The 72,089-nt window shown below is 39.1% G+C and overlaps 1 protein-coding gene, 1 long non-coding RNA gene and 1 pseudogene across 6 annotated transcripts; 2 read left to right on the top strand and 1 right to left on the bottom strand.

Annotated features, from left to right (window-relative positions):
- The first annotated feature begins 21,536 nt into the window (after positions 1 to 21,536).
- LOC121401248 lies at positions 21,537 to 23,328 on the top strand. Its single transcript, XR_005966169.1, has 2 exons — positions 21,537 to 21,615; positions 23,257 to 23,328. It is a non-coding gene; the product is annotated as an uncharacterized LOC121401248 (long non-coding RNA).
- Positions 23,329 to 24,019: 691 nt separating this feature from the next.
- LOC121400673 lies at positions 24,020 to 25,973 on the top strand (annotated as a pseudogene).
- Positions 25,974 to 51,420: 25,447 nt separating this feature from the next.
- On the bottom strand, positions 51,421 to 62,589 carry larp6-like.1.L (acheron L homeolog). 5 transcript variants are annotated; one of them, XM_018255072.2, is made up of 6 exons: positions 62,484 to 62,508; positions 61,016 to 61,133; positions 59,491 to 59,618; positions 55,712 to 55,887; positions 54,664 to 54,874; positions 51,421 to 53,740 (listed from the first exon to the last, which is right to left on the bottom strand). In XM_018255072.2, exons 4-6 carry the CDS (start codon positions 55,870 to 55,872, stop codon positions 52,670 to 52,672), a joined length of 1,443 nt encoding a protein of 480 aa, XP_018110561.1. In that variant the 5' UTR covers positions 55,873 to 55,887; positions 59,491 to 59,618; positions 61,016 to 61,133; positions 62,484 to 62,508; the 3' UTR covers positions 51,421 to 52,669. The 5 variants fall into 5 exon arrangements, with proteins under 5 accessions (XP_018110561.1, XP_018110544.1, XP_018110570.1 ...); XM_018255055.2 differs by lacking the exon at positions 59,491 to 59,618 and having other exon boundaries at positions 62,484 to 62,582; XM_018255081.2 differs by lacking the exon at positions 61,016 to 61,133 and having other exon boundaries at positions 62,484 to 62,559.
- Between the last annotated feature and the right edge of the window lie 9,500 nt (positions 62,590 to 72,089).

Genomic DNA, 72,089 nt, shown 5'->3' with positions numbered 1-72,089 from the left:
CTGCTCTACCTCTGCTCTCCTTGACCCGTCTGAACCACCCTCCACTCCGCCTTCCACCTTGACCACCTGTTCCCATTCCCAGTCATCTGCCACCAGCCAAGTTTCTGTGAAGGCCATGTTTGAGCGTAAGAAGCCAATGTCTGACTGTCACCCCCTTGCCCGGCGTCTGACAGCTGGCTTGTCTGCACTCTTAGCCCGCCAGCTTTTACCATACCAGCTGGTGGACTCTGAGGCCTTCCGCAAATTTGTAGCAATTGGGACACCGCAGTGGAAGGTACCCAGCCGCAATTTTTTTTCTAAAAAGGGAATACCACACCTGTACCAACATGTGCAGAGCCAAGTTACCGCATCTCTGTCACTTAGTGTTGGGCCAAAGGTCCATATGACTACTGACGCATGGTCCTCCAAGCATGGTCAGGGCAGGTATGTCACCTACACTGCCCACTGGGTGAACTTGGTAATGGCTGGGAAGCAGGGAATGGGTAGCTCAACAACAACAGTGGAGTTGGTGTCACCGCCACGGATTGCACGCGGTTCTGCCACCACCTCTACTCCTCCATCGCTCTCTACCTCGTCTTCTTCTTCTTCTTACTCTGCTGCTGGGTCCTCCTTCTCCTCCTCCACACCTGTGCACCCCCAGCTCCCCCTAGGCTATTCGACGTGCCAGGTACGCCGTTGTCACGCTGTCTTGGGGATGACGTGCCTGGAAAGCAAAAACCATACCGGATCTGTACTCCTGTCATCTCTGCAGTCACAGGCCGATCGGTGGCTGACCCCACACCAACTGCAGATCGGAAAAGTGGTGTGTGACAATGGAAGCAATCTGTTGGCAGCGTTGAGACTAGGCAATTTAACACATGTGCCCTGCATGGCACATGTGTTAAATTTAATAGTCCAACGTTTTGTCTCCAAGTACCCAGGATTCCAGGACGTTCTCACCCAGTCCAGAAAGGTGTCGGCCCATTTCAGACGTTCCTACACAGCCATGGCACGCCTTGCTGACATTCAGCAGCGCTACAACATGCCAGTCAGGCGTTTGATTTCTGACAGCCAGACTCGCTGGAATTCAACGCTCCTTATGTTGGAACGTCTGCTGCAACAACAAAGGGCCGTCAACGAGTACCTTTTTGAACTGGGTGGTAGGACTGGATCTGCACAGCTGGGGATTTTTTTCCCCCGTTACTGGGTGCTTATGCGCGATGCCTGCAGGCTCATGCGACCTTTTGAAGAGGTGACAAATATGGTCAGTCGCACCGAAGGCACCATCAGCGACCTAATACCCTTCGCTTTATTCCTGGAGCGTGCCGTGCGACGAGTGACAGATGAGGCTGTAGACCAGCGTGACGAGGAGCTGGAAGCGCACGATTTCTGGTCGGAATCACCAGAACGAACCCAGGCACCTGCTGCAACGCAGGGAGAGGTGCCAGAAGTGGAGTCAGAGGAGGAAGGTGGCTTTGTGGAGGAGGAGGAGGAGGACCAACAGGAGCAGGCTTCCCAGGGGGCTAGTGGTGACCTTTTGGGGACCCCTGGTCTTGTACGTGGCTGGGGGGAGGAGACCGTGGATGATGCAGTCCTTGATAATGAGGAAGCGGAGATGGATAGCTCTGCATCCAACCTTGTGAGAATGGGGTCTTTCATGCTGTCATGCCTGTTGAAGGACCCCCGTATCAAGAGGCTTAAGGAGAAGGACCTGTACTGGGTCGCAACGCTACTAGACCCTCGGTACAAGCATAAAGTGTCAGAAATGTTACCAACATACCACAAGTCCGAAAAGATGCGGCATTTACAAACCAGCCTGCAAAACATGTTGTACAATGCTTTTAAGGGTGATGTCACTTCAGGAACTCATCAACATTCCAGGGGCAGAGGTGCCAGTAATCCTGCCACGAGCACACCTGCAAGGACAAAGCCCTTTGGCCAGTCTGTAACGTCAGACATGCAAATGTTTTTCTGTCCATGGCAGCGCCACAACCCTTCTGGATCCACCCTCAAAGAACGCCTCGACCGGCAGGTAGCGGACTACCTGGCATTAACTGCAGATATCGACACTCTGAGGAGCGATGAACCCCTGGACTACTGGGTGCGCAGGCTTGATCTGTGGCCAGAGCTGTCACAATTTGCCATGAACCTCTTGTCTTGCCCAGCCTCAAGTGTGCTCTCAGAAAGGACCTTCAGTGCAGCAGGAGGGATTGTAACTGAGAAGAGAACTCGCCTAGGTCACAAAAGTGTCGATTACCTGACCTTTATTAAAATGAATGAGGGGTGGATCTCGGAGGGTTACTGCACGCCGGAAGACTTGTTCTGACTTCTATGCAGCTGTCCTTCTCTTCAAGCCTCATGACTCCACACACAGCTGTCCTTTAGCGTCCTCCTCCTCCCTCCGCCACCGTTACAAACTAGGGTGCAAACCCTACTGGTTTAATTTTTTCTGGCCTCTGTGCTTCAGTGGCTGCAACCAAAAAAACTGGGCAAACAATGTCTACAAGGTCAACGTATGGCAAAAAATGACTATTTTCAGCATTTATATGGCATATTTTTTCTGGCAACTGTGCTTCAGTGGCTGCGTCCAAAAAAATGCATATTTTCTGCATTTATATGGCATAATTTTTCTGGCCTCTGTGCTTCAGTGGCTGCAACCAAAAAAATGCATATTTTCAGCATTTATATGGCATAATTTTTCTGGCCTCTGTGCTTCAGTGGCTGCAACCAAAAAAATTTATATTTTCAGCATTTATATGGCATAATTTTTCTGGCCTCTGTGCTTCAGTGGCTGCAACCAAAAAAATGCATATTTTCAGCATTTATATGGCATAATTTTTCTGGCCTCTGTGCTTCAGTGGCTGCAACCAAAAAAATGCATATTTTCAGCATTTATATGGCATAATTTTTCTGGCAACTGTGCTTCAGTGGCTGCGACCAAAAAAATGACTATTTTCAGCATTTATATGGCATATTTTTTCTGGCCTCTGTGCTTCAGTGGCTGCGGCCAAAAAAACTGGGCAAACAATGCCTACAAGGTCAACGACGTTGACCTTGTAGGCATTGTTTGCCCAGTTTTTTTGGCCGCAGCCACTGAAGCACAGAGGCCAGAAAAAATATGCCATATAAATGCTGAAAATAGTCATTTTTTGCCATATACGTTGAGTCAAAAAAACTGGGCAAACAATGCAACGACGTTGACCTTGTAGGCATTGTTTGCCCAGTTTTTTTGGCCGCAGCCACTGAAGCACAGAGGCCAGAAAAAATATGCCATATAAATGCTGAAAATAGTCATTTTTTGCCATACGTTGACTCAACGTATATGGCAAAAAATGACTATTTTCAGCATTTATATGGCATATTTTTTCTGGCAACTGTGCTTCAGTGGCTGCAACCAAAAAAACTGGGCAAACAATGTCTACAAGGTCAACGTATGGCGAAAAATGACTATTTTCAGCATTTATATGGCATATTTTTTCTGGCAACTGTGCTTCAGTGGCTGCAACCAAAAAAACTGGGCAAACAATGTCTACAAGGTCAACGTATGGCGAAAAATGACTATTTTCAGCATTTATATGGCATATTTTTTCTGGCAACTGTGCTTCAGTGGCTGCGTCCAAAAAAACTGGGCAAACAATGCCTACAAGGTCAACGTATGGCAGTTGTTTAAAGAGAACAGTAGATTACTAGCCAGCAAAGCTACCTAAGCTAAAATGTCCCTCAAATCCCTGCAGACTTCTGTCCCTCCAATACAGAGCAGTATCAAGCAGATTACTAGCCAGCAAACTTACTATCATCTGTCCCTGAAATCACTAACAGCTCTCCCCCTACACTATCTCTTCCAAGCACACACAGGCAGATTTTTCAGATACATTTTTGCCCTTGATCCCCCTCTGGCATGCCACTGTCCAGGTCGTTGCACCCTTTAAACAACTTTAAAATCATTTTTCTGGCCAGAAATTTTTTTTTTAGATGTTAAAGTTCGCCTTCCCATTGAAGTCTATGGGGTTCGCGAACCGTTCGCGAACCGCTCGCGTTTTTGCGCAAGTTCGCGAATATGTTCGCGAACTTTTTTTCCGACGTTCGCTACATCCCTACTTCCTAATACTATATGAGGATTGGAAAAGTGGAAAGTAAAAAAAATATTGGTCAGTCTGACCCCAATCCTTCAATGAGAGATGCATTTCTGTTTTTTTGGAAAGCATTTAATAATAAAAATTGGAAATATTTGTTTTAGTTGGCTAATTTTTTTAGCTGTAATTGTTTTCTCTTATTTATAAAGACATTAAATTACCAGGGATTGGTCACTTGTTTCAAAAGATACGAGTTTCCAGTGTAAAGTGAAAAGGAAAAATGCACCTTCCAGGGGAAAAAAGTACTTACTTGCCATTCACAGGCATACATATTTACAATCTATTCACATTTTACATGTGAAAATTTTAAAAAGTTAAAGCAAAGCAGTGCTTGTGTAACGTCTGCTACATGTCTAACAACCAATAGCAACCAATCTGCAGGTAGCGTTTCATTTTACACTGCTGGATTTGGTAGTACATCTGGTTGCTATGGGTTACTACACTGGTTGAATATGCACCATTGTTTCACTAATATATTCTAGATTTTATTCACAACTACTTAGAGGATCAATGTATCAATAATCAATCATTTTTACAGAGTGGTTGCATTATAATTTCCATCCTAGGAATTTGCTTGTCAGATCTAAAATGATAGTAAAATCATTGTCTGAATTGTTAATTTTGCATCCACTTTGCACTTGGAATTAAAACAAATCAGATGGGAGTTAACAGACATTGCTTCCGGGTGTTATGGGACTGGGTAAGTGCACCCCACTAAAAAGAGCCCAAAGAAGTCAAATGCATTCCATTGAATGGATATATCTTTAATGACATTCTGCTCCAGTAGGATGAATAAAGTGGGGTTGAACCAAATGACAAAATTCCGTATCAAACAGTGCAGGACCTCGCACACCCTGCAGAATCAAAGAGACGCTTGGTGCACAAGGGTAGTGGCTCGGCCACCTCACAGTAAGATACAACAAGAAAAAATCCGATGGCACACAGGACTGCAGGAAATCTTCACATTTTTATTTTAAAGCGGAGTGCAAATGCAACGTTTCGAGGAATAAAACCCCTTTGTCAAGCATACGAATTCAGAAAAAAGTGCACATATATAGACAAATAAAACATTGATTTAATGTGTCATAATTGCTTGTCCAATCCGTTCAAGTGAGAAAACAACATCAGAAACTTTTTTTTTAAATAGACAATTTGCTTAAAAAGATACATAGTGTAATATATTAATACAATAAATATCAGGGCTATGTGATACAGTGCAATAAAATGCAATTCATTTATCCATTAACTGATATAACTACAATGAAATAACAACTCAATTGGTTTAATCCATCATGGGTAATAATATAGATTTAGTCTTACCCTATAGAGGGAAAACAGGAGCAAGGAGTAGCTGACCCTAATAAAAACCCACGCTGAACATTGTAGTGATCATCTGTAAAAGAAAACATTTTTTTTAATAAAAACTTCATATCCAAAAAAAATTTCTACAAAAAGCAAAAAACCTTGAATTTCGAATGTTTTTTTTTGGCTACTTCAACCATCAAATTGGCTACTTCGACCTTCGACTACGACTTTGAATTGAATGATTCAAACTAAAAATCGTTTGACTATTCGACCATTCAATAGTCGAAGTACTGTCTCTTTAAAAAAAACTTCGACCACCTACTTCGCCACCTAAAACCTACCGAGCACCAATGTTAGCCTATGGGGAAGGTCCCCATAAACTTTCTAAGTATTTTTTTGTTAAAGGAAAATCGTTAGATTCGAAGGATTTACTCGTTCGATCGAACGATTTTTCCTTCGATCGTTCGAACGAACAAAATGCGGTAGGATATTCGACCAATAGTAAATGTGCCCCTAGGTATCTTTTTAAGCAAATTGTCTATTTATAAAAAAGTGTTTTTGATGTTGTTTTTTCATTCGAACGGATTGGACAAGCAATTATGACACTTTAATTGTCAGGTACTCACCTCATCGAGCAGCGCATCCTGTGCGCTCCAGCGCACCCTCTGCGTTCCAGCAGCAGCACGGTGCGTCTCAGTGACGTCATCAATTTAGTTTAAAGCTTCATCTGTGTATGTATATATATATATATATATATATATATATATATATATATATATATATATATATACACATACACTAATGTAGTCTTCTGGGTTGTATCCACATATAATAATGCCGCACTACCTACTAACATAATTTTTGTGACTGCACATGTGTATCAAGCTCAGTCATAGCTTAAATTACTACATACAGTAGGTGAGAGGGTGGAATCAGGGAATATGAAGCTGTGTCCACTTAGTTTTTAAAATTTCATAAATAACCCCAGCAAATGCTTAAAGGGGTGGCTCACCTTTAAGTTAACTTTAAGGGGCCGATTCACTAAATTCGAGTGAAGGATTCGAAGTAAAAAAACTTCGAATTTCAAAGTATTTTTTGGGCTACTTCGACCATCGAATGGGCTACTTCGACCTTCGACTACGACTACGAATCGAAGGATTCGAAGGAAAAATCGTTCTACTATTCGACCATTCGATAGTCGAAGTACTGTCTCTTTAAACAAAACTTCGACCCCCTACTTCGGCAGCTAAAAACTACCGAAGTCAATGTTAGCCTATGGGGTAGGTTCCCATAGGCTTGCCTAAGTTTTTTTGATCGAAGGATATTCCTTCGATGGTTGGATTTAAATCCTTCGAATCGTTCGATTAGAAGGATTTATTCGTTTGATCGAAGGAATAATCCTTCGATCGTACGATCGTAGCATTTGCGCTAAATCCTTCGACTTCGATATTTGAAGTCGAAGGATTTCAATTCCTAGTCGAATATCGAGGGTTAATTAACCCTCGATATTCGACCCATAGTGAATCAGCCCCTTAGTATTATTATAGAATGGCTCATTCTAAGCAACATTTTTATAATGCACAAGTGCAGTGTAAAATATGAGCAGCAAATCAGGAGTTTGCATGGTGTAAAATTACATCACTCAATGCAATATTGTACACAGCTTGTTACATAGTTTTTTCAGTGAATTTAATTTGACACAGGAGAATAAATATGCAGAACCAGGCCAACCTGGGCAGGCGCCCTAGGCAACCTGGCTGGCCACGGCGCCGGCTGAGTGCGCGCTCGATTGCGCATATGCGAAACTGCACGCATGCACAGAAGCGCATTTACATGACACATACCAGCGGCAGTCCGGGAGAGACAGGACCAGACATGGGGTAGGCGACAGAGCAGGTACGTGCCTGGCTCCCCCCCAGCTTTGCGCCCTAGGCACATGCCTACTCTGCCTACCCCTAGTTCCGGCCCTGTAAATATGCCCCTTAATGTAATAAAAATATGCAAATTATGATAGCTGATATTGCTGAATACAGATAACTATGACTATAATTTACATATTTATTTGACAGACTCAATGACAAATTCTTTTAGTATCTGCACTAATCCTCCTGTTATGAAGACCAGTGGTACTGAGTAGGTACTAGGGGGGCACCAAATACAGGATTTGGTTTGGGATCTGGCCAAGATTCTGCCTTTTTCGGCAGGATTCGGATTCTGCTGAATCCAAGTGCCTGGCTGAACTGAATCTGAATCCAAAAAATCGTGTGACTTTTTGTCACACCACCAAGGAAGTAAAACATTTTCTAACTTGGAGCTGTGTGCAAGGTTCTCTTCGCCCTTTCCCCCATAATTTACATATGCAGATTAGGGTTTGTTCGGTATTCACCCGAATCCTGAATACTTTGTGAAAGAAACAGTGGATTATATATTATTATATATTAATATATTTAATATGAATGTTATATTTATTTAAAAAAATGCAGAACTTATTAAAATGGGTGGTCTACTATTATCCAAAAGTTGTTCCTTTCCGTGTAGGGAAAAAAGTCTTATGATATTGAAAGTGACACTGCAAACAATAATGTAAAAACCTATTATCCATTGACCTATCTGTAATTTTCACCACGTTTAAGTCTGCCAAAAGAGAGCTGAAACTTACCAATTTTATGGAAAATATTACATAATTGAAGGCTTCATTAACTATACAATTCCAAATTTGCACCCTTCAGAGCCCATGCCCAAAGCACCTGCATCTGGTTCAACGGCTGTGGTCTGCAATTCGCACAAAATTAAATATATAGTGCAAGGTATAGAGTGCAGCACTGCTGGGCAAAAGCCAGCCATGCACTTAACATACCTAACTACTCCCTGGTAATTCATATTACCTGAGGATATCCCCATAAAAAAGGCGTAATGAGACATGCTGAATTGGCAAAACAATAATTCATGCCAGTTAATAAATATACCATTATGCAAATGCTGATTTTATAAATGTATTTAATTGTTTCTTATAAAGCAGTGATGGGAGCTATAATAAGACTGGTTCTATGATATAGTTAAAGAAAAAAAAAAGTTGACTCTGATGACACTGCCATAACCAGGGAGGTAACAAGATACACATAGAGCAACCAATAAGATGCTTCTTTTAAACAGGTGACCAGTAAATGCTACCTGCTGGTTGGTTGCTATGGGTGATAAGAATTGTAGCAAACTTTGCTAGAAATTTGGCCCATATGGCTTACCATACACAGTGGGGCACATTTACTATTGGTCGAATATCGAGGGTTAATTAACCCTTGATATTCGACCCTCGAAGTAAAATCCTTCAACTTCGAATATTGAAGTCGAAGGATTTACCGCAAATTCTTCGATCGAAGGAATAAACGATTCAAAGGATTTTAATCCATCGATTGAAGGATTTTCCTTCGATCAAAAAAAGCTTAGAAAGCTTATGGGGAAGGTCCCCATGGGCTAACATTGGTGCTCGGTAGGTTTTAGGTGGCGAAGTAGGTAATCAAAGTTTTTTTTAAAGAGACGTAGTCGAAGGCCAAAGTAGCCATTTCGATGGTCGAAGTAGCCAAAAAAAACTTCGAAATACGAAGTTTTTTTCATTCTAATCCTTCACTCGAGCTAAGCAAATGTGCCCCAGTCTGTATATTACAACATTTTGTTCTGTTTTTTGCTGGTGGGTGATCAGTGATGTTAAAACTATATGCTCAATCTTTACAACACCGGAGACATCAACTAACTAATTATCCATGGCATTGTTTGTCAGTGTGGCACTTTATGAAATGCATTCAGATATCACTCAGCAGGGTCACCATCGGTAGGGCACAGGGGTTACAGTTGTACCAGGCCCAGGCCTAAATGGGGTTGTACTGCACTTTTTGAATTTGCCAGCCCCTCTTGACAGCACAAAAATACCCGAAATTGAAGTCCTGAAGCAACAAAGCCAGGAATGGGTTTTAAGCTTCCATATTTGTGTGGGTTTTTGATGTGTGAAGGCCTGTGGTGGGTGGGGCTCCAGAAATTTTTGTCCTGATTTCTGATGGGGATGCTTAGGCATGCTAATGAACTTCTACACCACATGGTAATCCCACTGTGCTCACGTGTTTTGTTTGGAGAGAAGTGTTACATACTAATCCTAACAATTTTCAGAAAAATCTTCTCACATACACTAATTAAATCTGTGTGAATATTTCTCTGACCTACCAGCCTTAGAAGTGGTGTATGAAAACTATCTGCTATAAAAAGAAGTTAATTGAAAGTTTTTCCACAACACAATGGGGAATGTTGGGCAGTAGCGTTCCTAGAGAGGGGTGGGCCCTGGTGCGTGACGCGCAGCCAGGATCAGCCCCCCTCCGTACGGCTGAATTTTAGTGGCACGCTGCGCTGCCAGGGGGATTTCAGTGGCGTGCGCCGCTGCCGGGGGGCCCTGAGGGGGTGCGGGCCCTGGCCCGCTCGCACCCCCTGCTCCCCCGGTAGTTCTGCCACTGATGTTGGGATTCATAAAAAATACCTATTGGTTTTTAGCTTTGGCTGAACTCTTTGTATAGTTTAGAATAACTGTTGGCTGTAAGGTTACATCTCCCTTTAATGAGCTTTCAAAACTCAATGAGACTAATGACATCGCCTTGCCAGAAAAAAATCTGATATTTTTACTGCTCATTATCTTATTCAGCATTTCAGGGATTAAGGCTGTCTTCAGTCTAACAGTGGCCTCTGACCTTTTCAGTGCAATAGCTTCAAAAGTTGGTCAGTGGTCTGGTATCTCTCAGAAGAAACTGTGTTGTATCATCACCTAATAGCATCATGGGACTTCATTCCCTGTCCTGATTTACAAATGTCTTCATTTTAAGCTTTGCACAAACATAAGCTTTACTATTAGGGTGGTGGCACACGTAAAGTTTAGGGGGAGATTAGTCGTCCAGCGACAAATCTCATATTCTAATCGCCCCAAAATGCCTTCCTGCTGGCAAGAATGTGAATCGCCGGAGGGATGGCATTTGGATCGATTCGTTTTCCGATGTTGCCTGAAGTTGCCAAAAATAGGGGTAGGCAGGTGGAATTTGTGTGGGGTATTTCTGAGGGGTTAGGTGTGTGGACTGAGCAGTTGGGGGGGAGGGAATTAGTATGGGAAAAAGGTGGGGGTGTTTGCAGTGCACTGGGCCAAGTAGTATTTTCCTTGGGTGACCAGCTATGAAGCAACAACCAGATCCAGGCTTATGTCCATATTGCCCATTGCTAAACAGATGCATTGCTGCTTACTGCGTACTAGCCATAAGTACCATCAATGTGCACTTAATTTTGCATTCATTCTTTGCATTTGTGCTTGCATTTGTAAATGAGCTGTCCTGTCTGAATTTATATTTGTGTACCACCGTTTATTAATCTTGTGTTCCATATTTTAAGGCTTGATTATATCTTGTAGAATGCTGGAAGCTGAGCAACATCTGAGCAACCACTTAATGGGAGGAGATGCCATTTTGCTGGCTTTCCTCATAGATAACAGCTGTAAACCATTCTTATTAATGCTCCAGGGATATTTATATTAATAGACACTAAGGAACTTGCCTTTGAAAAGTGAAAGGATCATGGCAAGATGAATTAGAAGATGAAATGCCTATGCATGATGTGATCTATGTCTTCATGCTTTTATTTCTGTTTAAGAAAAAACATGCAGTAATGACATGCCTTTAACATTTGAGTAGCTCATGATTAAGTACCTACTTTTATTTTATTCATGGTACAGTTGTCGGCTATACATAGGGAAGATCACTTTTATGGGTTTCGCCTTATTCTTGTAGGTCTTACTACTTTATATAGAGGCATCTCTGACTGTCCGACGACAGTATCCTGCTTCCCAGATGTATTTTTGACTGAGAAGACAATGTTGTTCTACTTTGTAAAGAAGGTATAACTGCAAAAGGGAACTAAGCAAAGGAAAATAGAATTCTAGTTTGAAATCTCCTGATTTCAAGCCAAACAAATGTCACCTTTGCAAATAGTTGCCAACACTGGAAACATAATATGCATTTCCATGTAGTTCTTTTCCTTCCATTTCAGGCCGATAGCCTGCTTACAGTCAAAGCAACCCAGGGTGGAGAAACTCCATCAAGGACTTCAAGCTTAACGATTATTAAAGGAATCATTAACCTAAGAGACAAATTAGTTCTTATCCCTAGGATGGCTTAGGTGAGCAATATATGCAAAGTTTGGGGGAGATGGAATATGAATGAGGAGAAGATGGGATGTATGGGACAGCAATATGAGGAAGGAGTGAGAGAAGTGGGGAAAGTTATATGAGTGGGTACAAGAAAGCCAACTGATGGCAGGTTGGGTTGTGTGATGATAAATATAGGTATGGGATATTTTAACTAGAATGGGTTGGACCTGTGGTTTTCCAGACGCAGTGTTTTACCTTAATTTGGATCTCCATGCCTTAAGGGGCATATTTATTATGTGGTATAAAAAATGGCAGTATAATACACCACACATCACCAGTCTTCGCTGTGTAAAAACGGTTTCTCGTTTTCTCTTAGCGTGACTTCCGCCAGAAGCAATGTAAAATAATCGAGGCAAAAATGGAGTTCACATGGCTTTAAAAAAAACACCTTGATAAATTCACCATTTATTTTACACAGCTTTTTATACCATTTTTTGGTGAATTTCATTTTACACAACATAATAAATATGTCCCTAAGTGTACCAAAAAATATATATATTTACATTTTATAAACTCAACTGTATTATTATTATCAATAATTATGGATTTTGCAGCTCAGTTATCATCAAGCACAAGTTAACTGTTATATTATCACAGAGAAAAGAAAAATTATTTAAAAAATGTAATGATTTGCTTAAAATTATTTATAATTCAGACCATTCTTCCTAATCTCCATATAAGAGATCCCATATCTGTATAAGACATGGTACGGCTTATATGAAAGGTTGACTGACCAGGCATCGGGACTAGTGATGAGCGAATTTATTCGCCAGCCATTACTTTTTACATATTTCGCCATGTGCAAATTTTTTTCTCGAAACTGAGGCAAAGATTTGCTGCAAATAAATGGGAATAAAAAAAACGCCCATTGACTTTAATACAGTATGAAAAAAAGTCTGGCATAAGAAAAAAATGCCCATTGACTTAAATGCATTTGGAGCGAGAAAAATGGTTGCGCGCGTAAGCACCCATTTTCACAGTTTTGCAGGTTTTAAGTTTTGCATCACTAATCTAGACATTTATCTTGTAAATTCCCTCCTAATTTCATGTTACAGTATAAATCTAGTGTCATTGCTGATAGGGAACACATATGCATCATTTACACATAACATATGCCTACCTCTGAACATGTGAGTTTTAAAAAAGCATGAATATATAATGTATCATGGAATTTCTAGATAGATTTATCATTTTCAATACTTTCAATACTTTGGTGCAATTCTGGTAAATGATATGATAACACATTTGCCATTTTTTTATAAATGTGACTTGTCATTTGCTGATGCCAATTTCCTGTATGTATATAACAAATATTACATATCTGTGAAAGCTTGCATGATTCCGTCATCAAATGTTTTTAACTTATGGCGATTCCAATTCACTCTAACAAAAAAGGTATTCTGAGGCAATTTCTTTCCTTTTCTTGCATTTCATCCCGAGATTTAGAATTCATATTAAGTCATCACATATCTGAACCTCACATATAACAGACAGAGGACAAGCATGCAATGATTTAGTCTACTATTAGGTTCAATGAACAGGTCACAGCAGATTCATCATTGACCAGACACAGGTTAATTATGCATAACATTCATTGCATTTCCCTATAGTTATGTGTAATGGGATTAAATTAGACAGAAAATGTCAATAATGAGTCAACTATCCAAGGTACAGCAATTGAACAGAAACATGCAAATTACGTACTGCTCCAAAATACTTTGGGTGGATGAATTAAGAACAGCACCTGGATATTTTTCCAGTAAGTTATCAGTTCCTTTCCTCTTGCATGTGGGGGGCTGGCTACTTATACAAACTCTTTAGGACATGTTTTTAAAGCTGTATAAAAAGTATTGCACAATAAATATGACCAGAGGGCCCTACTCCCATGAACTTACATTTATTACGTTTTTTGGCTTCCATCCCACTGGTTCATGTGGAACGCAAAGGGCAGATAATAATGATGATGATGGGTTTTTTCATTTGTTTTTTTTACTCGTACAAGGGAAGCTGTACACCCCACAAGGAGTTAAGTGGGGCAGTGTTTAATGCATCAGTTAGGTAACAAGTGGTGAGTCTTGGTTAACCCAGGACCCATTGGCAGGGGCTGTGTTATGCCAGATGATTTGTACAGGTATAGGATCCCTTATCCGGAAACCCGATATCCAGAAAGCTCCGAATTACGGGATGGCTGTCTCCCATAGACTCCATTTTATCCAAATAATCCAAATTTTTTAAAATGTTTTGCTTTTTCTCTGTAATAATAAAACACTAGCTTGTACTTCATCCCAACTAAGATATAATTAATCCTTATTGGAAGCAAAACCAGCCTATTGGGTTTATTTAATGTTTAAATTAATTTCTAATAGACTTAAGGCATGAAGACCCAAATTACGGAAAGATCCGTTATCCGGAAAACCCCAGGTCCTGAGCTTTCTGGATAACAGGTCCCATATATGTATAAGTTATTAAGGAAGAAGGTGCATGACTGAGGTTACACTCAGTGATCCAGGTAACTCTGCTCTCTGAATCTGCACTGCACATTGTGATGGCATGGCAAGCACCATTTGTGTGTACAAGAGTGACAGAGATTCTTCTCCTTTGTTACTTATTTGAAGTACATAGTAACCTGGGACCATTACTGCTGGAAAGATTTCATCAAGGATCATTGTACTGGGAAGAAAGTAATTTTGTACTACTGCAAAATATGTGGCACCCCTGTGCATGTTTTGCACATTAATTTAATATTTGACCCACAACCCATAACTTTTAATATAGGTTTTACTAAAACGACATTATGTTGACAGCTACGGCCGTCCAAAATGTCATATTTTGGATCCAAACTGAATTAAGTTTTCAGACCTTGTCGGAAAAAAAGTTGACATATGTATTATTTGTGTGTGCTGCAGTATATTCAGTGTCGGACTGGCCCACCGGGATACCAGGAAAACTCCCGGTGGGCCAAGGTGTCAGTGGGCCCTAATGCTGGTAAACCTTTGGCCTATTTCATGGCCATTCCCTATTCTATGAGAACAAAGAGGCTAAATAGATGAAATAATAGATTATAGTATGTAAAGAAAACAAACTAGAAGAATAGAGGTTAATTGAGGAGATAAAGAATATTAGTACTGAGAGTGGGCCCCTGGTCTAAGGTTTTATGGTGGGCCCCTGGTCTAAGGATTTTGGGTGGGCCCCTGGTGTCCCAGTCCGACACTGAGTGTATTCAGCTATTGCTCTACTATTACTCTGACATGAGCAAAGAGGAGAGTGATAAAAAAAACTTTATAAATTTGGAAAATGTAAAATAAATTGGACAATATCCAAATACATCTAAGGTAATACTACAAGCAGGAGTGGAATTCCAGACAATGATAATCTCAGGGGCTGTCTGCCTTCCGTCATTTTAAAATACCAATGTTGTAGCTCATAATTAGCTGCAAGCACTTAAAACTGGGAAGAGATGTCAGTTTAATATATGTTTTTTTTCAGTAAGCCCCAGGGAGTAAGGAGAAACAGAAAACTCTATCAGACTTCAATTACAAATGATGTGTTTTTGTGTTGGCTCTTGAACAGTTTCTAACAACCACTTTAACCAGTTGTGAGTGACCTAATTGAAAAAAGCATTTTAATTCTGTCTGATTATGTCCTTGATAACTGAGTTACGAAAGAAATCGATCCCATCATCTCTGGAATCCAAAGTCATGACTAAGTCAGTCAGAAATAAATAAAGATGGATTTCACCAGGAAGACACTTGTGATTTAGTTCCTAGTCTGTATAAAGATATACCTTAAAGCTTTTTCATTATAGGCTTAATTGACATCTTATATGTAATGACCCTTGAAGGGGCAAATAATGAAGCATTTATAAATTTGAAGGCAGTTACATGCAGATTTGCATAATAAATAAAACAAAGTAGGTACTAGGGAAGCACCGAATCCACTATTTGGAATTCGGATGAATCCCTGAATCCTTAGTAAAAGATTTGGCTGAATACCAAACTGAATCTGAATCCTAATTTGCATATGCAAATTAGGGGTAGGAAAGGCAAAAGTGGGCAAAACATGTTTTACTGCCTTGTTTTGTAATGTAAAGTCACATGATTTCACTTCCTGTCCCTAATTTGTATATGCAAATTAGGATTTGGATTCGGTTTGGCCAGGCACAAGGATTCTGCCGAATCCAATTTCTGCTGAAAAAAAGACGAATCCTGGTCGAATTCCAAACCGAATCCTGGATTTGGTGCATCCCCAGTAGCTACTCCTGCTTTTGGGGCAGACTGTGTGAAAAAGTAAAGCAATGCAAAAATATTATGAGAATTGTTTCCCAGAAATGTATAATTGTATTGATGTATAAAAGAGTGGTTGACCCCTGTCAAAACTGATGGCCCCTTGACAGGATAATCTGCCAAGTGGGCAGGTTATCTATTTCCATTATGTAAAGTGCAAATGTAAGGTTAGAGGTAGCAGACGTCAACACACATTTTATTTTTTAGAATCCCAGCAAAGCCTCAGCTGTAGAGTGTTATTATAACTTGCAGGTCATTGTATATAAGGACCCTGGAATCTCTCAGCTGCCTGACACTCAGTGACCATGAGGTCATTCATAAAATGGATTGGTGTTGAGCTGAAGGATTTATCCCATTCCCATCATTTTGACTAAACAGCTAATTTACTATGTAATTATCCATCTACATCATTATTTTTAAAAGATGGATGACAGGGATACACCTGTAACAGTAATGCTTCTAATTACAAATTTGGCGGAGAATGTGTTTGGTAGGTTTCAGCTTCCTCTTTATGTGACAGAAAGAGGATTTTTTTTTTTAAATTGCTAAAATATGAAGAAGTAAAAATAAGACATAGCGGAGATGGAAATAGGGTTTTCATTAAAAAAAAAAGTTATTTTGAATGAAATTACTCTTATACAGTATAACATAGAAAGTATGTAAACATCCAGCTAAATTCTGAAATGAAAACATGCTGTAATTCTACATCTGAAAAGGGAGAGACTCACAACCCTCTGAAGTGTGAAAAGTAGTTACATGTGATTAAGGGACTTTACCAAGTAAAAATGTAATAGTGTTCATATATCAAATGAAGACACTAGTATTAAATATAATCACCCATTTGAGGTGCTTGCACCTACCTACACATCCTGGAAGGTGCCAGTTAGTCTTAGTGTAACAGCTCTATGGTACAGTCTGCTTCATTTAAAGTACATTTTCATATTTAATTCTCACTTTATGCCTTATAAGCTTTATTAATTTACAAGAGCATTTGCTTGTTTGATAGAAAGCTGTCATGCTGTGTGCTTGCTATTGCAAGGTCAAAACTATCATCCATAGAATACATGGAGGCAACTATTCTTGCAAAAGAGCTATTATAACATCTAGAGTTCTTGCTTGGCATGTTCAAGACTTACCTTTGAACAAAGCATTCCAGGTGCAGGTGTAGTCTTACAAAAGGCAAACAAATCTTACATTGTTACCCATATCTATAACTGGTCAATAAAATATACATATAAATAGCAAGAACTGGGAACTCAACTTGGTATATATGTTCCAATTCTGGTGAATATTACACATTTTTCTATCCTGTTGTCTCTTTTATATGTTGCTTTATGTAGGGCATATTTTAAACTGTTAAGACAATATAATTTAACTAGGTTATATGTTACAAACCTGTCTAATAGTGATAGCCCTTACGATTACATCAGAAATGGTCTATGAAACAAGACCAGTTTCAAGTTTCTTTTTAAATACCCATTAAAGTGTCAGAGAAAATGTCATCCACCTGCTTTTATTTTAACTATTCTTACAAAATCCAGTAACCAGTCATAAATTCAGCTCAGTTTAGCATTCCAGCATTAGCCTGGCAATTACTAAAGTTCAGAGTCATTAATCTTAATTAACATGGTATTGTACAAAAAGATACTTTTGGTTTATTTACAAGATTCCTATAGGATTCTGGGAAGCAATGCCACAGCATGAAACAATGCAGCGCTTGGCTCCTGAGCAAAAGAAAAAGCATCTAACTACTGTAAAAAGAAATCATAAAAAAATCTGAAAAGGTAAATAAACATGGCTTAAACATTCTTGAACCGTGAATAATAATAATTACCAGTATTCTAACCCAAGCATGGGAAACCACATCACTGTATAATGATACATTTCAAAGCATGTTTTTTCCTGGAATAGGTATCACAGACAATTTAATACAGCAGTAATTCTAAGTTTGACCAGGGATTCTGAACATTTTTTCAGGAAGGGTTCATATACTGGATTACTTCTGCTGATACAGGTATGGGACTTGTTATCCAGAATGCTCAGGACCTGGGGTCTTTAAAATCATTTAATCATTAAAAAAAAAACCCAACAGGATTGTTTTGCCTCCAGTAAGTATATATTTGTTTATTTTATTATTACAGAGAAAAAGGAGATAATTTTTAGAAATGAGCGTAATTGTACTGTTTTGCCGAAAAATGTACAAAACTACGAAAATGAATTGAAGTCAACGCATATTAAAGTCAATGGTTGTTTTTTTCTTAAGGTGACTTTTTTGTCCAAATGCATTAATGGGCATTTTTTTTGTCACAGTGAAATTACGCTAAAATATTTGCAGATGGCAAAATGCAGAATTTCGTCGTGAATCCCTGGCTGGCAAAAACATTTCCCATCACTAATAATTTTTAAAAATGTGGATTAATTGGAAAAAATGGAGTCCATGGAAGATGGCCGTCTATATTTCAGAGCTTTCTGGATAACAGATTTCCGGATAATAGATCCCATACCTGTATTGACAGTCATAACTAAAAACAGTTGTAATGTTTTATCTTTAAAACATAGTACTTTTCTATATAAAAGCTTTGGAGTGCCGTAAAAGATGCATGAGGAGCAAGGAGGTCCTGAAAAACATTTCTGTCTGTCCATTTTTTATTTCCTTTCTCCGGATCTGTTCACATCTGCACTGAATATGCATATAGGTGGGGAGATGATTAAGCAAGCCCCCAAAAAATCCAACAAAGATTTTGATAATCTGTCCTTACACCCCCAATATTTCCCCCTTTTATTTGTCCTCTTTTAAACAACCTCAACATTGATTGCCTTTCTTTTTAGTTTCATTGGTCTATTCATTTTACTAGTTTAGTTGCACATCTCTAAAGTCTTTCCAACTCATTAATATTCTTCTTTAGGCTAGGGCCACACTGCACAGATCTCTGCTTTTGAAGAAACTGTCTTGCTGCCAGGCCCAGATTTAGGTAAAGGCCCCCTAGGCCCGGGCCTACGGCGGCAAGATGTTAGGGACGGCAAGCAGGGCCTTAACATGACATCTCTTCATCAGCTTGCGTACACCGGCCGCTGCTGCTTCTCCTGGTTCCGGCGCCAGCGCGCCTGTCAGCACTCAGCCGAGCTCTCTACTCTGGCCGCGGTGCAGATGATCGCTTCCGGGCAGTCAGTGTGCACACGGCACGCAGCGCACGCTGTGCGTGGTGATGTCATCACGTCACGTGACTGCGTATGCGTCACTTGGCGCCAGCGGCCAGCCAGCCTCACTAAGCCTGAGCTGAGCTTACTAGAACATGGTGCTAGTCTTTTCAGAAGTTGGCCCATCAAGTAAGTTAAAAGGAGAATAAAGACAGAAAAATAATTTGGTGTTCTTTTATTTGATAACCCTGCAGTCTAAAGTTTATTACACTAAAATTGGCCAGATATTTATTGAGTAAGGATTTCATTGTGCTGTTAATGTGGTCCTACCCCAATTGGTCCGTTTAGGCCTCCAATGTAAACCTATTTGTTGGCCCAGGCCAAAGCATTGTATCAGCCCAATATAGGCTCCAAGTCTGGTTCAAACTTGACAGAATTAGCCGCACTCACAGTTCTTATATAAATGAAGATATTTATTAAAAAGAGAACACTGACGTTTCGGCTGGAACACCAGCCTTTCTCAAAGAAAGAAAGGCTGGTGTTCCAGCCTTTATATAAGACCTGTGAGTGCGGCTACTTCTATCAAGTATATATATATATATATATATATATATATATATAGAGATGTTCCGCACACCATAAGTGGCAAAAGACCTGGGTGCTAATCCAAAAGATAAATGGATACAGGTGCAGGGTGGGACAGCACTCCAAGGATTTGAAGACAAGGATATAATGTCAAGAAAGTGAGCAGGTTTATTCAATCCGACGTTTCAGTTCCACACAGGAACTTTCTTCAGTTCCTATATATATATAGTCAACTACAAGAGTCCTCTGCACTCAACCCATTATCAATATATTTAAGACAGAGACATTTTGTGCATACTGCTACTAAAAAATGCCTTACCCTTTAAACAACACAGGGATTGTTTGTCCATATATTGCAATATATTTAAGCTGGCCAACTACGTCAAAGTCATCCCATATCTGGCCAGTCCTACGCTTCATTTTCATCTGATTCATTAAGAATTCAATTGCTTAATTATACGTTTTACAAAGGGACTAAGTTTTACCTGCAACTTACTTGCTGCTTTCAAAGTAAAACTCCCAAACTTGGCTGCCCTTTTATTAGACACCAGTGGGATCACCTGACTATAGCTGGGAAGGGTAGTTTTGTGGTCACACCCTCACTGCACCCCCGCCTAATGGTTTTAAAAAATAGTGGTGAGCACAACTTTCCCTTGTTTGTTATATATATATATATATATATATATATATATATATATATATATATATATATATATATATATATATATATATATAATACACAAAAGCCATGACTATCTTGTTAATGATATCCTTATAAACGGTGAGTTCTGATGTCATCAGTTATAAACGGTGAGTTCTGATGTCATTTCTGTCACATGACTCACTAAAACTTGTGTATTATAATAAATAAAGTACCCCCAGTTGCAAAATATGAGGATATTGGAAGTTACCTCGGAGTTCCATGACCTGTATAAAAACACTCGGACTTCGGCCTCGTGTTTTTATATGGTCATGAAACTCCTCTGGAACTTATAATATCCTTATATTAAACAAGAGGGGGTACTTTATTCACTATATATATATATATATATATATATATATATATATATATATATATATATATATATATATATATATGAATTCTATTGATGAAAAACTTCATTATAAATGCAAAAAAACTGACCAATAAGAATTCTGATTCCAGCACCATGTCAGGCATCTTTCTGTTATCTTACATATAGAGATAATTAAGTCAGTTTATTTCTTCATTATATGACACTGGAATCAGACATGGGGATAAAGGACATACTTGTTCAGTGATGGGAAACTGGGCTTAAAGCTTCCAACTCCAATTATAGGAACAAAGAAGAGGGAGCTAGATTGATACAGATCAGGTGGATTCTCATTGGAAGATTTTTTTGCATTTTACTGCAGCCGCTGGCTATTGAGATTTGGGAAAAAGTTTTGTAATAGTTTTATTGTGCAATATTGCTTTAAGAATACAACCCTGATGTTGGTGGACTACAGCTCCCAGCATGCCTCAACCTTCACTATATGTTACATTATTCTGGGATTTGTAGTCCAGCAACAAAGTTTGGTTGATCAGTGCAGTGCAGCAGGGTTTACTACCCCTTTAAGCCTCTGAAAGGGGGGGAAAATCCTTCTTGACTCCAAGATGCAATGGGACCAGTCCCTGGATCAACTGTACTATGAGCTATCTTCCATAAACCGTTCTGTATTCCCTCACTTGCTAAACACCATCCAACCCCTTCTTATACCTATCTAATGTATCAGCCTGTACAACTGATTCAGGGAGACAATTCCGCATCTTCACAGCTCTCACTGTAACAAACCCCTTCCTAATATTTAGTAGGAACCTCTTTTCTTCTATTCAGAATAAAGGACATCACTAACATTAGTTTGAATCAAGTTTGTGTGGTTTGAATCGAGTTTATGTGATTTGAAGCGTGGCAGTGTGGGAGGGTATGTTGCATGGTTTCTCTAGGTCAGTGCTGTCCAAGTTCTGTGGTATCGAGGGCCAAAATTTTACTGGCCTATGTGGAGGAGGGCCGATAATGGAAGTCAGTGTTGGCCACTCCCCCTTTTAAACCACACCCACTGTAAACCACACCCATATTACAACAAGAATTTTTAAGATCATATCCACATTAACGGTGGTAGCACACCAAAAAACCAAATGGTTGGTGCTTACTGCAGGGAAATCCCTCATCACTCATATGTGAAAAATTGAAGTCATGTTAAAACATACCCTTTAATCCATATGCCTCATCCTCCCCTGTGGATAATACAACAACCCCCCCAACACATGATTAAACACCTTAGGGCCCTTAACAACAATTTCCAAATGCTAACAAACCCCAAGAACAAACCCTAACAGTCTTACATTCCACAGGTAGCATAGGGCAAGCAGAGAATGGCACACACAAGCAGCACTGGGCAAGCAGAGAATGGCACATACAGGGAGGCAGTGCCGGGCCAAGGTATTTTTGCACCCTAGGCAAAGGCTTCAATCAGTGCCCACCCCACCCAGTCCTGCATTACCATTTTCCACCTTACCAGTCATATAGCCCCCTGTACCTGTGCCAGCACCTATCATATTGCCTCCATTTGTACCTATGCCAATGGCAGTCAATCCCTCAGATTGCCCCCAGGCCCCAATCTGTACCTGTGCCAGCATAAGACAAAACATCCATCATATTTTTACCCCCAATCTGTACCTATACCAGTGGCAACCAAAATAATCCATCATATTGCCCCAATTTGTATCTGTTCCAGCAGTAGCCAAAAATCAATCATATTGCCCTCAAACATCTGTGTACCTGTGCCAGCAGCCACCATATTGCCCCATGTACCTGAGCCAGCAGCAGCCAATCCCTTATATTGCCCCCAATCTGTATCTGTGCCAGCATCAGCCAAAAAATACACACTATTGCCTCCATATATGTACTTGTACCAGCAGCAGCCAAATATCCATCATATCATCTGTTTACCTGTGCAAGTAGCAGCCAAGATATTGCCCACAAATATGTACCTGTGTGTACCGGGAGTGATTCTGCCTGGAACAGGGGGTTTATAAAGTTGAAAAACTACTAAAGGCCAAGCGAATCAGGATTTAAAAAAGAAAGATAGGAAATTCCCCTTAAAAGTGTTCCCTGCCCCCATGATTGCGCCCTAGGTGGGGGCCTACTCTGCCTGCCCCTAGTTCCAGCCCTGCAGGGAGGGAAGGCAGAACAGAGCAGGAGACAAGTAAAGCTCTCAGTCTAATATGTACTACATACAGTGACACAGTGCTGGTGCCCCATTAGCATTTTGAATAAACTGTGAACAGGTGAACAATGTGGGCAGTTTCAGTTTGGGTCTCAGGTGTGAACACTACAGGCCTTTAGGATATAAACAATAGAGGTGTCACAAGTGTGAACAATGCAGGGGGATCACAGGTATGAACAATACAGGGGATTCGAGTCTGAATTTGAGGTTTAAACAATGCAGGGTGCAGTTTATCTCTACAGTGATACCTTTTAAATTTTACATATGGTAAACAGTCACAGCATCTGGGGGCCCAAAGAAGGGCGTGTAGCGCGCCGCATGCGGCCCGTGGGCCACCAGTTGGACAGCCCTGCTTTAGGTCATTGCCAATAATAGAAATTATAGCTATAACTTTATGGGTGTCTTTTTCACCCTTATCTACTGTTACTATGAAAAACAAAACAACGGGGAATTTTGTGTGATGTAAGAAACTTTTCTGAGGCGGCCGTTGCATTCACCGATTGAGTATTTTCTTTTAGCTTTCCTGTGACATGGCTGACAAAAGAAAAAAACTTAGTGGGTTTGCATATCGCAAGCTTGCCAAAGAAAAAGCTAGAAAGCAAAGTAATGAACTGGAGCATACACGAAAAATGAGAAAAAGAAAGCTAGTAGAGTAGATCTTGATGTTATACCTGAAGAGGTTGAATCTTCTGAGTCATCTTGTTCTTCATCTTATGTAAGAACAACAGATATTACAGAGGAAACCTCACACAAGGAAGATGTTTCTGCAGAACAGGCAGATAATTCAACCTTAATGACAACTGCTGAAGGAACTCAAGAAGAACCATGTGAGGAAATCTCTTCACCAAGTTCAATGATTCTTGAAAATAAGAGTTTTGAGGATAACCTAAACTTTTCTTCTGATCCTGTTGACTGGGATAAACAGAATGAAAAGCTGAAAGATTTCGTAGCTTTTCATGGTGTCAATCAAAACAAGGAGGCCGACTTCTCATCATCCGTCAGGCACTATCCTGACAAAAGCAGGTGTATGTCTGATACAGTGTTTAAAAGTGAACGGCCATACTGAGAATCTATACCTCGACCATGGCTAGTATATTCTATTGAGTAAGAAGATTTTTTGTGCAGCTTGCTATCCATATAGTGGAATCGGCATGTTAGCACATGAAGGATTCAATGATTGGAAAAATGCATCCATTCGACTAAATGAACATGAAGAGTCAAAGTTTCACAAAGACTGTTATTTGCAGATGCAAAACAGGGCAAAAATTAGTGGCAGAGTTGACCAGCTTTTTCTTGAGAAGCAAAATCAAGAAATAGAATACTGGAGGAATGTCTTAAAAAGAGTTGTTACGGCTGTGAAAACATTGTCATCGCGAGGTTTGCCATTCAGAGGTACAGATGAAAAGTTTGGGTCACTTACAAATGGCAATTACTTGATGCTTCTAGAAGCAATAGCTGAACATGACCCCTTTCTGGCTGAGCACATCAAAAAGTATGGAAACACTGGTTCTGGCAGTACATCATACTTGTCCAAAACTGTATGTTATGAATTCATTGATGTTATAGCCTCCAGTGTGCTAGAAGTTATCATAAATGAAGCAAAGCAAGCAAAATATTACTCAATAAGTGTTGATTCAACTCCAGATGTATCACACACAGACCAGCTTGCCTTCGTTATTCGCTATGTTAACAATGATGGCATCCCCAAAGAAAGGTTCATTAAATTCATTCCAAATGTGGGTCATAAAGCTGAAAATTTGTTCAGTGCAGTCATGGACATTCTGAAAGAATACCATATTGATATAATGGATTGCAGAGGACAGTCATATGACAATGCTAGCAACATGTCAGGTACCTATTCTGGTCTTCAGGCTCGAATTAAACAGGTGAATCCTCTAGCTGTATACATCCCATGCTCTGCACACTCGCTAAACCTTGTTGGAACTAGTGCTGCAGAAAGTTGCAGGGAAGCAGTTTCTTTCTTTTACATTCTGCAACAACTATACAACTTATTCTCTGCATCCACTGCAAGGTGGGAAATGTTGATCTCTCATTTACAACGCAAGGCTACAGTAGTTAAGAATTTATCTACTACGCGGTGGTCAGCAAGGAGTGATGCATGCCTCAGTCTGAGAAGATCATGGAAGGAGATCATAGAAGCACTGGATGCAATAGACGATGATGTTTCTCAAACACCAACAACTCAAAATCAGGCTGCAGGACTAAGCAAAAACTTGCAAAAGTTAGAGACTGCCATCATGACAGTATTTTGGAGCTTCATTTTAGAGCGGTTTAATGCTACAAGCAAACGCTTACAGTGTGTGAATATTGACATTGGTACAGTTGTAAAGCTTTATGATGGTCTCACCACACTTGTGCAAGATACCTGGGATGAATTTGAAAGGTTTGAGAGAGATGCTAAGGAATTATCTGGGTTAGAAGATTATGATTCATCTACTGCAAGACCAAGAAAGATAAAATTGCCATTTGATGTCAGCCCCCAAGGACACATACAACTATGCCCAAGAGATAAATTCAGGGTTAATACTTTCCTCCCTATACTGGATAAACTGTCCCATGAGCTTAGAAGGAGAGCAGATGCTTATAAATCACTGAACAGTAATTTTGGCTTATTTGAAAATATGAGCATGCTTAGCAATGAGGATTTGCTTGCCCAAGCAAATCATCTGTGCAGTCAGTACCCAAATGACTTGGATGACAAACTGCCTAATGAATGCCTGCATTTCTGCTCTCGTTTAAAATGTATTGGTGCCCTGGACATCACTGTATCTCAGCTGCTGAAAACCATTGTTGAAGACTCACTGGATGTGATTTACCAAAATGTGTATGTAGCATTACGCATTTTTCTTTGCACACTTGCAACAAACTGCAGTGCTGAAAGATCCTTTTCTTGCTTAAAAGAGTGAAAAACTACCTGAGATCTTCTCTTAGTGAACAAAGGCTAAACAGCTTTGCTTACTTGCAATTGAAGCTGAGATTGTCAGAAAGTTTTCTTATGACAACATCATTGATAAGTTTGCAAAAATGAAAGTTCGTTCTAAAAGGCTTTGTTAATCCTAAAGTTTTCAGATTTTCTCAGACTACACTCCAAGATAATTTATGTTATTTTTTTTACTGTAATACTGTTTAATACATAATTATTTCCATTTTATTGTCTGTGTTATTTTATTTTGCATAAATGATTGGATAAAGATTCGCTTCCAGAAAATGCGGGGGGGGGGGCACAGTAGCTGGGCCTAGGGGGGCAAGAAGGGTAAATCTGGCCCTGCTTGCTGCTCCTCTTCTGCTGCACTGCATAAATGGAAGATTTTGCACTGAGCTCCGCAGCGCCTGCCTGCACCCGAGTGGAGGTAATGATCCCGGGTGCAGGCAGCACAGCGATCGAGCAGTGGGACATTATGGTTTTAATGCATTTGAAATAAAAGTTGAATTTTACCTATTTAAAGTGGCGTCCGGAAGTGCTTGCCTATTTCTCCTATACTCGACAGTGGATACTCGGCCTGTATTTCTCTGCAGGCTGAGATCTGTGTAGTGTGTCCCTAGCCTAAAGCTGAAAAACATTCAATAATAATTTTCTGATACACATGGAGGAGAAACAGGCAGATCTTGGTTTTCTTTTAATAGTACAAGTAGTGGTGACAGGTAGACCAGGTGCTGCTGGTCATTTTAAAATGACCTGTGTGAAGTTAGCGTGCAAACTGGTGCCAAAATTGCATATTAATATTCATAGCAAGGCCTTACTAGGGATCTATAAAGAAGCAACATGTCTCTTTATGCCCCATTTCTAAGCAAGATTTATATTATTTTAGTCTATGCAAAACAGTACTTAATTTTGTTTAGCAGACACTGTCTGACACTGCCTACAGATGCAAGGTCTGTTTATCTAAAATAATCCCCCTACACCTTCTCATTTCTAGGTGCTCACACTTTTACATTATAATAGTCTTGTCTACAATGGAGTAAAATGTATTACCAAATTTATTTACCATCTGGCACAAGCCACATCAAATTTAATATTTGGTATTTCGCGCATGCGCACATTTGGTTTTTCACGCTTGGCCAGGCTGCCTAGGGCGCCTGACCAGGTTGGCTCGGCACTGATTTTCCATGGAACAGAATTGCCTTCTCCATGGATAAAAAAATTATCAGTATTTAGTGATTACGGTATGCAAAATATTTTTTCAAAATTAAAGCCATACTGGTATTTGTGTTTTATGTTTAAACCATTCTAGCTGTTAACATATCAAATCAAATAACAGTATTCACAGTGAACTTGTATCCATTGAATTCCATTAAATTTGTGTCTCGTAACATGTATTCCCATTGTGTAACCTTCATTCATACTGCAACTTTGGAGTGAGTGGTATCTCCCCAATCACACTAACTGAATAACACTTCAATTCAAGTAATTTATGTATGTATTTTGCAGCCACATTCAATTTTGCATTTCAATTTCATATTTGAAATCCACCCATGTTTAAGGCTAATGCTTATGTATGAAAAAAAGCAGCTAGGATTCTCCCTGCAGGTATTTTACTGGCCTGCCCAATAAAATTGATACTTGGTGCAAATGTTATCAATGAGGAAGCTGTGAGAAGAAACGCTGATATTTTTTTGCATCCACTCTCCATTAATTTCTACGGGATTTTGAAAGGCGTATGAACTTTCACTTTCACCCATTGATAAATACTCTTTTAAAAATCCCATAGAAACTAATGGAGAGTGTCAGAATTTCACTCTAGAGGACTGTGGCAATCTCTGACTTCACTCTTTGATAAATATACCCCAGTGTCTCCTACAATGGGGTATAGCATCTTATCCCCTACCTTTTTCTGTTTTGTTTCCTCAAGGCTTTGTCCTGGGCCCCTTATTATTCTCCCTCTATACTTCCTTCCTCAGCAAACTAATCAACTCACATGGTTTTCACTACCACCTCTATGCTGACGTTACTCAGATCTATCTCTCCTCACCTGATCTCAACCCAGGACACTTAACTTGGGTCTCATCCTGCCTGTCCGCTATCTCTACTTGTATGTTGCAATGCTACCTTAAATGAAACCTCTCTAAAATGGAAATGTTTTTCTTTCCTCCAACTAACACCAGTAACATCCCGGAAGTATCCATCATAGCTAACAATTCCATTATCACCTCATCTCCCCAGGCCCGGGGCCTTGGGGTTATCCTAGATTCTGCTCTGTCTTTCACTTCTCATATCCAGTCACTTATTAAATCATGTCACTTCCACCTAAGGAACATATCCAAAATACAATCATTTATCACCCAATATGCTGCCAAACATTGTATTCACTCTCTTGTCATATCACGTCTAGACTACTGTAACTTACCTTTAATTGGCCTTCCCCGCCAGGGGAACAGTCCCTAAAAAAATTGAGTGAATACATCTCTTTTATGACGACAATTCTTTGAGAATTGGATACACATTGAGGCCTATTTACTATTTTTTTTATTTCAATAAACTCTAAAAATTCAAGATTTACCAAGTGTGAAAACCACAATAAACTTAAATAAAAATCTGCTCCAAGTAAAACCTGTCAAGGTCCCATAGAAGTCAATTGGAGCTGCATGGATACTATTGGACCTTTTTATTAGGTGTTCAGATTTTTTTTTGTTAGTAATTGTCCGAAAAACTCAAATCTTTAGATGTTTTAGTTTTTAGAGATATTAGTATTTTTTAGTGCATTATTAAGCCTTTTTTTTTTCATTTGTACTTTTTATATTCAGATCTTTCAATAAATTTCATGGCATTTGTGATTTTAGAGTAGCAAGTAGTTTCAAAAAGCTTTAATAACACTAAAATTCGACCTTTAATAAATGGGCCTCATTGTATTGATAACCCACCAGAATGTATCCATGCTAACATGTAATCAGACTATATAGAAATTGAACAGAAAAAACAATTTTTTTTACTCATTTTGTCTTACTCGTACAGTAAACATTATAACAAGGGTAATGATAACTTCTGGCCACAGATTAAATTATTTCCTTATATTTTGAAATCTATTAAAGGGAAAATTGAGTTAATGTTAGATAAATTATGTTCGTAAATACTGTGTCTTTTTCATGGAACCACTTGCTTCTCTGAGAAACATTTGTGGCTGCTAACATTTGCAATCATTTTAATGATCTTTCTGTCAAGTACATTTACATATGGCATCCCATATGGTTTATTGAAGTGCTGCAATATTAACTGTAATTCTTCATACTATCTCTTTACATACTAAAAGCCTATGCATCTCTTGGTGATGGCACAGTGTATTTTGTGTATTTTTTGGACTGATCCTTGCCCTGACCCTACATAAACCCTAGCAGTCCAGAATGTGATTGAGCTGGGATGCACTGAAGCATATGATGATCCCTGCTTGCCAATAGAAGTAAAGGGATCAGACATATTGCAATAATTTTCAAGCCGGGACTAGGGAATAATCTAAATTATGTGACGCTATGAACCAGTTTTTTCAGTTCCATACCATTAACAAACTTTGCTCTATAAGGCGCCATCAACCAATCCGAAGCTTGATACTGTGGGGATAACCACTTGAAAGGAGTCTGTCTTTTCAGCAGCAATAATTTTTGAATGTAGCATCCCCAGAAACTGAGGATGCTTCATTTTTTTAATTACCTGGAACAGATCACATTCCTGTCCCCTGAAGGCCCCACTGTATGGCAAACAGCTACTCAGTACTCAGCAAAGCTTGTTATATTTGTTGGTGATAAAGCGGTAAATATATGACTAGACTACTAAAAGGGAAAGTTCAACAATGTACACAATTATGTTATAGGAGAGTACAGCAATACCAGCACCCCCACGGACAACTTTGAGCAATGGACAATGTCAGGTAACCTGAAACAAAAGTAAAAAAAAGCAAAAATATTTATGCAGCATACACAACACATTCAAAAGTAATAAGGTCAACAACATTTTTTATGAATATATATATATATATATATATATATATATATATATATATATATATATATAGATGGGGCTGAGTTGTTTGATGCACAGTGATGAAATAAAGATATTCACATCAAAATAAGATCATGTGCTGGTACATTTTTTTTTAATTATATTATCATTAGAGGTTAAAGTGACCTACATACTTTATGATACAAACTGTCACAGAATTCCAGTTTTTCTACAGGACTTAAAGTGTTCCTAACAGATTGCTTAATGTTTAATATTCAGTTTCTGTACTTCAGGGCAATTAAACTGGTCTTCAGTTCCCTATTAGCAGTGTCATTAAACATAAGTTAAAGCACAAACAAGACCTGCCTTGAGGAGATTTTACAATCAGTGCTCCCTTTACATGTTGACCCAGTAAATCACATGGCAACTATATAGACACAACTTACCAACCAACACAGACACTAATTTGCATCAGCATTGGCAAATTGTGCAAATTGCAGTGTGTGCTTTTTGTTTTGGTGCCCCTCTATCTCTAATGCTTAAAAAAAAAAAAAGCATTGCTTTGTGGATAACAAAATATGGCTTTTTGTATGCCTTTTTGGATTTGGCATTTTTAAATAAGCCCTCTGATTCTTTCCTTTCCCAAATCCTTGGGTATAATATATGGATACCATACTGTCATCTAAGGCTATTAAATAATAATGAATTACAGAGTGATTCAATGTCAGAATATTCAGCTGTTACTCAAATTAAAAGTAGTAAATAACATGATATATAATGAGCTTGCGACAAGGATATACATTATTTGTTAAAGGGTCATTTATAAGGTCGCACTTTCACTGAAAGGACTACTGACCCATGACATTATTTATTTCATGGTGGTAGGATTGTTCTGCAAGAAAACAGTAGGATACCTATTTAGTAAATTGAAAACTGCAACGACCTGCCCCCAAAACACAGCAACAAACTATTCTGTGTAAATGCATTTGGGGTGTATTTCCTAGAGTAACTGGTCCTTTAATACCAAACAGTTCTCTCTATTTTGCTAACAAAGACACGAGCAAATGCATGTTCCCTTGGCATTCATTTAGGAAAACCAAAGAAGAAGCACATGGGAATTTTACAAGGTAAAAGGGGATTAGATGGGGAGTTCCCAGGAATTCAGGCCAACAGAGAAGGGAACTGGGGAAGTTCCACCTAATGGTTTTTCACACAGGGATTAATGATTTAGTGTGTCGTAAATTTTTGGATTTAACACTATTGCCCTCTGGGGTTAATTTCAGATAAAGTTGTTTGCTATAATCTGTAGGTCTGTATGGATACTGATGCATTCTCTAGAAGCCACTGAACAAAATGTCAGAAGTTTACCAGGCTATAATGCTCTTCTGGTGAATCTCATAGAACAGGAGGAGAAAAAGTATCTGAGGGTTGCTTGGAATCTCCTTGGCATTAGATATTGTCCTTAAAACCATAAATAAATATCATTGACATTTATTTACTGATAGGGGCAGATTTATCAAAGGTCGAGGTGAATTTTTGAATTCAAAAAATTCAATTTCAAGCTATTTTTTGTGTACTTCGACTAAGGAATAGTCCAAATTCGATACAAAGTTGAAAAAAATTAGAATATCGAAATTTATCATGTACTGTTTCTTTAAAAATTCAACTTCGACCATTCGCTATCTAAAACCTGCTGAATTGCTGTTTTAGCCTATGGGGGACCTCCTAGAACCTATTTGGAGTCAATGGGTGGACTTTGAAATTTTTTTTTCAAAAATCTGGCTGAATATGGACCTATTTGATCGAAAATGGACCTATTTGGCCAAAAAACCTTTGTCTTAATTTTGGCTGGTCTTTTTGAATTCGAATTTCGAAGTTTTTCAAATTCTAAATTCGATCCTTGATAAATATGCTCCATAGTGTTCTGTAACCCAAGTGTGGTAAATCTATGTGTTTGCTTAAATAATTAAGCTCTCATTGGCAGGATTGTATGGCCTACACCCTACATTGTTTAGCAGATAAAGGGGCTGATTCACTAAAGGTCAAAAAAGTGAGTGTTATTTATAGCATGCCTTAAAAAAATTATTACTACTTATATTTTTAGAATTAACAATCGATTCACTAATAGTTCATTTGTCTAACTTAAGAAGTGACATTTTTACGTTCATTTTTGCTAAATTGTGTGCGATATTTTATAGCATGTGTTATTTTGTGCGATATTTTAGGGCACTTGATATTGTGACACATTATTACTGCAATTTAAAGCACCTAAGACATTCGGGATGCCACTGGCCACTTTTTACAGTGTTCTAGTCATTCCTTTCTCTTGGAAACTTAATATTATTCCATGACACAGAACGTAGTGCATTCTAGATCTGCCCAAGGTATCATGAAATTGGGTTAGTGGCTCCAGTTCCTCATAAAGGTCTTTAACTGCTGCCCTACAGCTCCTCACTACATCTTCCTCTGTTAATCTATCTGATGTTGTTTAGTAACGCCTACTCCTGGGAGGTGTTCATCACAGTGATTATCGCACTATTTTATGCTTTTATCACTTAAAAGACATTAGTGAATAATGCGTTAGGATTAATTCTATTCTATAAATATCACAATGCGATTACAATATCGCTGTGCAGAAATGTAGAATTAACGCTTGCCCTGTGTCTATTAACGCATGCGAAAATACTTTGATGAATCGTTCCTTAAATAACGCACAAAACTGTGCGTTAAGGAATATTGACCTTTAGTGAATCAGCCCCAAAGTGTTTCGACTGCAAAGGATTTTTAATTGCTGATAAAGACAATGGCACATAGACAGTTTTGGACATTTTGTCACTCAATTATTTAATAGTCCTGCAGGAGGGGTGACAAATAGGGATCAATGTTTTCTAGATTCAAACATATCTTCTTTGAAGGATTTGGATGAATCCTAAACAGAATCAGAACCCTAATTTGTTTTCAAATTTGGGAAATCCCGGGAAAAAGTTAATCTTGCATCCTCCATTGCTATATGGTCTAAATGTGTGGGATATAAAGGGTTTGGATTTGGTTTGAGCAGCCAGATCCAAACCTCGATGAAAATGGTTCAGAGTTGTTTGAATCCAATTCACAAAACACCCAGAATCTTTTATCTTTTGGATTGTTAGCTTGTTGCTTTTCCGAGGAACAATCACCTGACTTTTGGGTACAATGCAGCAAAAGGTAAAAATAGAATCACAACATGTGACATTGCCCTAAACATATCAAATGTCATTCATGAAAGCCTTTCTGCTCCCAGTATTAATGCTTTATTTTATTTGCAGTTTATGTACAGATATAAATTATAAATATTTTTTTTTCACATTTTCATGTTATTGACCCTTTCCAGGGAAGGAAAAGAGGCAGAGCTACACTAATCCCATTAATACATATGAATGACATCTATGTGATCATTGACTTTATTAAAGGCATATCATAAATTACAAATAAACAATGTATGCATTAAGCTGTATGCATAATACATAAATAAATGTAAATACATAAATGACATCTAAGACTTTTTTGGCATGTTACAAAAGATGGAGCTATATTTATACAACACCTTCACACAGATACTTTCCTTTTGCTTTTCCTCTTGGTTCCTCTTGTATATACAAACAAGAACTGGCTCAGATTTATGGCCTTACATAGTTGCCCACTAGTATAACTAGAGCCTACTGACTTCAAGATTAAAAATGCCTCTGGGCTGCAATCTACATTAAGAAGATATGTATTTATACAGGGAGTCATTTGTGAATAAGATTTGACAAAATCTACTTTCAGATTATCAGTAATAGGCAAATAGCATTCAGTGTCAATGGTTTCTCTTTTGTTTTTTACTACTACACTGCAGGGCAAATGAAGGCTACAGAGATTGAAAATGTTGCACATGAGATATAATGTTTTTGTTGAGCAGTTGCATAGCCTTCCGATAAAAATGAATATTGGTATTCAGTTTATATTTTAGTGAATGTTTTGTGCATCCCTGCTGGAGGAAACTGAGATTGAGCGTTAATAGGTTATAAATGCGTTTATATATTAAAAATACTTCATGGTGTTTAAAAGCTCAACAATGACTGGCCCCATGTTAAGCCATTCAAGTTCAGTTCACTCCATTTTACTGACCACAAAAAGTGTTCTGCAAGAAATTAAATTAAAAATAAAGCAACCATCATTTGATATTGCCCTCACCCAGCCAGCTGGGCTAAAATTTCTCCTGAACACTTAATAATTTAATCAAATATGTATCCCTACACACATGATTGTCAGACATAATCCAGATTCCATTTTTATAACACCTCAAATACTCGCAATGCTTTAATATATGTAAGCCTAGACCCTATTTATGCTACTCCGTTTTTCCAAGCATGTGATATTTTAGAATGGCAAGGGGTGTTCAATCCTCTTTGTTGTACTGGGTTGCTAGGTGGGTTTTCCTTTGACTTCAGAAAAATGGTGAATTAATCACTACCCTGGGAATTAACACTCACACACACATTGCTACTAGCAACCTTCCAAGTGTAAAACTTACTAAACCTTTATTTGTGTGGTCAGACATTGATTCCTTCAAAAGGCAGCAATATTTGAAAAAAGCAGTCAAGTTTATCTTGACAAGAAAACAAAAGTCGGAAATTCTGCAAACACATACAGGGATTTATTCACACTAAAATTACAATTAGCAAATTGGCCGATCTTAATACTAATAAGTGGTTTAGCAAAGCCAAAATTGGCAATGTGTGGTTATGTATTTTAGTCTAGCAATTCAGACTAAATGAGCATCTCTCAATTACTCTTGTTTTACTTGGCAAGAAAAGCCATGCAAAACATTTAATACTTTCTAAATCCATCCAAGTGCCAGCAGGTTGTGTCCCTCCTCTATACCTATTCAGCCAATCAGGGGAATAAGTAGCAAAGTATTTTGTTTTCAGCATGAATGTCAGGGAAGGGCAAATTTAACAAAATAATTCACTGCATATTGTGTTCACTTGTTATATAAGGTTTAGTGTACTGTAATGTCTCCCGTCATAATATACAGTATGCTGTATAGAGTAATAATGTAGCATTCTCTGGCCAAGATTGCATGATAAACCATCTATTTAGAAGCATATTGTGATGATGGGTCTATGAAAGAAACAGAATTAACTAAGAATGGACTGACATATTTTGACTGCAAATATGTCTTTGGCTTTTGTAATTAAATAACAGTTAATTTATCTCTATTTTTTCTCTCTGTATAGAACAGACCTGCATTTCTGAGAATACAGAAAATATCATCTTGTATCTTTTATTAAAGTTTATCATCAAAATTCCATTGTTGCTTTGAAAGTCTTGTTGTTTGGCATATACCATAATAACCCCATTGCATATCTACCAACAAATATAGCATTGACCTTGTTTCTGACCCTCCCAGACAACACATCCTCCCACCCACCTACAGGAGCTAGCTCTAATCAATAATATCAGCTCAGTGCTACAAGAATGTAGACCCACAATGCAACTGTACGCCTGTTCCACCCATAGTCTTTCAACATGCTATACATCCCTACACTATAATTGCCATTTCAGGGTTGCTTACTGGAACCCTATGCTCCTCCCCCCCACCCCCCCCACCCCCGTTTCCTCCCCTAAACACAATAGGGCAAATTTACTAAAGAGCAAATTGTGTTTTTCTGACGAATTTTTTCTAAAAAGGCAGTTTGCAGTGACATTGCATATTTCCGAAAAAACGAGCAACACACTTCGCTAGAGAGTTACCTTGTAGCTGGTGAACTTTCGCTGCACTTTGCCAGGCGAATTTTGCTCAGGCAAACAAACGTAAATCCGCTAATTTATCTAAGTGTGAAAATTTCTATTTGTGACCCTTTTCACCAAAATCTATTTAGCCAGGTTCTCACTGGCAAATTAATACAATGAAGCTACATCCTCAACATTATTATGTCAGTGACATCATATCCTGTATTCCAAAAAAGTCATAAGCAAAAGTTATATACCCACTGAATTTAAATTGACGTAAGCACAAGTTAACTAAGTTTCACTAGAAAGAAAGTAGAAAGTAGAGAAAATTATAAAATTTTCACTTCAAAGAGTCATTGTTGACTAAAGTTCTTTTTGCAGAGACGTAATTGCTCATTTTGGTGAATACTCATATTCATCACAAAGCAATATCCGACGTAGTTGCACAAAAAATGGTAAGTAAATGTGCCCATAAAGTATTAGTGATCTACAAGTATATCTTGAGCTGCTCCACAAACTTTTACATTAGATCACCCAAATTGATACACTTCATTTAACAACCCCATTTTGGTATACATTAGATAAGTGAGTTCCTAAATTCCCTTAAGGTTTCTGTATTTTTTCCTACTGCAGGGGATTGTTTTGCAAATTCTGTTTTTTTTTTCTTAAATAAAAAGCTTGCCAGGTTTTATTAATGACTGCAGAAAACGTGACTGATTAAGGAACTCACACACTACTAGCCACAATCTTGTTTAACTTTGGAACAGTGTGTGTGTGTGTGTGTGTGTGTGTATTTAGATAGATAGTTAGTGGCAAATTCACTACAGTGTGAAGCGCCTAACGATAGAGCAAATTCGCCAGCGTGACATCATTTTGTAACTTTGCGATTTACTAAAGGGCACTGGCGTATATTTGCTAGCGAAGTGGACCTACTCTAGCGCTACTTCACACCCTTACGCCAGGCGAAGTTGCGCTATGGCAAAGGGACGACGTTACTACGCTAATTCACTAACTTGCGCATTTTACTGAACGTTACCTCTTGCGCCAGACTTGCCTTCGCCACCTCAGACCAGGCGAAGTGCAATAGAGTAGATAGGGATTGCTTCAAAAAAAAGTTGAAATTCTTTCTAAGTCCCAAAAAACGCTGGCGTCTTTTCCTTTTTTAAGGGTGATAGGCTGAAAAAGATCGTAAATTTTTTTGGGGGCACCCTCCTTCCCCCCCTACATTTCCTAACATATGGCACCTAAACTATACAGTGGGCACATGTATAGGGCAAAATATCAACTCTTTTTTTATTTAATGAAGCTTTCCCAGCCTGTAGTGTAATGTATTTGCTGCTATATATATACGTCCATTCAACTTTAACTTGGCGTCGAATGCAAATTAGGCATCGCTAGCGTAACTTCACTTTGCTTGACGAAATTAACACTAGCGCAACTTCGCTACCTTTTGACATGCTGAGCGCAAAGTCGGATTTTAGTGAATTAGCGGTGCCCTGGCGAAGTGCGGTGAAGCTTGTGCTACCGCAACTCCGCAGGTTATTGAATTTGCCCCATAGATAGATAGATAGATAGATAGATGATAGATAGATAGATAGGTATTGTAAATAGATAGATATCATTTCTGGACCATTTCAAAAATATTTTGGGGACTGTTTAGCCTAGGATCTCAAGAAATGCATCCTTTGCTGACCAGTAGGATGTTAGGAGTTTTAGTGCAACAACATATGTAGGGACAAAAGTTAACCACCCCTGACACTTTTATCAGCAGAAAAGATAAAGACATCTTGTGTGGCTCATACCACATCACTGTGATCTGCTGGCTTCTCTTGGGTGGCTTAGCAAGAGAAATTTATTGCAGATTTAACAAGACAAGGGTTAAAGGTCTAAATCAGTAGCAGGTGGCCTCCAGATACAGGCTTTAAAAAGAATATTGACAGTGTTAATGTACTAGAGCCAGTGTAAGGTTGGAATTGTCTCTATCAAGGCTCATCCATACCGTATGTTATAATTGTTTTTACTTCCAAACAGGTCGTAAACATTATATTATATTTAACAGGTAGCAATCATTTTACTTTTTAATTTCTATTAACGCTTATTTAAAGCATTAAGGAATATGTGAAGGACTGAACTTAATTTGCCCCCCCCATTAGAGATGTCGCGAACTGTTCGCCGGCGAACTTGTTCGCGCGAACATCGGGTGTTCGCGCTCGCCGGAAGTTCGCGAACGTCGCGCGACGTTCGCCATTTTGGGTTCGCCATTGTTGGCGCTTTTTTTTGCCCTCTCACCCCAGACCAGCAGGTACATGGCAGCCAATCAGGAAGCTCTCCCCTGGACCACTCCCCTTCCCTATAAAAACCGAAGCCCTGCAGCGTTTTTTCACTCTGCCTGTGTGTGCTGAAGAGATAGTGTAGGGAGAGAGCTGCTGCCTGTTAGTGATTTCAGGGACAGTTGAAAGTTTGCTGGCTAGTAATCGTTTTGATACTGCTCTGTTATTGGAGGGACAGAAGTCTGCAGGGGTTTGAGGGACATTTTAGCTTAGGTAGCTTTGCTGGCTAGTAATCTACCTTCTACTGCAGTGCTCTGTATGTAGCTGCAGTGGGCAGCTGTCCTGCTTCTGATCTCATCTGCTGACTGCTGCAATAACAGTAGTCCTTGTAAGGACTGCTTTTATTTATTTTTTTGTTGTTTTACTACTACTACTACTACTACTACTATAAGAGCCCAGTGCTATTAGTCTAGCAGTGTTGGGGAGTGGGACTGGTGTGCTAATCTGCTGCTCCTAGTAGTTCAGCAGCACCAACTTTAATTTTTTTTTTTAATATTCATTTTTTTTTTATTTTACTTTTTTTTATTTTACTACCGCTGTAGTAGTGTATAAGTTGACCTTTTAGGCATTATTTGCCCTGTAGGCATTATTTGCACACTGTTTTCTTCAACCCGCCATCGAGCTGTGTGACCTTGTTCCCATTCTGTCTAAATATCCATAATATTACCGTCTCCAGAAAAAACACCGGAGTCACTTTTTTCAAGCAGCATTCATATATTTTACGTAATCCGTATCCACCGCTGTAGTAGTGTATACGTTGGCCTTGTAGGCATTATTTGCACACTGTTTTCTTCAACCCGCCATCGAGCTGTGTGACCTTGTTCCCATTCTGTCTAAATATCCATAATATTACCGTCTCCAGAAAAAACACCGGAGTCACTTTTTTCAAGCAGCATTCACATATTTTACGTAATCCGTATCCACCGCTGTAGTAGTGTATACGTTGGCCTTGTAGGCATTATTTGCACACTGTTTTCTTCAACCCGCCATCGAGCTGTGTGACCTTGTTCCCATTCTGTCTAAATATCCATAATATTACCGTCTCCAGAAAAAACACCGGAGTCACTTTTTTCAAGCAGCCATAATATATTTTACGTAATCCGTATCCACCGCTGTAGTAGTGTATACGTTGGCCTTGTAGGCATTATTTGCACACTGTTTTCTTCAACCCGCCATCGAGCTGTGTGACCTTGTTCCCATTCTGTCTAAATATCCATAATATTACCGTCTCCAGAAAAAACACCGGAGTCACTTTTTTCAAGCAGCCATAATATATTTTACGTAATCCGTATCCACCGCTGTAGTAGTGTATACGTTGGCCTTGTAGGCATTATTTGCACACTGTTTTCTTCAACCCGCCATCGAGCTGTGTGACCTTGTTCCCATTCTGTCTAAATATCCATAATATTACCGTCTCCAGAAAAAACACCGGAGTCACTTTTTTCAAGCAGCATTCATATATTTTACGTAATCCGTATCCACCGCTGTAGTAGTGTATACGTTGGCCTTGTAGGCATTATTTGCACACTGTTTTCTTCAACCCGCCATCGAGCTGTGTGACCTTGTTCCCATTCTGTCTAAATATCCATAATATTACCGTCTCCAGAAAAAACACCGGAGTCACTTTTTTCAAGCAGCATTCATATATTTTACGTAATCCGTATCCACCGCTGTAGTAGTGTATACGTTGGCCTTGTAGGCATTATTTGCACACTGTTTTCTTCAACCCGCCATCGAGCTGTGTGACCTTGTTCCCATTCTGTCTAAATATCCATAATATTACCGTCTCCAGAAAAAACACCGGAGTCACTTTTTTCAAGCAGCCATAATATATTTTACGTAATCCGTATCCACCGCTGTAGTAGTGTATACGTTGGCCTTGTAGGCATTATTTGCACACTGTTTTCTTCAACCCGCCATCGAGCTGTGTGACCTTGTTCCCATTCTGTCTAAATATCCATAATATTACCGTCTCCAGAAAAAACACCGGAGTCACTTTTTTCAAGCAGCATTCATATATTTTACGTAATCCGTATCCACCGCTGTAGTAGTGTATACGTTGGCCTTGTAGGCATTATTTGCACACTGTTTTCTTCAACCCGCCATCGAGCTGTGTGACCTTGTTCCCATTCTGTCTAAATATCCATAATATTACCGTCTCCAGAAAAAACACCGGAGTCACTTTTTTCAAGCAGCATTCATATATTTTACGTAATCCGTATCCACCGCTGTAGTAGTGTATACGTTGGCCTTGTAGGCATTATTTGCACACTGTTTTCTTCAACCCGCCATCGAGCTGTGTGACCTTGTTCCCATTCTGTCTAAATATCCATAATATTACCGTCTCCAGAAAAAACACCGGAGTCACTTTTTTCAAGCAGCATTCATATATTTTACGTAATCCGTATCCACCGCTGTAGTAGTGTATACGTTGGCCTTGTAGGCATTATTTGCACACTGTTTTCGTCAACCCGCCATCGAGCTGTGTGACCTTGTTCCCATTCTGTCTAAATATCCATAATATTACCGTCTCCAGAAAAAACACCGGAGTCACTTTTTTCAAGCAGCATTCATATATTTTACGTAATCCGTATCCACCGCTGTAGTAGTGTATACGTTGGCCTTGTAGGCATTATTTGCACACTGTTTTCTTCAACCCGCCATCGAGCTGTGTGAGCTTGTTCACATTTTGTCTAAATATTGATAATATTATCGTCTCTAGAAAAACCACTTGAGTTACTTTTTTTCAAGCAGCATTCATATATTTTACGTAATCCGTATCCACCGCTGTAGTAGTGTATACGTTGACCTTGTAGGCATTATTTGCACACTGTTTTCTTCAACCCGCCATCGAGCTGTGTGACCTTGTTCACATTTTGTCTAAATATTGATAATATTATCGTCTCTAGAAAAACCACTTGAGTTACTTTTTTTCAAGCAGCATTCATATATTTTACGTAATCCGTATCCACCGCTGTAGTAGTGTATACGTTGACCTTGTAGGCATTATTTGCACACTGTTTTCTTCAACCTGCCATCGAGCTGTGTGACCTTGTTCACATTTTGTCTAAATATTGATAATATTATCGTCTCTAGAAAAACCACTTGAGTTACTTTTTTTCAAGCAGCATTCATATATTTTACGTAATCCGTATCCACCGCTGTAGTAGTGTATACGTTGACTTTGTAGGCATTATTTGCACAGTGTTTTCTTCAACCCGCCATCTAGCTGTGTGTATTATCGTTTCCAGAAAAACCAACTGAGTTTTTGTTGTTGTTGTTGTTTTTTTAAAAATAATGCCAGGCAAAGGCAGGCCGCCACGCAGAGGCCGTGCTAGGGGCCGTGCTGCTATGCAATCCTGTGGCCCTAGCAAATTGCCCAGTTTTAAAAAGCCAATGACCCTGAACTCCCAAAATGCTGAAGAGGTAGTTGACTGGCTTACACAGCACACCCCATCCTCTACCGTTTCTAACTTTACCACAACATCCTCCTCATCCTCCACTGCTATGGCCACCCCACGTAACACTTCCTCCACCACCGGTGCCCCTTCTTCACTGGGGTCAGAGGAGTTATTTTCCAATGAGTTTCTTGAACTGAGTAATGCGCAACCATTATTGCCAGAAGAAGATGAAGGAGATGAGGACCTTACACCAGATTTAATTCTGGCAGAGAACACGATAGAGATGGACATAATGAGTGATGAGGAGGAGGTCCCCGCTGCTGCTTCCTTCTGTGATGTGTCAGAAGAAATTGATGCATCTGAGGAGAATGATGATGAGGAGATTGATGTTTTGTGGGTGCCTAGTAGAAGAGAGCAAGAGGAGGGTAGTTCAGATGGAGAGACGGAGAGTCAGAGAGGCAGTAGGAGAATAAGACTTAGAAGAAGCAGGGAGGACAGCCCGCAGGGATCAGTAGGGCAACAACATGTATCGGCACCTGTGTTCAGCCGGCCAACGCACCCGCCATTGCCGCCAATACCGCCAACTCCGCCAACTTCTACTGTTACCGCCAGATCGCACACTTCCAAAAAGTCAGCAGTGTGGGGATTTTTTTAATGTGTGTGCCTCTGACAAAAGCATTGTAATTTGCAATGAGTGCAGTCAGAAACTGAGCCTTGGTAAGCCCAACAGCCACATAGGTACAACTTCTATGCGAAGGCACATGAGCGGCAAGCACAAAGCACTTTGGGAGCAACACCTCAAAGGCAACAGGCAAACTAAAAGCCACACTCCTTCTGGTCCAGCATCTTACTGCTCTACCTCTGCTCTCCTTGACCCGTCTGAACCACCCTCCACTCCGCCTTCCACCTTGACCACCTGTTCCCATTCCCAGTCATCTGCCACCAGCCAAGTTTCTGTGAAGGCCATGTTTGAGCGTAAGAAGCCAATGTCTGACTGTCACCCCTTGCCCGGCGTCTGACAGCTGGCTTGTCTGCACTCTTAGCCCGCCAGCTTTTACCATACCAGCTGGTGGACTCTGAGGCCTTCCGCAAATTTGTAGCAATTGGGACACCGCAGTGGAAGGTACCCAGCCGCAATTTTTTTCTAAAAAGGGAATACCACACCTGTACCAACATGTGCAGAGCCAAGTTACCGCATCTCTGTCACTTAGTGTTGGGCCAAAGGTCCATATGACTACTGACGCATGGTCCTCCAAGCATGGTCAGGGCAGGTATGTCACCTACACTGCCCACTGGGTGAACTTGGTAATGGCTGGGAAGCAGGGAATGGGTAGCTCAACAACAACAGTGGAGTTGGTGTCACCGCCACGGATTGCACGCGGTTCTGCCACCACCTCTACTCCTCCATCGCTCTCTACCTCGTCTTCTTCTTCTTCTTACTCTGCTGCTGGGTCCTCCTTCTCCTCCTCCACACCTGTGCACCCCCAGCTCCCCCTAGGCTATTCGACGTGCCAGGTACGCCGTTGTCACGCTGTCTTGGGGATGACGTGCCTGGAAAGCAAAAACCATACCGGATCTGTACTCCTGTCATCTCTGCAGTCACAGGCCGATCGGTGGCTGACCCCACACCAACTGCAGATCGGAAAAGTGGTGTGTGACAATGGAAGCAATCTGTTGGCAGCGTTGAGACTAGGCAATTTAACACATGTGCCCTGCATGGCACATGTGTTAAATTTAATAGTCCAACGTTTTGTCTCCAAGTACCCAGGATTCCAGGACGTTCTCACCCAGTCCAGAAAGGTGTCGGCCCATTTCAGACGTTCCTACACAGCCATGGCACGCCTTGCTGACATTCAGCAGCGCTACAACATGCCAGTCAGGCGTTTGATTTCTGACAGCCAGACTCGCTGGAATTCAACGCTCCTTATGTTGGAACGTCTGCTGCAACAACAAAGGGCCGTCAACGAGTACCTTTTTGAACTGGGTGGTAGGACTGGATCTGCACAGCTGGGGATTTTTTTCCCCCGTTACTGGGTGCTTATGCGCGATGCCTGCAGGCTCATGCGACCTTTTGAAGAGGTGACAAATATGGTCAGTCGCACCGAAGGCACCATCAGCGACCTAATACCCTTCGCTTTCTTCCTGGAGCGTGCCGTGCGACGAGTGACAGATGAGGCTGTAGACCAGCGTGACGAGGAGCTGGAAGCGCACGATTTCTGGTCGGAATCACCAGAACGAACCCAGGCACCTGCTGCAACGCAGGGAGAGGTGCCAGAAGTGGAGTCAGAGGAGGAAGGTGGCTTTGTGGAGGAGGAGGAGGAGGACCAACAGGAGCAGGCTTCCCAGGGGGCTAGTGGTGACCTTTTGGGGACCCCTGGTCTTGTACGTGGCTGGGGGGAGGAGACCGTGGATGATGCAGTCCTTGATAATGAGGAAGCGGAGATGGATAGCTCTGCATCCAACCTTGTGAGAATGGGGTCTTTCATGCTGTCATGCCTGTTGAAGGACCCCCGTATCAAGAGGCTTAAGGAGAAGGACCTGTACTGGGTCGCAACGCTACTAGACCCTCGGTACAAGCATAAAGTGTCAGAAATGTTACCAACATACCACAAGTCCGAAAAGATGCGGCATTTACAAACCAGCCTGCAAAACATGTTGTACAATGCTTTTAAGGGTGATGTCACTTCAGGAACTCATCAACATTCCAGGGGCAGAGGTGCCAGTAATCCTGCCACGAGCACACCTGCAAGGACAAAGCCCTTTGGCCAGTCTGTAACGTCAGACATGCAAATGTTTTTCTGTCCAAGGCAGCGCCACAACCCTTCTGGATCCACCCTCAAAGAACGCCTCGACCGGCAGGTAGCGGACTACCTGGCATTAACTGCAGATATCGACACTCTGAGGAGCGATGAACCCTGGACTACTGGGTGCGCAGGCTTGATCTGTGGCCAGAGCTGTCACAATTTGCCATGAACCTCTTGTCTTGCCCAGCCTCAAGTGTGCTCTCAGAAAGGACCTTCAGTGCAGCAGGAGGGATTGTAACTGAGAAGAGAACTCGCCTAGGTCACAAAAGTGTCGATTACCTGACCTTTATTAAAATGAATGAGGGGTGGATCTCGGAGGGTTACTGCACGCCGGAAGACTTGTTCTGACTTCTATGCAGCTGTCCTTCTCTTCAAGCCTCATGACTCCACACACAGCTGTCCTTTAGCGTCCTCCTCCTCCCTCCGCCACCGTTACAAACTAGGGTGCAAACCCTACTGGTTTAATTTTTTCTGGCCTCTGTGCTTCAGTGGCTGCAACCAAAAAAATGCATATTTTCTGCATTTATATGGCATAATTTTTCTGGCCTCTGTGCTTCAGTGGCTGCAACCAAAAAAATTTATATTTTCAGCATTTATATGGCATAATTTTTCTGGCAACTGTGCTTCAGTGGCTGCGACCAAAAAAATGACTATTTTCAGCATTTATATGGCATATTTTTTCTGGCCTCTGTGCTTCAGTGGCTGTGGCCAAAAAAACTGGGCAAACAATGCCTACAAGGTCAACGACGTTGACCTTGTAGGCATTGTTTGCCCAGTTTTTTTGGCCACAGCCACTGAAGCACAGAGGCCAGAAAAAATATGCCATATAAATGCTGAAAATAGTCATTTTTTTGGTCGCAGCCACTGAAGCACAGTTGCCAGAAAAATTATGCCATATAAATGCTGAAAATAGTCATTTTTTGCCATACGTTGACTCAACGTATATGGCAAAAAATGACTATTTTCAAGCATTTACGTGACATATTTTTTCTGGCAACTGTGCTTCAGTGGCTGCAACCAAAAAAACTGGGCAAACAATGTCTACAAGGTCAACGTATGGCGAAAAATCACTATTTTCAGCATTTATATGGCATATTTTTTCTGGCAACTGTGCTTCAGTGGCTGCGTCCAAAAAAACTGGGCAAACAATGTCTACAAGGTCAACGTATGGCGAAAAATGACTATTTTCAGCATTTATATGGCATATTTTTTCTGGCAACTGTGCTTCAGTGGCTGCGTCCAAAAAAACTGGGCAAACAATGCCTACAAGGTCAACGTATGGCAGTTGTTTAAAGAGAACAGTAGATTACTAGCCAGCAAAGCTACCTAAGCTAAAATGTCCCTCAAATCCCTGCAGACTTCTGTCCCTCCAATACAGAGCAGTATCAAGCAGATTACTAGCCAGCAAACTTACTATCATCTGTCCCTGAAATCACTAACAGCTCTCCCCCTACACTATCTCTTCCAAGCACACACAGGCAGATTTTTCAGATACATTTTTGCCCTTGATCCCCCTCTGGCATGCCACTGTCCAGGTCGTTGCACCCTTTAAACAACTTTAAAATCATTTTTCTGGCCAGAAATGTCTTTTCTAGATGTTAAAGTTCGCCTTCCCATTGAAGTCTATGGGGTTCGCGAACCGTTCGCGAACCGCTCGCATTTTTGCGCAAGTTCGCGAATATGTTCGCGAACTTTTTTTCCGACGTTCGCTACATCCCTACCCCCCATCTTAAGTATTTAACTCATACATAACTAGAAATTAAGTTGCATGTGGGTCATACAGTTGCAAGATGTAGAAAGAGAAAAAAAACGTTATTAATATCATATAGGCACACAATATACATATGTAACTGCATGATCTTATAATTATATAGGCACAAATAACTAACAAATAACTACATATACACATTCCTACATAGAACACCACATTGCTTCCAGATTTTTAAGATGAAATTACTTAGCATTTTGACCCTTCTGTTTGGGACAAACCTTCAGTAAGATAATCAGCACATCTGCTAACAAATCCCCCTCCCTTTTTGTTTTCACTCTCCTCCTTTGCTCTATGTCTGGCACATGTTCCCGAAGCTCTGCCAAGGCCATCTTAATTTTCCCAGAACCCTTTGCTGGAAGGTGCTCAGATATTGTCTATAAAATGGTTCCCATCATCGCCTTGTCAACAAGATCACTGATCAGACTACTGACCTCCACTTGTGCAATCAACAAGATTACAGAGAGGTCATCCCTGGGGAAGCATCACATGTAATAGTTCCCTTTGCTGTAGACATAATGTGCTGTGAAATTCTGAAGCAATACAAGAGATAAAATGAAAATGAATTTCAGTCAGCTCCTTGTAGCAGAAATGTGACCTCTGTACAACAAATCCCTGTTTAAAAGGAGTCCACAGAAGAAGCAAATGATATGGGCTAAAATTCTGTGATCTAATCAGGTCTATGCCCCCCAAAATACAGAAAAGTGTTTGTTAGCACTGGTCAGAACATTCATATTTCTGACATATGGAACGTGTTAAAAGCTGCATGGGGTCAGCAAAACAGGGGGGATGCTCAATTTTCTTGGTTTCCCTGTGTCTGCACAGCATGTGGAGGTCAAGTTTTTCTGTGATGGGGTTGATCTGTAAATATTGCTTACTACAATGTAGCTGTTAATATGTGCATCCCAGACCCCTTCCTTTTGATGTTTTAACACCTGAAATCTGTCACTTAGCATACACCCCTGTATGACATACCACACCAGCTTTGCAATATGAACTTTACTTGATGTACAATAGTTAATGAGTTCCAAACTGCATGGTCTTTTTCTCTATCATTTTACAATTTCCCTCTTACTAAGTCTGTTTTCTTGATTTTGCATCAGTAATTCAACAACAAAACTGTTGAAAAGCAACATACTAGGATATTCCCATGATCCCCTGAAACAACCATTTTTTCATCTTTCATGTTTGCACATTTAACTTCCTGTAATAAACACTGTCCAGCTCATTACTATATTCTAAAAGTTGCCAGCTTGCAAAGAATGAAGAGAAAGACAGCCATTCTGTAATCCACAAGTACAACCTATTCCCATTGCTTTAAGCAAGTGAACAAAATGACCCTCTTTAATCCATGTTTGTTTCTCTATAGCTGGACTAAAATATAGATCTATGACACTGCAGATTTAGCAGTAAGATACTGTCCAAAAGAAAAACCTCATTAGGCATTCTTTAGGATTCCCAATGTTATGGTGAGTTAGATAGAAGTAGCATGTGGCGGAATGTTAGAATACGATGTATATGACATGGATGTGACATATAAGTGGTGGACGTGTCCAGGGAGGATTATAAGGATGTATCATAACTTCGTGCTCATCCTTGTGTTGATGTAGGTAAGTAATAAATAATGATTGTGGTAGGCTATATGCTGGGTAGGAAGTGGGGGTAGTAATTTCTGGCAGTGAAAGAAGCCAAATTTGGAAAGAGAGCTAAGTATGGGAGTCTAGACAGGTAACAATCGTGGCACCGTGACCTAGAATGGATTGCCTGCACTTTGTTGAAGTGTTGAACAGCCTGACTACGAAACTGAGCCCTTCCTACGTTCTTCATTTATTTTTACAAACTGGTAGGCAATATGGCCCTCAATCCAGTCATTTGGGAGAAGGCTGAATGTTCAGAATAATTGTACTGAATTCAATAATAATTGCTAATAATATTCATCAAATGGGCATACAAGCATACCCCAATGGAATCTGCATAATTCCCTCTCATGTAAATACATTTTAAAAATGCTGAAAAACAGGGGCCACAAGAAGACTAATTATACCTCTTTGATTAACTGAATTCCAATTTGCTTATATAGCAGTCAAGTTTACATGTTCACTGTCCTAGGACAACGTTTTGTCCTTGAACTGTATCTTGAACAGCATTGCTGTTGGGTTTTTGTCTGCACGGGGCTTTCATAAGCAGCTCCACAGGTAGATCAAATATAAGAAAGTACCTCTTGCAACACTAGCATCTTATCTGGTCTAAACATGGCACTTTTGGGCCAGTTGTCTAGACATTGTAGATAGTAGCACTTATTACCCTCCTATATGCGCCTGTAAGTAACCTACCCATAGGGCTGGTTCCTTTTTCTTTTTGTGCCTCTGAACATGTACCTTATCTTTGGCACTGTATATATTTAATTTTATTAATTGCACTGTTTATCCCCAGGGTCGAAATGGCCCATCAGGGCCCACCGGAACTGTGATTCAAGGAACAGTTTCATAGGAACTGAAGGGCTCTTCTCTCGTCACCCAACCTAGCAGTGCTCCTAACACACTGCATACTTCCATGCTTGCGTATGCTTTACATATGGAATTGGGACCAAGAGTTGGCTATGGCAGTCTGGGAAAAGACAGGAAAGACATCCATCTGAGCATTATCTATGGAGAAATGTAAGATATTCACTCATTATTAGAATTATGGCACTTTTAAGAAAGCAAATCATTCACACCAATAAGTATTGTTATTAATAACAAATGTTAAATCATTAACTGACACATTGCATTCTAAATCACTAGACTATTATAAGATTAAATATTTTGTGAACACAAAGAGCTATTTATAGTGACCAACAAATGGTCATCTTCTCTCTCTCTAGGAGACCCATCATGGCTCTCCTCTGGATCTGCTATTACTTTAATAAGGAAACACAGAACATATATTTTTGCCAGAGAGCAGTGTGCAGTCTGTTTTAAAAAATAAACTCATATTGCTGCTAATATGAAGAATAAATTAAAAATGAGACACTAGAAAATAAAAAAAACCTCAAAATTGTGCTGCAGTGAACATAAACCTATATACAGTAGCAACACTTTCAGTGGTTGCCGAGGCACTTGAACACATTTTTCAGAAACGTCAGTCCGATCTTCTACAAGATAGTTCTAACTCTATGTGGGCAGTTGTGCTCTCCTCTGATCCCAATACTTAGGGGCATATTTATCAAGGGTGAATTTTGAATTCTAAAAGAAGACCAACCGAAATTAAGTCAAAGTTTTTTTTTGGTCGAATAGGTCCATTTTCGGATGAATTTCAATCGTACGAATCAAAGTAATAGCACATTCGATTAGAAGTTTTTGCAAAAAAAAAACTTTGATTTTTCAAAGTCCACCAATTGACTCCAAATAGGTTCTAGGAGGTCCCCATAGGCTAAAACAGCAATTCAGCAGGTTTTAGATGGTGAATAGTCGAAGTAGAATTTTTAAAATTTAGAAATTCGAATTTTCTAATTTTTTCAAATCAAATTTGGACTATTCCCTAGTCCAAGTACACAAAAATGAGCTTGAAATTCGAATTCACCTCGACCTTTAAATAAATCTGCCCCTTAGAATACAAAACAAGCGACTTAAAAGGTCTCTTAAATCTTCCCATCCTCTACCTAACTAAGGCCCATCACACAGATGTTCATGTCATAAGCTCATGTTTAGCAGTAAAACAAATACAATCATAGTTGTTTACTACTATGGGCATGTATTGTTATAACTCATCAGTTACGGAAACTCCATAAACTCAAAATTATAAATGTTAGCAGCATGGATGGGACCACTTTCCTCCCGCAACACAAAGCCCGTGCAAAAAAGGAAACAAATTTGTTATTTTTCATCTGCCTCATGGATAGATGAATCCACAGTATGTATTGTGCTTTGTGGGTGGAGACCCCATGCTTCATCGAATTAAAACATACACACAAATATTTATTAAAGCTGTATTGAGTATGCCTTATACAACATGCATAAAGGACTACATACCAATAAAAAAACAAACATATTACACAATTCTAAAAGCAAATAAACTATTCTGCAAAGTAAATAAGAGTATGCATGTTCCACTCCATTGATAGCAACATATTGCTGTCCAGATTACAAATTTAAGTAAATCAGGTGATCCTATATTTAATGTACAAAAAAAAAAAGTTTAAGCCGTGCAGCATCTTGTCTTTACAATTGGCAACATTTCTTTAGCATTTGGTTTAGAAGAACTCCAGCATTGCTAGTAGGATTAGTAAACATGGCTCTGCATTAGTGGTTTGGCAGAGATACCAGTGCCTTATATTTCTGTTTTTATGAAATGGGTCTTTCAAAATTTCTACACGTATGGGACCGGTTATCCAGAATGCTCTGGACCTGGGGTTTTAAACATGTGGGATGTTTCCATAATTAGGATCTCCATACCTTATGTCTATAAAAATCATTTATACATTAATTAAAACTAATAGCATTAGGATAAGGTTTAACTATATCTTAGTTTGGATTCAGTACAAGTTATTGTCTCATTACAGAGAAAAAGGAAATATTTTCTAAAATGTGAATTTAATTAAAATGGAGGCTACGGGAGGTGGCCTTCCTATAATTCAGAGATTTCTCGATAAACAGTTTCCAGATGACTGATCCCATACCTGTATGACTTTACAGGGTACATACATCTTAAAAAGAAAAACAAATGTTATGCATGCAAGGATTCAATGTAACCTCTAAGGTGTGCACTTGTATATAAATTGAGGCCAGTGCAAACAACAAATTGTGGTGCGCACAAAATTGTGTGTGAAAGCCAAGAAGGAATTAGAGAGAAAATTTGCTAGGATTCTGCAATAGAATCAATGTATTGTTCTAAACTCATTCATTATGGGCAAATAAGGCCTGAATCCACCCAATCCTTGACAAGCACGGTCCCTCTTTAGGGCCTCTGAATCTAAGACACTGATTACTGGACTCTCTCCTGTTCTGAACCTGTTGGTAGCCCTGACCCTGTGGTCCTTACCCATAAAAGCAGATGCCAAATTTGATCAAGCTTTTTCTGGTATTCCATGTTGGCATTTGCACCTGGTCACAGACTTACAGGGTTGTTAATCACATGGGTTTACTTTGTGGTGGAATCCAGACTACTGCACCATCTATACAGCATTCTATAAAACATTTCCTTCAGAATTTTAAATAAATATAAGAAGTGGCGATGTGGTAAACTCCCTGACTGTTTATATTGTTGCTTGGCCTCTTTTGTTCAGTCTAGTTATACATTTATCCCTCTAGGACACCCATGTTAGTAAGCCCTAAAAATCTCAAAAAAGCAGACCCCAATGTCTTTGTTCTAGTGTTGCAAGAGTAAATTATGTCATCACAAAAATGTTGGCTTGTGACAAAGCACATGGAGTTCAATAGCCTTATGAGTAGGGATTCAGTAGTAGTGTTGATACCCACAAAAGGTAAACACTTACATAGTTCCATAAGATCCTAGGACATTTTCTAAGAAAACTAAGAAAAATCAGAGAAGTTCTTTATTTCCAACAGTTCAAATCGGATACTATTATACAATTTTAAATATTTATATTAGCTTACATTTTATTAATGCATACATTACCATCAATACTTTCATAAGTAACAGTGCATGCAGGACAACACGAGACATTTTTTCAAAATATACACAAGTTAGTTAGGCCAGGCAAGTTTTTTTGTACCAATTTGCATCCAAAAGTTCTATTGTATGCTAGGATATTAAAGAAGTGAAAATGACAAGCCATTTTTTAAAATAGCTCTATTTAAGCATTACGTTAAGAACTCAAATTAAAACAAACATTGAAAGCAAAGGGGGTATGAATGGGACATTTCATACCAGAAAACTATCACTAATGAACTAGAAATCATGGTGAGAACAAGGAGAAATGTGTAGCATGCATCTATTCTAGAACATAAAGCCACACTAAAAGTCATTTAGTGTCATTCAGAAGGCCTGGGAAGTACTAAGATATGTTTTATTATAATTCAGAGTATTGCACTCAAACATTACAAACTGTATGCAAATAAAGTTATGCTTCCGTGCTGCTTGTAGCATCTCTCCCTGTATTATTTTGCCATGTACATGATGGGTACATCACACCGACTCCAGGGAGACTGTTTATGGCATAGAGAAGGGTCTGTCCTTAATACATAAAGGAAGAGGATACTTAAGCACACGCCTTCAATTTATTTTATACCCTTGCTCAAACTGTTTAAAGTTAAAAATTAGTCATTAGCAGTCAGAAACCAGTTATGGTAATAAGATTTGCATAAAAGTTTAACATGGTTACAGGAAAACCCATACTTTATTCAAAAACATCACATTTGCATATATAATATTATAGGAGCACCTCATTCCAAACACTGCATTTTGTTAGCAGGTCTAAAGATGAAGAAGTTTAAGAAAAAGGAAGAAACAGAAGTAACTAAGCATCATTAAAGGATTCCGGAGTCAGATTTTTAAAGTGAATCGCTCTTCTGCAAGAAAACAGACATAGGTCTTAAGATGGGTATCTTTGTAATAAAGCCAATTACTGATGTGTGAAAATAGTCAGACAATTCAGACAAATATCCTGTGGAATATGAGTCGTTTTATCTGACTGTACTATTTTTCCCTGTTACAGTAAAAAATTACGTCGATGTATAAATATATATGTTAAGTACTACGGGCCACCCTTCTAAATTCTAAATAATTAACACAACCTAGAAAGTTGAATTTCAACATAGAGAAATACACTTAGTTCCGTAGTACCAGCTTACCTCTGCCAATGCAGTTGTGGAACCCTTTGCTGCCATCTGGCCCATATGGGTGACGAATTACCCCATTATTTAGGCCAAGACAAACTGGCAACTTCTTAAGTGCAAGAGGACTACATGGAAGTGGCTTATTTTCTACTAGTAGGTTGTGGGCTGCAGCCTTGCGGCGTTGGACCCAAGGACTTGTAGAACTCACTGCATTCTCTGCAGAGTGGTCTGAACTTTTACGGGAAAACTCTGGGCTTGTGCCAGGGCTTGGGTAATCTCCATTTCCTAGTTCAGAAGCTAAAGGAGAAGGGTTATGGGAATGAGACAGGCTCTTTCGAGCCAAGAATGTGATGGACCGTGGGCTACTAAAGAACTGTGGCTTAAACATCATACTAGGGCTGGAAAAAGTTAGAGGTGAAAGGTACCGTGGTGTTAAGACTGGGGAAGCAGGAGTACTGTCTGACTCAGATGAACTATAGAATGAAGAATCTTCAGTTGTATAATGAAGTCTTTCCATGGCTCTAATTTCTTTTCTTGTCATCTTTTTGTCTGGTAGGCCTGAGTCCTCGTATTCACCAGTATCAATGACATTTTTTTTTCTTGTACCTCGGCCACTTACAGGGATTACCTTGATCCTGTCAATATTTTTAGAGGACACTTTCCCACTATGTGCTTCAAGAGCCTTCCTGGCTCCTTCTAAATTCTCATATTCAACCAAAGCACAACTCTTAGTAGATAGTTCAGGATACCTTGACATGTACTTCTTAATGTCACTAGGAACTTCCTTTCCTGGTTTTAAAATACGAATGGAAGTGATTACACCATAAGTCGCAAAAAGAGAATTTACAATCTCCATTGTATTTTTTTGTTGACAACTAAAAGATCTTTTCTCTGGATAGAATACATTCCAAGCCAATATCTGCTTGGTGGGTGAAAGTCCAAGAAGATAGTCAGGTAATGGCTTTTTCCTTCTTACTTTGGTTTCTTCTTCATTGACTTCAAGATGTTCTGAAAACCGCAAAGCATACAGAGTTTTGCGCCAGTCTCTTGTCAGGGATTTTATCTACAAATGAATAAATCAGATGCGTCACATAATGGGTAGCCTTACTAACCATGACTAGCTTTTAACTTCATGAGTAGTAATGTAAGGGAAAACATTAAAATTGTGTGTATATTTGCCTAGATATAGTCAGACAGGGAGGGGTAAGGTTTCTGCGGCATCTGTTGTAATCTGCATTTAAAGGGTTCCATTTTAGGATTAAGATTGTAGTCTCTGCAAGAATATTGCCAAGAATATTTTAGCTTGCAGGGCGTGTGCATTTAACATTCTTTCTGCAGGTAATGTGTAAAAATCTGTCAGTAATAATTCTAGTCTAACAAGGTATAGGCATAGGAAGAAGTCTCTAAAGTAGAAAAATGCCAGCAAATGTGAATGTTGCAACATCTTTTCAATTTATAGTGATTGCAAATTAATACAATTGATAAAGGCCTTTACCCCACTAAGTGCATGCCTCAAGATTCATTGTAAGATGTATATTAACCTTTCTTTCACCATCAGTCCAGTGCCCACCTGAGACATCCTAATGCTGCCCAGATGAAACAGGAGGGAAGGGAGATCTTAAAGTAAATGCTAATAAGACCTTCTTTGACTGCATAGATTTGATTGGCGAGAGCTTCAATTTGCATTTCATGTTACTTTGTTAGAAACCCACAGGGCCATGGCAAAGCAAAGCACTTAATGCTCCAGAATTAAGCAAGTTTACCCGTGCAGCTCGAAGATATGCCACCCCTTAATTTATACCCCCAGGCCTTTGTGACCTTACTGCAAATCCGGGCCTGTTAATACAAATGGTCTTGTCAACATAACAGGATAACTTTGCCACAAGTTGATTCCAGACACCTTGGTCTAAACAAACTGCATTAAAAATAAAATTCAAAACTGCATTTTAGCTTTAATTTTAAAATACATCACATAGGATTACCCACCTTTTTAAAAGATGTAAGAAGTTTTATGCTGACATAACCCATCTTGTTCTTCTGAACGTGTTTAAGCAGGAAAGCATCGTGAGACAAATTCTCATCTGACAAGTAAAATTCTACCTGACTTACAATTTTTTGAACCAGTTTTAAGTCAGGGATTCCATTATCGCCTTCATAAGAAGAATCATCCAGTGTTTCAGTAAAGTCAAAGAAACTCCTTTGCCAGAAAAGAAAATCAAAAACATGGATTTATGCAGCATAGTTACCAGCAAGTAAAATGTACTTTTTTTTAATACTACAAAGAAAAATCAATAGACTGACTCTATGGCAGATGACCTTTCTGCTATTCAGGGCTTTCTGGATAAGAGATTCCATACCTGTATTAAGAGTTGTGTGGTAATACCATACCAGATATCCCAGGTGCCCTGGTACCAAAAGAAAACTAAGAAAGGTGTACATGAAGAGTCTATGAAATGTAATGCCCCTGATTTTGCTCATAGCTACATGCCACAGTGCGAACATCCACGACCATATGAAAAACACGAGGCTAAAGGCCGAGTGTTTTTATACAGGTCAGGGAACTCCGAGGTAACTTCTAATATCCTCATATTTTGCAACTGGGGGTACTTTTTTTATTATAATACACACGTTTCAGTTAGTCATGTTACAGACATGACATCACTAAGCTCCAATTATAACTGATGACATCACTAAGTACCATTTATAAATTGTGTATTATATATATAGCCAATGAGAAGCTAATAGTTGCATGCTGGTCATGCTTGCTGAATGTAATTTGTAGGATATGTTTCAATGTTGGTCACAGTATATTGAATGCTTTGCCTGGGTAAATGATTCTGAATAATAGAAAGGACACTTTCTATATGCATAAGAGGAAGTATTCATGAAAAAATTAAAAGTTGCTTGGCATGTACTTGGCACACAAAAACTATGAACCACTAACATATGCTAAGGTCAAAGGGACAAATTCAGCACACATACCTCTAGCACATTGTTTTGGCTTTCTCAGATTGTACAGCAGGCAAATACTCACCCATCCAGGCTATCAAGATGATCATTCTGACTGTGTTGGCAACTACTTTTATTCCTCTGTCTCAAAACCAGGTCAGAGTCTAAAGAGTGTTGTTGTACGTCAACAGGAATGCTGCGGCTGCTGGATGGAGATCTTTGGGATGGACAACAAGATGATGACATTGTTCCAAAAAAAGTCTAGAATACAAAATGTTGAGAAGATTCTTAACCCAGAAAACAGTACATTTCAAGTACAAATTTGTTTCCCACCCCCCCCCCAACGTACTACTTTTACCTCAAAATCTTCTTATGCTTCCATTGCTTTAAGTAAAAAATTGCCTAATGTCATTGCACATGGCACTAAATAGCTGCAGACAAAATCAATTTGATGGTTATAAGGCCAGTGAAATAGGGGTTGCTTTCTCTATTGGCACACACCAGCGGGGAAAAGCTGTCCTGCCGACATCCGCATTCCATGCCTGTCAGTGAACCCACATGGGAAGTACAGAAGGCAGTGGGTCAGCTTTTCTCTGCTGAAAGAGCTGCCAGTGAAGAAAAACAGCCATCTGACATTGGCCCGAGAGCACCACTGTAGGGAAGGCTGGTTACCTTTGCCAATCCTACATTTTCTCTTTGAACTGATGGACACCATTAACAAGCATTTTGGAGGATTCATTAACAAAACCCGCTTTTCTTTTTGTTTCAGTCCTTATCAGGCATCCATTCAAAAGTGGTTTATAATCTTTAAGTTGGTGGCATGTGCTTTCCCAATACGTAGTGTGAGAAATCAAGGGATGGAAAAAAGATTTAAACAGTGATTATATAGCCACTAATATTCTTTTTAAACAACTCTTCTAAAAATAAGCCTAAAACTCTCTAGAGTTGTTTGCAAGCCTACGTCTCAGAGCCAGGGATTCAGAGATTCTTTGGGACGGGGGGGGGGGGGAAGTAGAGTCTCCGGTACTTAATGCAGTATCCTGCAGCACCCACATTTCCTCTCTTGTGCTGGAAATGACTGCATATTCCACTTAACACCCTAAGCACATGATATTTTAAGCTACATTATACCTTCCTTGTGAATCCCAAAATGTAAAGGACAGTTATGTCTTATGTTAAGGGCGTAGTGCACATAGTTTTACCACGCTTGTATAAAAAACAGCTGTAAAGGCACATGCAAAAATATGTTTTACACAGGTGAATGCATAATACACTGCAAAGTATACTGCCTTAGCAATGTGACTTTACAAAGGCGTGTAGACAGAGTTCACATTAAAAAAAAACCCATCGCAGATGTACCCAGAGAACTACTGATTTTTAAACTTGGATGTGATTTGTGAGTGCATTTTAATACATTATCCATTATCCCTTGACAAGTCCAAAGAAAAGCTGTATTATGTTGCAATGATTGTGCAATTGTGAAAAATGCACATGCCCGCAGTCTCTGAAGCTGTACAAAAACCCCCTCAAAGTTAATGGAGGATTTTGGTTGATGGGATCTTTTGGCATATCCGAACAGGATGCCATAGAACATTACACGCGAGTCGTGCTAATATTTTTATAACAGACTTGTACATTACATTTTGTAAAATAGTCTAATGGTTAAATGTTGGGAGTTGCACTATTCAGGGGCGAATTTCTCCCGTTTCGCCGCAAAATTTGCGAAACAGCGAAAAAGTTCACAGGAGATCTCGCAAATCTATTCGCTGGCGGCGAAACGCGGAAATTCTAATTGCCAGCCAAATTTATTCGCCCGTCACTACCCATGAATTCTTTTAAAGCAGGGCAGCTGTGCGAATGCTTGCTGCACTGGACCCCACTTATCACTGCCAAGGTATTGCCCCACATTAAGTTGGATTGGAAAAATGTTTATTGTACTGAAAAGGAATAATGAGCAGAATTCCATGTAAAACTGTAAATGCTTGACTCTCAAATTAGCTCCCATGGAGTGAATGCAGTTTTGCACAAGTTCCACCTGAGTTTTTTTTGTTTCTATACTAAAGAGCTCCCAACAGCTGATTTTAGAACTGTACACAGCACAAGGTAGAATATTATGCATTTTGGGTTGCATAACTGCAGAAACTGCTTCCAAAATTAAATGCCGATACATTAGTTTTAAAGCATTTAGGGCTTAAATTGGCCCACTGATAAGAGCTTACCAGACATAATTATAGCAGCAATATGATTGCTCACATTTTGAAAACGTTAATCCTCTTTCCAGCATGCACAAGATCAAACATTTTATTGGATGCCCTGACATGTTTAATTATAGGGGAATGGGAGTTACCAGAATAACCCATGCACAGAAGGTCTTAAATCAGGTCCCACGGGATTCCTTTGTGCCCCAGCCCTGATCAAAATTTTATATGAACTCATTCTAGTTTGGTACTAACAGTTCCTCATGAAAATGTCTGAATTGGGCTTCTCTCACTGGATACTTCTGTAACCTCTTCATTGTCCAATAATATAACCATACATTTTCTAGAACAATTTTCTTTTTTTAAAATAACCATCTTTTCATTCTGCTTTGTCTTATGCACAGCAAGTAATGCCAGAAGGTACGAGGTTTTGAATTACAAGGCCAACTATTCTATTAAATACAAGTAACCCTATAAAAGCATTCATTTCCTGGAAGAAACTAATTCATAATGCCTTGTATGTTGCACCCATTAGACCTTTGTAACATTGATTCTCATAAGGAGGACCAGTCTCCTCCAAATATACAGATACCAAAGTAATATATTTGTAAGGACAGTTACAAATACTTTAAACTAGAATACAAGATACAAATATAAGTAGAATTATGTTCTGATTTGCTTTTTCTAGGTTATAGCTTTTTTAAATTTTAACTTTGCTCCATAAAACCTATTTACACACTGGAGTATGAGAAACCATACAAAGCAGTGACCCCCAAACCATCCGCAGGCCCCCCCTAAATCATTTTAAAAAATCCATCAACCGAATTTACATTTTGACAAGGACTAGAAACTACAATATGTTGTGATATTTAAAAAATGTACTAAAGAATAAGGGGATGATATAATAAAAGTCAAAGTTTGCCTCAAGTCTAGTAACCTATAGCAAACCATCAAATGTTCTTTTTCAAAATAGGTGACCAGTGAACACTACCTTGTGATTGGTTGCCATAGGTTACTAGACATGAAGCAAACATAGTAAAGAAAAGGCACTAATCAGTACATATAATATTTTATTACTGGAGATTGTCATATGTTCCGCTAAGTGTCCAATTAGAACATTCACCAAAGGTTACTATAATACTAGGGGGAAATTTTAGGCTAAATTTGTGGTTAACGTGGAGTAAAAGTTTGTTTACACATTTACAAATTCTGATTTTACAAAGAAATATTTTTTTAAAAACCAAAAAGTTGTGAGTAGCAGAATTTTGGACATTGAACTCCATTTTGAAATATTCTATGACTACCTCCATTCCTTTTCTAAGTTCTGACAAATAAGGAATTACTATGGTATAAGCATATAAGGCAAATGGTTGGGTTAGCACGAGGGCCCACCTACGGCCCACCTACACAGTCCAACACTGTCACAACTGAATGGGCAGTCCAATATTGTGACAAACAATTGCCAGCTCTAAACAGCTAAATGACTTTGGTGTGACATGGCTCAATGGTGGCATTATAAGCTGACAGAACCACTCTACAGTAGGGCCTATTGAAAAAAATCAAACCTGACATGCCAGCCCTACTTTTTACATGCATAAGGCAAACAGATTGTAACCAGTTAAGGAAGCAAGGTTTTATTTTTGTAAACCAACAAAAAACATCATACCTTCAATGTTCTGAGCAGAAAGACAGGTCAACAAAACTGGATAAAGCATAAAATCCAGGTGAGATCTCTGGTATTAGCATTTCATATAGTTCATCTGAAGAAAAGCAGCAGCCAAAAAAAATAATTTGCTGCAACAAAAAAAAAAAAAATAACTGTTGCGCATCAAAATGGTCATGCACAGAAAAATTATCGCGTGTCAAAATTATTTGGACACCCATTGACTTCAATGCATTTCACCCATCACTACTGGCTAGTCGTCTTGCTAGAGAGTTGCCAAACAGAACAGGTCCTAAGTGTGCAGAAGTTTTCTCCCAAGCATATCTGACAAAATTGCTTATATGGCCATGACACAATGGCAAAGTGTAGCCAGAACTCGGTGCAATTTCAGTGAGCGATTTCAAATATCCACAAACATTTCACTTGTGTGATCACTGCCTATTTTACTTTTTCAAAGCTAAAAATAACTATACAATTCATTCACATGGAGGAGGCATGCAACTACATGGCTCTTATACATGTACATTCAGCACATTTGTCAAAGAGTGAGCAGGATGCACCACAGTTTGACAGAAGAAAATTTCACACCCGTTTGTTGAATAGACATTTAAGAGCCATATTAATCAGATTGAAAAAGATCATGGATTTCTTTTTGTCATTGCTTATCTTTACTTTTAGGCTTGACAGTTGATCAAAAATGTAAATGTTATATTGTAAATACAATAAAGAAATAAATTGAGTAATTGCAAATTGTCTTCATTTTAATGCAGATTACCCCTTTAAATAATACACTAGACTGGTAAAGGCTGTAGATTGGGCAAATACACTTTGGATCAGATTTAGACCCCTTACTGCCAGTGAATTTTGGAGTTCGCCACTCCATAGCAACTCAGACATTAATTGATCCCCTAGAACAGTGATCCCCAACCAGTGGCTTGCAAGCATAGTGTTACTCCCCAATCCCTTGGATGTTGCTCCCAATGGCAGGTGCTTATTTTTGAATTTTTAGTTTGGAGGCAAGTTTTGGTTGCATAAAAAACAGGTCTACTGCCAAACAGAGCCTTCTGTAAGCTGCAAGTTCACATAGGGGCTACCAAATAGTCAATCAAAACACTTACTCCCCCAACTCTTTTTACTTTGAATGTGACTCATGGGGAAAACAGGTTGGGGATCTCTACCCTAGAATAAAAATCCACAACATGGCAAATGCAGGTAAAATGGCCCCAATACTTGAATTGTTGGTAGAGTACATAGAACCCTCAGTACATCAAGAAAAAGGTGTGCAGACAGCCAAAGAAAAAGAAATGCAGCAGTAAAAGCTAAGGGTGATGTGCAGGAAAAGAAATTAAAACTTAGCTTTGATCACTGAATAAAAATATACAAATAAAAGCACGGTGCTAGCAATGCTCCTTCTAATTTATTTTTGGTCATGATCTTTTGCGTACACTTTTTATGAGATGAGTGTGCAGCAACACGGATAGGTTTTGATGTTAATAATCTCTGTACGCCACAATTTATGTTTACTAACCTGAAATGTGAGCATACACAGCTTAGATGGAACATTGGGTGCCAATGCCTAGGTGTTACGAAGCCTCATACATGATTATGGCCTCAACTAATTACCAGCTTACCTATAGAAAATGTGTCTGCAAAAAAAAAATAAATAAACAAAGTAACAAAATAACTTCATGCAAGACAGGTTAAGTGTAACCTGCTACCACTGAAGCAGTAGATTAGACTTTACACAGCGTGAACACAGGTAAAATGCCCTAACTAATGTAGGTGCAAACAATTGCACAACCAATAAGTATATCTTTTATTTTCTAAGCTGCAGTATACTTGTCATTGCAATTCATCAGCAAATGGAATTGATGTTATTATATCAGTACAATATACTCAAACAGGATCTTAATTCCAAAAACAATTACAATATATATATATATATATATATATATATATATATATATATATATATATATATATATATATATATATATATATATATATATATATATATATATATATATATATATATATATATATATAGTGTCGGACTGGCCCACAGGGATACCAGGAAAACTCCCGGTGGGCCAAAGTGTCAGTGGGCCCTCATGCTGCTAAACTTTTGGCCTATTTCATGGCCATTACCTATTATATGTGAACAAAGAGGCTAAATAGATGGAATTATGTAAACTAAGTATACATAAGTTAATCTTTTGACTCAGTGTCAGGCTTTCAACTCAGCTACTCTCTTTGAAGGTCAGAGTCTCAGTTAAATAAGCCGATTAAGTTTACATTAAGTTTAATATTTGGGTTTAGATGGGTTTTAATACCCATAACTAAGGTTGTTTTAGAACATTTTCCTAATTAACCTACATTCAGTATTACTCAAATAGAAGGTGCAAAACAATATGAGTTATTGCTGATCAAAAAAAAAAAAATGACAGTACTATAGATAACCAGATAAAACGTAATTATACATTAACTGCTTACAGATACAATAAAATAATGCATTGTATATCAATGTTGTAAACTTGTTTTAATATCACATGACCGAGCATTTTTATTAAATGGAGTGGCAAGGTGGGACATGGTGAAAAGTTAAAGCTAAATGTCATAAAATTTGCTCTATTTGTTTAGGTGTTGCAAAACTAGAACTCCGATATAACCTCTAGATACTAAACTAAAAGGTAGGGTTCAGAGTGTTGTAGTTTTGAGTCTGCTCAAGATCTGGGCTGGGGGGGGGAAGGAGGAACTTAATCTGCAGTTTGAATTAATGATACTGTATCTGCTTGAAACTCACCAGATCCTAGGGTTTTTACAAAAAAAAAACTGTTACTGTTAGAATTCAGTCATAAAATGCTTGATCCTGCTCATGTCTGGAAAAGTGGCTGTTCTGGCACGACGTTAGATAAATAACCAATCTCTGCTCTTGCATTGCAGCCAATAGCTGAGAAATTAAATAACATGGGTTCTTTCCAAAGATCAAAACTCACCAAATACTGAAAGTCGCTTCACCATTTCCGCTCAAAGCAAATATCTGACTACAATAAAAGCCAGAGCGATTAAATTGCTCTGATTTATCAGTTTAAGCTCTTAAATGATCCATTTAGATCACCTGAATGTCTCTTAAAGGGGAAACCATAGCTTAAATCAAATTGGTTTGACTTAAAGCACACATGCCAACATTTAACAAGGGAGACCCATGAAAAAATGAATTGCATAGGGTTGTGCTGAAATGTATGCAGCCCATTTTTAAAAGTGAATGCTGACTTGTGTGATTAAAGAGCTGCTTGCTGTTTTTGTAAATATATGCATCCAGTGCACTATTGGTGCATATATCATAAACCTAATGCAGGGCTACGTGATCATTTTTTTTGCATATCACAGCCCATGCTTGCACATTCATGCCATGCCACATCAACTTTAAGTACAACAATGCCGAATGAGGACTGCATATATTTCAGCAAGCCCTACACTGCATTTTTCAAGTCTCCATACCTGACGGTTGAAACTTGTGATATGTAAAGTTAGTTCAGATAAATTAATTAGCACCATGTCATTATGGTAATAATGATATACTCCAAGCATTTCTGAAACCTTCATTCATGATACCATTTAGAGTGAACAACAAATTAAGCTAAAAAAGAACAAGACTCATCCCACCCTAATGACACAGGGTTAGTGGGACTTATAGTTTGTATATACCCACAAAAATGTTATTGCACACAAGACCAAAAGTGACCTGCTGCTGATAAGAGGGAATTACAAAAGACAAACATGTACTATGGCCTTGCCATTTCAGAGGCTTAAAGGTGACTAGAGCCAATAGCATATACAGTGCATTTCAGCTGGTGTAGTTCAACCTGCTGGAAAGCATTAATGATCAAAGTGAAGGTGTGATGCTTCTGCCCCAAATGGCACACGTACACCTGTACTTCTATGAATTTGCCATTGAAAAGTTCCATAGTGCCTAACCCTAAATGCAACAGCTTTGAAAGAGATGGATTTGTTTTCTTTTGAAAAAACCCCACTACATTACAATTTGTAGAGCATATTATGTACAAAACTCAATTAAGTTTTGTTTGCTACAAGGCCCTTCCATGATGTAACTCCAGACTGTGTTTATGTACTTAGTCCTGCTACTGAGCACTTTTCCCAGCTGCATTCTTTGGTCCATGTGGAAAGATGGTAGCACAGGGTGCAGATGCTGCCCAAAGAGCAAAGACAACCTGATTTTTTTGTAAACTGCAGTCATGGTGCAATAACCTGTTTTTTTGTGTGAAGAACATAGGGCTACCTATATCTGCCCTTTAAAATATCAGGTATGTTGCCTGGCAGAACCTGTGGGAACCTAAGCTTTTTTGGTAATATCTCTTTACAGAGTTCTGGGGTTTTTAGGGGGTTTACCGATTGGGTAAACCCCGGTGACATAACTGTACAGGTATTGGACCTCTTATCCGGAATGCTCAGGACCTGGGGCTTTCCATATAATGGATCTTTCCATAATTTGGATCTTCATACCTTAAGTCTACTAGAAAATCATACAAACATTAAATAAACCCAATAGGCTGCCTTTGCTTCCAATAAGGATTAATCATGTCTTAGTTTGGATCAAGTACAAGGTACCGTTTTATTATTACAGAGAAAAAGGAAATCATATTTAAACATTTAGATTATTTAGATAAAATGGAGTCTGAAAGACAGCCTTTCCGTAATTCTGAGCTTTCTGTATAAGGGGTCCCATACCTGTACAAGAAACTGCAATAGCACCAAAGAGGACATTAAAGTTAGTAGTGTGCAAAGGGAGATGTCAGTACCTGGTAGGGACAAAATAGTTTATTCCTTGGTCTAATCAAGGGCCTAAACATTGGCTGAACCTAGAGTTGCCACCTGGCTGATATTTTTCTGGCCTGGTAGGTGAAAATTATTCTTGATGCAATGTTATTAATAGGGAAGAAAGATAAAAATATAGGTAGTTAAAAGATAGGCCAGTATTTTTTCCAGAAAAGGTTGTAAACCTGACTGATCCTCTCATTGTGGTGGTCATTTAGAAATTTAAGTTTCCCTTACATCCCATACGTCAGCCACCATGAGATAGATTGTTCCCCTGACTGGTAGGACAAGAGAATAAAGAGTTAACAATTAACATAAACCCACCTATAAATAGGAGTTACCATAAGAATCAGTTGTGCTTTTTTGTAGCAGAAGTATTCTAATCCTGTTTTCTTGTTCTTTTCCTTAGGCAAGCAGCATCAGGAATGGATAAGTGTTTTTTGTTTTTTTACAGGTCCCTAGGGGACTTGAGGAACGTAGGATTGACTGTCCAAGGGGCAGAAGATCCGGGGGATGCAGGAGCTGCCTTAGGCTTTGGCTGCCGAGTCCCAGTCTGTCTAGCCCAGGGCTTCCCAGATCCAAGATGGCGCCATGAAAGATGAAAATATGCTAAGAGTGTCTGTTTGATAGACTGCAGGTTCCCCCTCTGATGTCAGACATGTGCATTGGATATGATGCAGTGTCTTTCCCTGCAAAAAAAGGTTTGGAGCAGTATTTGAATCTGACGCTGTGTTACTGGCGTTCTCTTCTCCTGCCTAGGCTACAGCCTCCTGGGTTAGGCTGTAAGGTAGTGTGAGTTGGTGTAACTATTGAATACGTATTGTACACTCAACCTCTAGTGATCTGTTTGGATGCCCCTGCTACAAAAAAGCATAAAAAATGTAAAACTGCAATGCAGAGCATGGGATCCACTTTTGCCTAAAAGCTATGATAAAAAATTGTTCAAGGACTGCATGGCTTTTGTTGCACAGAAACAGAGTTCAGATGCTGCACCCTCTACTTCCTGGATAAAAGATTTCATTAACTCCACTATGTAAGAAATGAGTCTCAGCTACAAGGTTCTTCTAATCCTGTTAAGATACCTCATTCACCAGAGACCATTTTGGGTTCTCCTGAACATTTTGGGGAAAATTCAACCTCAAAAGAGGAGAAGACTCTTGCATAATCCTCTACAGATAATACAGCTAGATTGATTAGAAGAGTCAGATTTACTATGGACTCTTTGGAGGGGACTGAGGCACAGCCATCAACTTCCCAGTCTGTGAAGAACTCTAAAAAATTGTTTGTCCATCTTGTCATGAAGGATCTCATAATAAGGAAATGGAAGGACCCAGAGAAGGTGCCATAAGTCATAAACTTCTATATCTAATACAGGAAGAATAACTTCAGTTTTGGGAGGCAGTCCCCGGGGTAGAAATAGCCATAGTCAGGCTTTCCAAGAAAACTCTAATTCTTGTAGAAGATGGCTCTGGGTTAATAGACCCTATGGACAGGTTTTGGCTCAAGCAGCTCGGTGACGATGTCACTAACCGGGTAGCTAGGGAAGATTTGTCTGACTCTCTGCCGAGGATTAATTTGGCATACGATTTCCTGTGTGATGCTACACTGCAAGGTAGCAAACTATCTGTTAAAGCTATGACCTTATCTACAGCTGTTAGAAGAGCCTTATGGTTAAGAATCTGGTCAGCTTATGTAGCTTCAAAGAACAGTATCTGCACAATGGCATTTGAGTCTGAGCATTTATTCAGTGCCAAGTTACTTGAATCTTTGTCGGGTTCTGCTTACCTCAGGATAACTCTAGGAGGAACAGAAAATCCTTCTATAGGGCTAAGATATCCCCTGTATGTAATTAACCCTCACAGAAGGATAAGAAGAAACAATATAAATTTTCCTTTAGTCCTTTTTTAAAGGCTTCTGCCTTCAGATTTAACAAGGGAGGAGATAGATCATCTTCCCAGAAAAAAAGTTGTCCTTCTGACACCAGAAGTGCTCTTCCAGTGGGAGGAAGTTTACATTTTTTTGTGCGGGAATGGGAAGAGACCATCTTAGAAATTTGGGTTCTCCAGCTCTTAGAAGGTGGATACAGAATAGAATTTCACGAGTTTCCACCTAGAGTTCATTTCTTCCAATGTATTCGAGACAGTCCCTGTCAGGAACCTATTCAAAGATCTTTTTAGTACCCAAACCAAACAGTACTTACAGAACCATTATGGACCTATGATTTGTCAATCAGTTCATCAGGAAGACGTCCTTTCAAATGGAGAACATCAGGTCAGTGATGAGCATCATAGAACGGTGAGACTACATGGCTTCTTTAGATCTCAAGGACACATATCTACATGTGCCCCTCTATCAGGCTCACAGGAGATTCCTGTACATTGCCATAGTTGTCAGAGGCTGGCTTCTACATTTGCAGTTCAAATGATCCTTTAGGATAACAACAGCTCCTCAGGTTTTCACCAAGTTAGTAGTCTCCATAGTAGCAACTCTGATGAAGAAAAGAATCTTGGTAATTCCTTACCTGGATGATTGGCTAATATCCGCAGTATCTGCCTCTGTACTGAAGAAGCACTTGACACAAAATGTAAATCTTTAAGGACACTACCCTCCTTTAGGTCTAAGGTGGTCACAAGTACTAACATTAATCAAGAGGTTGTGCTTCCCTATGTTACTCAGGATACTCGGTCTCGGGACAATCAACTGTTTCTTCTGTATGTTAGTAGAGACTTTATAGTACATCTTGAACAGTCATTTAGAAAGGAGGAGAATCCGTTCATCAATTTTGCAGGGCAAAATAGGGGTCTTAAAGACTCTAGATCCATTGCACGTTGGATAAAAGAGACTATACAGATGGATTACATCAAGGACAATCTTGTGCCACCCTTCAAGATTAGAGCACACTCTACCAGGAAAGTTTCAACTTCATGTGCAGAAATTGCAGGAGAGTTTCCATGGATAATATTTGTCAATATTTTTAAGGCAGCTACATGGAGTAACCCCAACACCTTTGTTCAATATTACAGAGTGGACATATTGGCTTCCCAGGAAGCTTCCTTTGGCAGTAGTGTAATCCAGAGGGCGGCATAATTACAGGCCCACCCTAATTACTCACTAGCTCTCAAGGTTGCTGCCGTATGGGATATAAGGGAATTAGTGCATTTATGCTTACCATAATTTACTTTTCCCCTTAGTCCCTTCTGCAGCAAATTTATACCCTCCCTATTAAAGATATTAAGCATGTTTGGCTGTGTTACTTGTTTATTTCACTACTGATTCTTGAGGTAACTCCTATTTACAGGTGGGATTATGTTTATTGTTGACTCTTTATTCTTTTGTCCTACCAATCAGGGGAACAATATATCATAGTTGCTGCCGAAGGGACTAAGGGAAAAGTATATTACGGTAAGTATAATTCTTGCTAGCTGATTGCCTAGTTCTGCAAAAAAACATAATGGGTATTTAGCTGTGCCTTTGAGCCTAGCACTGATGAAATCTATACTGATAATCTGTAATGTTCTCAGATTAAGCAGACACTCTGCTGTACCAATTATACTACAGAGACAATTTCAGAGTACTGTTTCTGATAATCTATAGTTATTGAAATGCTTTGCCACTACATGAATGATCTGTTTACAGCAGCACTTGGACATGTGTTGCCTGTAGGGAGGTGAGCAATTGCAATAGATATTTTTATGCTGTTTTAGTTTGGTGTACGTGTGGTTTCCTCTGTTTATATGTGGTTTTGGAAACCCTCCCTGTGATTTCCCAGTTATTTTGTGAAGCAGCAATGGGTTTTTTTCCTGCCTGTCCAGACCAGCAACATTAGGAAGTGCAATGGATCTCAAAGAAATGATAGGACCGAGTAATAGTAAGAATTTGATGCATAGGAAGGCCATTGGGTCACATCTATTAAACAAAACTACAGGAAACAACGACTTAATGTCTTGCTGCTAAAAAAAAATCAGAAAGTACAATATGCTGGGATTATCAAAGGGAAGTAAACTCTTAAAACTGACCAGTCCCTGGATATAGCATGCAATGCAGAAAAGTAAAGATTCTCTCCTGATAAACTACAACTCCCAAATCATTTGGCAACCGAATGTTGGTGACAGAACTGTACCTAATAGTTTTTCTTATGAGCAGTATACCCTGTGTCGATCCCATAATATCCCTATTATATTAAAAGTAGAGGGGCTGTCCTCCAACTCTTCTACAATTCCTTGAACCCCTGGCAGGTTTCAACTGTTGGAAGGTGCTAATAGTTATAGTGCAGCAATAGCTAAATGGTGAAAATCACAGATACAAAGTACCACCAATGACAAATATACTACATATTTTCCCCAGCTACAGTCCCTTCTCAGAAGTTTTTTTGTATTTCTTTAATTCATTATTGCATACAGCTGTGGCTGTGTGGGTCCCCACACAGATGGTGGCTCCTGGGCAGTCCCCTGCTTGCAATTCCTAAAGTTGGCTTTGGGTGGAGGCTGCAGGATCTTTCCAGGGTGTGTTGGATATTCAATGGATATTGAAGGTGTAGATCGGCACTGTTAAATATACTAGTATGCATTTAACTCTACTGCATGCTGTACTGTGCCCCTGTAGTGTACTGCAAAAATAAATGTCATAGAAGACTATTTCATTTTCATTCAATATGTGTGTTTATCACCTTTGATCAACTCATCAAAATGAATGTGCAAATGCCAGTGCTTCAGCAATATGTTCCCCAAGCAATATAACCCATTATTCACCTTCATACATAAAAGGAATGACAAGGGAAAAGGTAATCTTAAATCTAAGTGCTCTTAAATGGCTTCCCTTTAGCTGATAAAGTTATGCCTGTTGTATATGCCAGTTAAATGAGTGTACTTTAAAGTTAACTTTTAGTATGTTATAGAATGTCCTATTCTTAGCAACTTTTCAATTGGTCTTCATTTTTTATTGTTTTTCCGTTATTTCTCTTCTTCTTCTCTCTACAGCTATCAGATGGGGGTGTTTGACCCCAGTAGCGAAAAAAAATATTGATCTGTAAGGATACAATTTTGTTGTAATTGTTACTTTTTATTACTTATATTTGTGGTCAAGCTCTCTCCTATTCATATTATAGTGTCTCATATACAACACTGCCTGGTTGCTAGGGTAAACTAAGCCCTAGCAACCAGATAACTGCTGAAATTCCACACAACATAATTTCTGAACAAAAAGCAAAATAATTAAATGAAACCCAATTGCAAATAGTCTTAGAATATGAATATCTACATCATACTAAAAGATGATTAAAAGGTAAACCACCCCTTTAACATGTGAGTATTTTTATCCTTTTTTCTGATTCTGTATGTTTGCTGTATATTGATCCTTCCTCTTTTTAAAGTAAATAAAGATAAGTACACACTCCCTAGTGTAGTTCAAATAGATTTAAATCTTTTAAATAGAAAATAGAAGTTAAATAATAAAATTGTACTTACAATGTTGCAGTATCAGTATAGCTACTGGGTTTATTTCTTTGCAATAAAATCCTATACATGTATGTGGTGTAAAATAATGGCCGATTGCAGCTTATTTTGCAGTTTGCACACTGTGGAGCATTGTAAATCACCAAAGACAATGGTACTTTGAACCTAGCAAACCTGGGTGCTGTTATAATTTTGCCATTAAAAAAAATTACAATGTTAAACGGTGATGAATTTCATAAAACTTTAATATACATCAAAGACTAAGCTGACTACACACTCTTTTTCTGCCTCCACTGGCACCAGTGCAAACTTCTGCTTGCCACCACCCCCAACACACACACAGCCAGGGACAATTGAGAACTATAAGAAAGTGGGATTTTTTAGAGGAGGGGTTAACTGGGCTCACCCTTTGCACCCATGGCACACGCTTATGCTGATTAGATCATACTGCAGGCCCACAGTACTTTGATAATGCAGATATTAGGCAGGTAAATGTTCTGGAAAGGCCAAGTCGGCTTTGGCCCCTGTATGACAACTCTGTAATATTATATAAAAAACAGTAAGATTTTGTTCAAGCTAACACTATATAGCAACATCCTCTTGTTTAGCTAGCTCATATATGAATTGGATCTTTGCATGACCTGGACAAACAAGTTGTAAAATTGTGTTTGTTCAATCACTCACCCCATGCACCAACTCCTGTGCAGGCCCATTGCAGTCCTTGGTTAATGAAGCTTTCTAGGATGCATAAATTAGATCTGAATCTGATATTGATTAGGGATGGCATTGTTTTAAGTTTAATCTCACTACAATAGAACAGAGCATAATGTTGATTGATTGCTATGGCTTACTGCACTGAAGAAAATATATTACAGTCCATAAACGTGGAATATGAAAGATGGCACTCACAGATTATCATGCATTTGTCTAACAGCAGTTTGATATCTCAACACAGTTTGTTATCGATCATCGGTACACACTGACATTATTATTTTATATGCAACTGCCAGTGGTGCAGCACTAAAGTCGTTTTTTAACTGTGTTTTTATGTTTGCTCCTTATTGTTGTGAAAAAGAAATAATTAAAACTCATGTTAACATGTTGCTCCATGAATTTAAATTCTGTATCTATGGTGGCTGTGCTGCCACCTAGTGTTAATGGTGTTATCTGTAAAAGTGCATTTTCCCTTCTTATCACCTGTGAGTAAGTTTGCCTAGGAGCGGTAACCCACAGTAACCAATCATCAGCTAGAATTTACCGGTCATCTGATTCAAGGCAAACTTAGTGCCTTTTTTTACAGTTATATGAAAAATTTTTGGAACTCCTCTTAATTCATTGGAGTTTTGTTTATCATAGGCTGAGCTTTCAAAGTAGCAACTTCTTTTTAATGTATAACATGCCTCATGGAAACTGTTGTATTTCAGCAGTGACATAAAGTTTATTGGATTAACAGAAAATATGCAGTATGCATCATAACAAAATTAGACAGGCGCATAAATGTGGGCACCCCCAACAGAGATATTTCATTAATACTTAGTTGAGCCTCTTTTTGCAAATGCAACAGCCTCTAGATGCCTATAGCCTTGGATGAGTGTCTGGATTCTGTATAGCGGTATTTTTGACCCTTTGTCCATACAAAATCTCTCCAGTTCGGTTAAATTTGATGGCTGCCGAGCAAGGACAGCCTGCTTCAAATCATCCCATAGATTTTCAATGATATTCAAGTCGGGGGACTGTGAGGGCCATTCCAGAATATTGTAATTCTCCCTCTGCATAAATGGCTTTGTAGATTTCCAAGTGTGTTTAGAGTCATTGTCTTGTTGGAATATTCGACCCCTGCGTAACTTCAACTTTGTGACTGATGCTTGAACATTATCCTGAAGAATTTGTTGATATTGGCTTGAATTCATCCGACCCCAGTCCCTGAACTAGCCACACAGCCCCACAGTATGATGGAACCCCCACCAAATTTGACAGTAGGTAGCAGGTGTTTTTCTTGGAATGCGGTGTTCTTCTTCCGCCATGCTAAGTGATTTTTGTTATGACCAAATAACTCAATGTTTGTCTCCAAAATTACTGTGGCATGTCTAAATGAGCTTTTGCGTACAACAAGCGACTCTGTTTGTGGTGTGAGTGCAGAAGGGCTTCTTTCTCATCACCCTGCCATACAGATGTTCTTTGTGCAAATTGCGCTGAATTTTGGAACGATGTACAGTATGTACAGTTATACTGTTGCTAAATACATGCTGAATTGTGCATATTTCTTATATTTTGGCCTGTTTTAGTAAATGAACCCCTAAGCTTTATAAACATTTT

The sequence above is a fragment of the Xenopus laevis genome, chromosome 1L (genome assembly GCF_017654675.1).
Source record: "Xenopus laevis strain J_2021 chromosome 1L, Xenopus_laevis_v10.1, whole genome shotgun sequence".
NCBI lineage: Eukaryota > Metazoa > Chordata > Amphibia > Anura > Pipidae > Xenopus > Xenopus laevis.
The sequence above is the reverse complement of the archived record's forward strand: the minus strand, read 5'-3'. Positions and strand labels throughout refer to the sequence as shown.

Coding starts and splice junctions, on each gene's coding strand:
- larp6-like.1.L (XM_018255055.2), bottom strand. Junction 54,875..55,711: donor CATCTTGATAGCCTGGATGG/GTGAGTATTTGC, acceptor TTTCTGGCAAAG/GAGTTTCTTTGACTTTACTG. Junction 53,741..54,663: donor TTCTTACATCTTTTAAAAAG/GTGGGTAATCCT, acceptor ATTCATTTGTAG/ATAAAATCCCTGACAAGAGA.